Genomic DNA, 71,773 nt, shown 5'->3' with positions numbered 1-71,773 from the left:
GAAATTCACCATAAATTGTAAAGATATAATTAGGTAGTGTATTTTATATTCTCAGAATCCTTATTGAGTCTAGTTTCATTAGAAACAAACCTCATAGTCATATGGATTTTGTACAGAGAGAAATGTGGTTCGTAGTAAACAGAGGTCAGACCAGTCAAGTCCTGAAACAGGGGTAACTTTAACTAATAAACTGTACTAATTGACCCAACCAAAAATTCTAGAAAAAAATTAGTAGATAGGTATATGAGTCTAGATTCAGGGAAAATTTACGGATCTTGATTTCGAGTTTCGTAACTCGAGATATGATTTTTCTTGTGACTGTGATGCAAGTAGCTTAAAAGCTGTGAATGTAGAAATAAATAATCCAAAGTTCTAAATATGTTAAATTAAGCTTAGTAACACCTCATACTCGACTCCGGCGACGGTCTCGGGCGTGGGGGCGTTACAGATTCCATAATGGTCCCCAATTTTTCCATGAAGCTCCTACAATGATTGCTAACTAGTTATGGATAAATGGCCAATTTTTGTTTTCTAATCCTATTGCTATTTTGTAATTGATACTCTTTTATCTCTTTCTACCAAAAAAAAGGCAATACAGTAATTACTTATTTTAATAAATATCACCTTAAAATAGAATTTCATATCTGAAACTGCAATTAGATCAATTCAATATATTTTTTATATACTCATACACACTATATTAGATTTGAATATATTTCGCATCAATTTATATTAATTGGCTGCCTCCATTATGTTGTCAGCAAATATTGTTATATTTTATCTTGCATCTTCCAAATCATTCTTACAGGAGATCCAAACTCATTTTTTCTATTTCTTTGATAAAAAAATTTATTTTTTTCATAAAAATTAAGAGATGAAGTTGATAAAAACTCACTTATCCCTAAAGCTGAATCCTTCATTCAAGAATTTTTTTTTTTAATCCAAACTGTAGGAATTAATAAAAAAGGTAAATCCCTTATAATACACAATATCCAGTATAACCGGGGTCAGGTTTTTTCTTGTAATCCCTCAGAGATGCAATGGCAATGGTAACATGGACCACTGTATTGATTAGTCAAATCTTCTCAGCAGTTGACGTTAGCTCCTTACTGCATAATTCACCTTGTTTCCAAACATTTAAAACCCACAAATTATTGTACAGTTTGGTCAAATTCTAAGATAATACATTCTTCAGTTTTTAACTCTTCTTTTTATGCATGTGTGTTGACTACTTCTCACCATTTAAGTGAGGTTTACAGGAGCTTATGCCCCCGCATATCCGCTTTTGCAGATGCTCCAAGCTAGCCACTCGCTGCATAGAAGGTGTCCGACCGATTTTGTTTCCTGATACTGATGATACTTCTGACTTCGGTTGTATGTTTTCGACTGAAGATATATCCGCAAGCGCGTTATTGGTTCTCAGGTCATGAGTAGATATAGGTTTGTTTGCAGCAGCCTGATATAAGGGATGCTTTGGGCCGTCTTGTACGGAAACAGCAGCTTCGGTAGATGTATCGGAGGGACTTCCATCGAATGATGACATCCCCGCTGTCGATATTTCGGGTGAGGCATGGAACACAGGGCTCAAACCGGTTATTCTTTTGACGGAATCTTCAGCCATTTTCACCTAGAGAATATAAGTAAACAGTTATACCAAGCAGATATCTAAAGTTCCAGTTTTATCATCATATTAAACACTGATAACCAGGATCAGCTTTTAAGCCAAAATTCCGACCAGTTTGAACGTTGCGAGATCAAAATAGGCTCCTTATGCAGCAAGAAACTCAACTTTAAGACCAATAAATCGAAAGACTCATTTACCTTTGCTCTCAATGTTTCAACATCAGCTTTCAGAACTCTATTGTCGACCGCTGATTCATTGTACTTTTGGCTAATGTCAGTAAGACGCTTCAATAAGGTTGCATTTTCGACTCTTAGTTGAGAAACCTACAAATTAAATAATGGATTAGGATTTCTATAGCTTGAAGGGGGTGCGGAAAGACGAAGACGAAAAGGAAACTGAAAAACAAAAGGCACCTGTGTCTCGAGTTCCGTCAAATGAGCCTGCTTTCTTCTTCTAGAGCGCCTAGCGGACTCTCTATTGGAAAGCATCCTAAATCACCCCACCATATGGATCAATCAGTGAAAATAGAAAACAAAAATTGTGTTTTGAATGTCAAATGCGAACAAGCATCATTCGATGTGAACCGATCAACAATCTACAAAAAGGGTACGCAACGGTTACCTCCTTACACGTTTTGCATCAGCTGGATCCATGTTCTCCATTGTTTCGTTCTCTCCTTCTACTTCATCATCTTCCGACATCTCTCTTGATGATCCACTTGTGCTTGGCCTCACCTGAGCTCCAATCTTCTTTTGTCCATTAACCACTGAAGGAAATCCCGACTGTGCATTACCGTCCTTATCACCAGCCCCTATATACACAATGAAACACGAATATAAAGCACATCGCCACAACAAAAAACAGTACGAAGAAGAGCTGTAAGTAAGAAATTTCAGTGATGAACCGATAATTTTAAACCTTTAGAAGTAGCTATGGATCCCGATTGGGGAGTATCGGATGCCTGTGATCCGCTGTCAGCTCTAACAGCCGAATCTTGCGGTTTTACAAAAGATGCCTGTTTGATATGCATATAAACATACTAAATCATAAGTTTCAAGAGAGAAAGGGATTTAGATATACTTTTAACTATAGATAAAGTAACAAATATCCGGACATGGCTACCAAGATACGATCTTAGAAATTAAACATACTCGTATTTAACACAAACTCGTGACCAACACTCACACCCAGATATGAATAATATAGCATAAGAATTTTTACTCCTTTAAAGGAAAAAAAAATTCATTAAAAAGCAACCAAACCAAGTTTATTCCAAAACCCAAATACAAGGGAGAAAGAACATGAGTATCCACTATCCAATAAAAAAATAAAACAAAAAAAAAATACTATTAATAGCATGAATAAGCTTTTCATGATTTATGTTAAGCTTATTCAAGGGAATATTGGTGTATGCCTAATAAAGATATTATTTTTTGTAATATTTTAATAGTTTTAGACAACCATATTCATATTCATAGATGTACACATGTAAGAGATATGGATATTATATATCTATAAGAGATATGGATATTATATATCTATATAATACGAAGATAATACAGATCTCCAGCTAACCAAAATATTTAGTAAATCATGTTAAACCTTTCCATTACCCAGAAAGTCTAACATTAATAATAACAATGATAATGATTTTCTCGGAAAATTAGACCAAAGCTAGACAACCCTAACACACCATAAAAATTCTCAAAGTTTCAGTTTTTAGAACCTATCCAGAATTTTCAATTTATTAAAAGAAAAAAGTCTACTTTTTCATTACCCAGAAGCAAAAAAAAAATGTAATAAAAAGTAAGTCAAAAATCAGATATCCTCAATGGCCTTTAACTTTTTCTCACCAACCAAACATAACCCAGAGAAGAAACAAAAATCCTATGTTTTTCAAAAACAAGAAAAACCATCAGAGATCCAAACTTTTCCTTCCTCACCGTTTATTCACCCCCTCCCAACTTTTCTAATCATCCAAACACACAAATGACAAAAAAATATATATATATATAAATGAAGAGAGAACAAGACTTACCCTTGACATGGCAACAGCAGCACAAGCCAAGTTAAGCTTGTTCTTAAGAAAAGCTTGGTATTCATCTGAATCTACCAGAACATTGTTATTACCATTACTCTCTAAACACCCATTGTTAAACGACGGCGTCCCATTCTTCTTCTTTAGATCCCCCTCAGTCACTCCTTCATCTTCACCTTCCTTATCAACTTCCTCTCTAATAAACTGCTGAAAAGCCCATTCGGAAGCACTACGGTTCATTTTAGAACCGGACTTGTTATCGTCATCAGCGGAAGCGGAGTTGGTGGTGGCGGAGGAGGAGGAGGACGGCCAGAAGTGGTCGGAGATTTCTTCGACGGAGAAAACTCTATCCATTATGTGTTTGTGTGTTTTGGCGTTGGGGATTTCGCTTTCGTCGTTTTTATATTTTGCTGATTCAGATTCGAGTCATAAAGATTGGGATTTAGAATTTTCTCTTTTTTTTATTAATTTAATTTTATTATTTTTGGTAACATTGAATGTGGGCCCATCGAAATTTACTATATGGATAAGGTGAGAATAAATTTAGGTCCTCCCGTTTGTAGAATTCTTTTGGTGCAACCATTTAATGCTCATTTATATCTATATTCCTAACTCAGTTATAAAAAGATGAAAACATTTTCCAAAGTAATTTGTATCATTTTAAAAATATTTTTATTTTTTATATAAAAATAAAATAACATAATTAAATTTAAACATGTCTCTTTAATTTTTTATATTCATATTTTATCATTCAACTAAAACTTCAATTATTATTTATTTAATTTTATAAATATATATGTTAAATAATAATATTGCTTTTCATCTACACTATAGATACATCATAATTTAGAGTATATAGAGACAGTAAAAGAGACAGTAAAAGAGAGATTATATGGAATTGATTGAGTTAGTGTCACTTATTAATCCGATCTTAATTCTATCGTAAAATTATTAAAAATTTATTTTTAAAATCATAAGATTTAAACTCAATATACCATGATTTTTACTATCTCAATTTTACTATTTTATCTAAAATCAATTCATACGGGCTCGCAAAAATCTCATCACCTAAAATAATGATATTACATTCTTACTATAATATAAATATACAATTTAATTTCAATCCAAAAAAATTTCCTAACTTCGAACATGTATATATTTATTTTGTTTCGTAGGCATTTAATTTTTTTTATATTATGCAAATTGCTTTAGTTTTTCAAAAATTAATATTATTCAATATGTCAAAAAATTGACAATTTAAATTACATGTTTTGAATAAATAAATAAATAAATAATTATTATTTTATATATATATATAAAGGTTGTTGGGCTCCACAATACAAGGAAAGTGAATAAAAAAAGAATGTTTGCAATGCAAGGCAAGAATAGGATTTGTAAAACACAACTATTGGATAGGAAGGAAGGAATAGACCTCCTTGAGATGCGGCGTTTATTATTTTCTTTTGTGTATAAATATTGTTTTGGGCCCACAATTTGGTGGGGCCCATTTATCCACCTAAAGCTCAAAAAACCCCTCTCTCAAAAAAAAAAGACATCTTTTCCTTTTTAATCCCATAATATTTAAATAAAATATTATTAAAAAATTGGAGGCAATAAATATTGTGTTTGTTTAAAGCTTTTTATCTAATTCTCTATAACTAAATTTGTTTAATCATTATCGATTAAGTTTTAGCTTAATTTGCATGCGTATTATTGTCAATGTAAGAGGATATATGTTTAATTGCGATGAAGCACATGATCTTCTTATTTATGTGTTGGAGAGAGAAACAAAAATTGAAACAATAAATTTAAAAGGATTAAATTTCATTTGGTTTATTGATTAGTGAAAATCTAAAATTCTTTTACAGAGATCAAATTTCAATTATAAATTTTTGAGATGTCAAATATAAATTTTATCGTGTATTATTTTATGATTTTTGTAATATTTTAAGGATTAAATAAAATATCTTTTTCATTTTTAAAGGGCCAAAGTGTAATTAATTTTCTCTATTAATTTATAATTTAATCATTTATAAAAAGTTATAATTACAATTTTTCAATTTTGAAATGTCAGAAATTACCTACCCTATTGTATCCACTCCTGAACTATAATCTATAAACTCATTAATATTAGAAAATTTAAATCTCTAAAATTAACTCGACTCATGAATAGAGGTGGATCTAAAAATTATTTTTTATGGTTAAAATTAAATTGTATATTTTTACGATAGTAAAAATTCAATTTCACCATTTTAATAGTTTATGTATCTTTATAATTTTTAAAGAATTAAATTATTTTATATTTTTAGGTAAGCTAAAATGCAATACTAATTTAAAATTAAATAAATTATAAAAAAAATTAAATGAAAAATTTTCTACCCATGGACATATTTATATTTTTAAAAAGATTTTAGTAAAAATATATTATTTGGAAAACAAAACAAACATGTTGGGCCTATAAAGGTATGTTAGTGGGTGTTGGTGTTTTCCATTAAAAAAAGATGGGAAATGTGGTGAGTAAAACTTTAATCGAAAGATTTCCCTTCGCAATTTTGAAGGGGCAACCAACCTTTTATCACTTTTTTTTTTTTGCAATGAATGGTTATATTGGTCCAAGTACTTTTTAGTCCTTATCAATCTTCAACTTTTAATTCCAATCAATATATATATGATTAAAGTTTTAATAATTATTTAATTTTTGAATATCTCAAATATATAAAAAAAGAAATCTAATAACTAATATTTATAATGATTTAAAAATAAAATCAATGGCATGTATCAATTAAACTGAAAATAGATAATTTATTCAATTCGATTAATCCATTTACAACAATTTAACCGTTAAAATATTAACTGGACCAAATTTAGTTTTTCCATTAAAACCCAGTTCATTAAATCAAGAGTAAGCTCTCAAAATAGTAATTTTTATTTCTCTCATGTTACATTTTAATTGACGTGACACGTTAAATATCATTTCAAATAAAACTTTTAAGTTAAGTTATACAATTAATCCCTATATATATATTTTTATTTCAAAAATTTAATTTTCTTTCTTTTACTAATATTACTCTTGTCACACGACCAAGAGTACTAATGTTTAATATTTGGATATAGTGTGATTGAACTCTTATTTTTTTTTTAAATAGAATAAAATATAATTCGGTCATAATAGTGCTACTTATGCCAGTTTATGCCCTTTTTTGTTAAGGGCTATTTTATAATTAAACAAACCATGATTACCCTTGAGCTTATCTGTTAAACAATAATTAATCATTTTAGTTATCAGAATTGACTTGTCTCCAACTCAATATAAGGTCATGTTTATCTCTTATGTTACTCCAACTCTTCCTATTTAGACATAAATATAAGTATATGATTTTTCAAAACATATACAGTAACGGTACTCATAACATTCCCTAAACTCTAAACCCTAAATCCTGATAACATACAATCCATTAATATAGTACTTTCCAAGCATAACTATAACCCTAAGGGCTAAGAGTACGATCGACACAGATATGTTATCTTTGGATATGTTATCTTTATACCGAGTAAGTGTCGAATACGAATGTCAAACATGGGTGCTTTAAGAAAAATAAAGCCTGCGGAATATTTAGCATGAGATTTGGGGCTTCAAGAAATCATAAAATTAACAACCAAGCACAATATGAGCTACAACTAGAACAAAGAATGGGCTTCAATAGGAATATGAAAGAACAATCAGCTTCTTCTGGGATTTTGGCACTCAATAAGTACAAGAAACACAAGAGGTAAATAAACACTTAAACAACAAGATAACTCGAGCGGCACGAGTGGAAAAGATCAATCACAGCGAAAGTACAGTCATGATGGTGTATGATGATATGCCGGAGCATTTGGAGATTCATTGATTGTGCTATTACTATAATGGGGATTTGATTAAGCATACCGGTGGGACATCATCATTAACGCCTTCCAGACGCAACTGATTCAGCAGAAAAGAGATACTTCACACGGGAGAGAACAGAATCATGAGCAGGATCATAAGGATGATCTTTGGAAGGGATTTCCAGAATTGCAGGAACCGGCTTATTGTAGCTATCAACTAGAAACCTTATCATGTTTGCAACCTAATAAAGTGGAACAAGTGTTAACTCGCTGAAATGATGACAGCTTTGGAGTAAACCTGAAAATAGCAATGCATGCCGGAATGAAAAAATACTAGCACATAAGACAGCTTATAGTTTAACAAGCCACTATCAAACTTCTTCTCGATTACCATTTCACTACAGCTAAGCAGGTGACTTTCCATGATTCAAAGAAGCATGGCATTGAGATTTGAGACTACAATAATGAGATCATGCAAGACGAGTTTTCAACCAAAATATGTGGCAATAACTTACATATTGACTGATCAAAATAATTGCAATATCCTCCCTTGTGGTGTAGTCTTTGAATGTATCTTCAATTGCTTTCACTGTTGTTTCTGAGTCGAAATATCAAATTATTAGCTTTAAGAATCAAGGCAGATAGAAGTCATATATTAAAAGCTTTGAACATAAATACGACAATAGGATGAGCATTCGCAGCATTGTGAAATATAAATGGTAGGTCCACCATCTAACATTCTTCATTACGAAACCATACTTTTCTGGAACACTTCAAAGTAAGCATCCTCTGTTTGAAAATTGCAATTACTGTGAAAAGGATTCACTAATCTGAAAAACTAATAAGCCATAAAGGTAACAACTCGAAGCCAAACGCAATATCCGGCACTCATCCTGGGCATTCCGTTATACTCAAGAATGCATATCAAGATAAAAAACACCCCTTTGTGAGTTATGAAAAGGGTAAGACAACACCTGACAACGTAAACTTCATGGAAGCTTTGTGATCAATTCGATTCCACAGAAAACAATTTAACTAGTAGGAGTTTTCTTGGCTTATGATGATTAATGATCGAAATGTGAATGCTCAACCTATGTTATTATGACTATTCATTTTCCCTTAAGTGCTCGGGTCAAAATACTCAGTCCAACACATTCAAATATCGACATAGGATAAGATACTCCAAATATATATATATAAAAAAAACCCTTATCTAGCATTCAGCATAGATCCCTTCATCATTCAACTTCGACCGTGAAGTACCAAAATCTAACTCCTACTTAACTCTAGTCAGCTAATAGAGTAATTATAAACATTGCAAGGGATCATAAAAAAAAACAATTGAGAAAATTCAATAAAATTGTAAGAAAAAAAAAACTTTAAACCAAAATTCATACTTGAATCAACGATTAGATAGTTTGTTTTTCTCCTTAAATCCACATTTCCAACTCCAGCCATCAAAAATCCAGTTACTGTATCCTACACCATATATTAAAAAATAAAAAATAAAAAATAAAATAAATAACAAAATTATGCTAAAATAATACAAAATTTTGAATTAATTTCCGTTTATGATTTACCTCATCAGCAATCATGGCAATTAGTGCTGAATTACTTGTCGGAATTTGAGCTCTTCCCGCCATTTCTTGAGTAAAAAAAATCTATTAATCACCGAACGTATTTTTTTAGTGGCTGCCGTTCAATTCTACGAGCTAGATTTGTTAAACAAAGGCCAAAGATTTTTTTTTTCCTCAATTTCCTACTGCTCGATCTTTCTGAGAATCCAATATTTCCTAAATAAATCTGGTAATATAAACGATTCATAATAAAGAAAACTTTAAAAAACAAACAAAAGTTTAAAGATCAGACCTTTTTCCAGAGCTTCGTCGGATCCACGAGGAAGACAGAGAAAACTTAATTTCTTTTATTTGATCGAAACTCTGACACCACTTTTTCTTGGAATTAATTTGGGCTTAAAACTAAGCCCTAAAATGAACTTTCTTGGGCTTTTTGGTGACAGTCTAATGCTGAAATGACTGTTAAATTTAGATAAATTATTAGGATTAATTGCATTAACGTCCTTATATGATATTAATTAGTTCTGAAATTTCAAAATATTCTAATTGAGATATTAAAGTGTCAATATCATATAACTCAAGTTATTCTGTTAGCATAGTCTCTGACTTAGACATTTAATTCTAGCTCGGATTTGATGTGGGGCTTATGTAAAATATGTAGATTAAATTTTGAACACATTTGTATATATTGTACATAGATAATTTGTATCTATCATGTTAAAAACCAAAAAATCAAGTTAAATTTTAAAGTAAACTACACCTAAGGTTATTAAACTGTTAGTAATTACTCAACTTCAAAAAGTTACAAAATGTCACTGAACTGTTTGAACATTTCGTTTAAAGTTATTGAATTGTTCAAAAGTTTTTATTTAAGACATTGGACTATTATTTTTTTTAAGTCCGACTAGCAAGCTCTATGTGACGATTCAAGGATCGTATAGTGGATCAATACCCATTGACAAGTAGGACCTACCTTAGATTCAAATCGATCTAATAGTTAGTTTCAAAGATTGGAGAAGAAAGCTGTTTGGATTTTATTTCATAGATTCGTGATGTTGAAAGTCGTTTAATGAAAAAAATGAACTGTAGAAGAGAAGGGGAATGAGTGATTCCAATTGGTGCAAACCATGCAAATAGAGAAGGTTATACAATAACGATTTTAACAATTTAGTGGCTTAAATGAAAACTTTTGAATAGTTTAGTGACCATATTGTAACTTTTTGAAGTTGAGTGACCAAAACTTAAATTTACTAATAGTTTGATGACATTAGGTGTAGTTTACCTAAAATTTAAAAGGATTATTTTCCTTTTCTTAACATGGCTAGTGTTTAAATTTTGATCTACATGTTTTAAGTATGTTTAATGTGATATTAGAATGAGCATTTAAGTTTTGTTTGGGAACAAATCAATTATGAAAATGAAGTGTTTGCTACATTAACTTTTAGTGATGCTTGACATATTAGTGACACTGGTGAATTTTTTTAAAAAAATTGTGATTTTAAGGATTAAATGTAGGAAAAATGCATTAAGGCATTAAATGCAGAGAAAAAGCTATTGTTTGGTGTGGGAACCACAAATCAATTTATTATTTTATTATTATCACATTTTCAATATTTTCTTTTTTTATCAAAATTTTTTTAAAAATTTACTGGTGCAGTTAATGTGTCAAGCGGCACCACAATTTTTCTTTTGTCATTTTTTTAAAGTTCATCAGTACCACCAATGTGTCAGTGACACTCAAAATTACTGTATCAAATATCTCATTTTCGTAATTAATTTATTCACCATCCGATTTTTATAATTAATTAAAATTTTAATATTATTTTTATAAAAAAGGCATTTTATTGTATATGTCCAAAAACAATTACCTTATTACCGTACAAATATGTACTCTTTCTCTGTATCACACTCTCCCTCACACACAAACATATTAACACATAAAAACATGTAAAAATAAGTATTTTATTATTATTATTATTTAATATTTCTGTTTTTTCTTTGGAAAAATAAGTATTCCCTTTTTTTTAAATATTTGTGCCTTAAAATTTCAATATTATTATTCTTGTCTTTGGGTAAAAAACAAAAAAACAAAAAAGTCATAATTTCCTAGTAATTTCCTTGGGTCTGAAAACCGAACAAAGGTTCCACCTTCTGGGAATTTTCCTCCCATCCAACCCTTTGCCAACAATTTCTCATAACTTTATATGTCATGTGCTGATATCATGTACGTGCTGCAATTATGCTTTTACTATTAGTTTGATAGCTTATATTATAATACAAATTATTGATATAAAAGAAGTCTTGTCATTTAATATTTTTTATTATATCTTTTACCAACATTATTAAAATTGCTAATAAAATATTTAAACTTGAAAAAGAAAGAACCCCCATTAAAAAAAAAAGTGGTAAAAATATCATAAAAAAATAATTGAAAAAGGACTACACAACAAAGAGAGATATCCTTGAAAATGAAGTGGGACTAATTCAAGTAATTCAACTCAATCATTGTACGTTCCTTTGAAATTTTTATTTCATTTCATTCGTCATTTTATTACCAAACAATCAGATAACCTAATTTGTGACATCATATTCTTGTATGTCTCACTCTTCCTAAGAAATTTCCTAACTTTATATAATATTAGACATCATAATTCACATGTTTTTATTAGGTTGAGGTAATAAGTAGGTATGAGTAATTTAATTTTTGTCTGTTTCTAAAGTAATTAAAGATAATTAATTATAGTGTTAATGTCTTTCATTAATTGTATATATTTTTATGTTTTATCCTTAATTCAAAAAATTCAACCTCAATATTTTGTACAAATATTGTAGGATAAATTTGTTAAATTAGAACCAAATTGACAGAATATGTAAACTTTAAGAGCTAAATTTATTATTATACCAATAAAAAATATATAATTAATGGAGAATGTTGTTCATTTTTTAAATTGATATGGGATTAAATTGTTTTGATTTTTCTATAAGGGACTAGTTTGCTAAATTTCAAACTTGTGAGGGATTGGAGAGGTTTTCTATTGATAAAATTATAACATTTTGAAAAGTTTCAAAGTGAGAATTCTTAATTAAAAAATTATTATATTTTCAAATACTAGTTTATTTATAAATACTAATTTCTTACATGCACAAATTAATTATATGTATTAATTAAAATATAGTTTATTTTTAATTTAATACTAGAAAATTAAAAGAATTGATGCCAAATAAAAAAGATTGAAAGTAAGAACATAGAATAAGATATACTAAAAACAAAAAAATAAAAAATAATTTTATCCAATAGACATTTATAAATATTTTTAGAATTTTTCAAAATTAAAAATTAAAATATCTAATTATCTTAAATTTAAATTGAATTATAACGATAATTTTTAAAAATCTAAAGATAACAAATTTAAATATTAAGATAAATAATATTTATATTTATGATAATATTATTTCCTTTTATGGTAAATTTTTATATTTTGTTTTCTTACATAAAATTTACTTAAAATTTTAAATTTTATTTATTTAAAATTATTAAAAAAATAATTGTTCATATGTTATCCATATCAACTTTGATTCTTATAATATATATGATTATGTATTTCAAATTTCCCATTTTAATTAATTCTCAAAAAATTGTGTAAAAAATTTCAAAAGGCTTTTTTTGGATTAGCTCCAATAAGATTAAAAAAAATTGTATAATAATAAATTTAACTCTTAAATTTTACATATTATATCAATTTAGTTATAATTTTAAAAATATTAATTCTCAGATTTTACAAATATTCTCAAATTGATCCTAATTCTAAAAATTCAAAAAAATATAAAAATACATAAATATTTTAATTATATATATAAATTAAAAAATATATTTTCAAGAAAATATAATAATAAATATAAGATTTTATCAACGATTGGTGATTGATTACCGAGGAGGACTAAGAATGAGATCAGGAGTGAGATGGATCCTGTAACATATGCACAACGTCTTGATTTGATTGACCTGTCTTCTTCCATTATTAGCTCTTCTAAATCCTCAATCGTTAAAACAATCTCCAATAAAACCAGCTTCTTCAAGCTCCCATGTCAGACTACAACTATCAAAATTCCCAGCAAAATTATGCATTAGTTTCGTAACCAAATAATGAACATTGTAACCCAGATCTAATGGTTCCACCACTTGTATCTCACAATTCAAATTTCCAATCAATCGATAGTAGCCTAGATTCAGTGATGTAGACGGTTGCATAAAACTTGATTCAATTCGAAAAAGTCGAAAAACATTTTAAATTTTAAGTTAATTTAATTGAATTGTTCGAGTCAACTCGAATAAATAATATGAGTTTTAAGTTTGAATCGAATTGAATTTTACAATTCGAATAATTCAAAAAATTTAAATAACATATTGATATAAATATCCTTTTGTTCTCAGACAAATTTAAAAATGAGTAAATTGGTATCTTTTTTAATAAAAATTACAAAAAGAGTTTTCAAAATAATTTTCAAAAATTTATTTATTTTTTAAAAAGTACAATAATTTTTTTTTAAAAAAATTCTAAATAATATATAAAGAAAGTTAAAATTTTTAAAATGTTATAAAATTATAATTTGGAGGACCTAAATGTTGAGAATAATTCAAAATAATATTGGTGGGATGTTTAGAAAATCTTGGTAGTATCTTGGTAGTTTCAGATTTTCTAGTTTGACTAAATAATTTGTTAGCTATTTTTATCTTAAGTTAGTTTTCATGTAAGCCTATAAATATAGGCATTTATTCTTTGTTTTTTACTCATTCAGAATTCATTAATAAGAGAGCAACTTTCCTACATATTATTCTATCTTTCTCACGTTTTATTCTCCAACAACTTTGGCATCGGAGCCAGGTTGGATCCTTTAGGCAATTGAGTGAAAGTGAGGTTTGGGTCCATTAGGGTCTTTGGGAAACACGAGAGAAAAGAGTGAGTGTTTTTGGAATGGCATTAGCTGGTTTTTCTTCCTCTCAACCACTCATACCCATTTTCAATGGTGAGAAATATGAGTGGTGGAGCATCAAGGTGAGGACATTGCTCAAATCGCAAGAGCTATGGGACTTGGTGGAGTACGGGTTCGTTGACATACTTGAACCTGATGAAGAAGAAGATAGGAGGTTGAAAGAAGTCAGGAAAAATGATGCTAAGGCATTGTTCATTATCCAGCAAGCAGTTCATGACTCTATTTTCTCTCGAATTGCAGCAGCAACCACATCGAATGAAGCATGGTCAATCTTGCAGAAAGAATATCAAGGTGATTCAAGAGTCATAGTAGTGAAATTACAATCACTACGACGTGATTTTGAGACCTTAATGATGAAGAATGGTGAATCAATTGCTGATTTTTTGTCACGAACAAGGACAATAGTCGGTCAATTGCGCTCCTATGGTGAGAAAATTTCAAACGAGACAATTGTAGCAAAAGTCTTGCGAAGCTTAACGACAAAATTTGATCATGTTGTGGCTGCTATAGAAGAGTCCAAAGATCTGTCAGTTCTTTCCGTTGATGAACTGATGGGATCTCTTCAATCTCATGAGGCGAGAATCAATAGATCAGCAGAAAGGAGTGAAGAGAATAGTGAAGAGAAGGCATTTCAAGTGAAAGGTGACAATAACCGTTCAACAAATAGAGGACGAGGAAGAGGAGGATTTCGTAGAGGTCGTAGCGGTGGCTATGGCAGAAGCAGAAGCAGAGGCAAAGGAAGGTATGATGGACAAAGGCAATCGAATGAGCAAGGTAACACAAAAAATGGCATTCAATGTTACCATTGCAATAGATATGGGCATGTAAAAGCTGATTGTTGGTATAAAGATCAAAAAATGAATTTTGCATCAGAAAGTGAGGAAGAAAACAAGCTTTTTATGGCTTGTATTGATACTAACCATAAGTCAAGTGATTGGTGGTTTGTGGACAGCGGTTGTTCGAATCACATGACGGGTACCAAATCCTTATTCAAGGAGCTCGACGAGTCACAAAAGCTAAAGGTGCAACTTGGAAACAAAAGGGAGATGCAAGTTGAAGGAAAAGGCACTGTGGAAATCGTTAATAGCCATGGAGAAGGAAAAATGTTGGACAGTGTTCAGTTTGTTCCTGATTTAGGATACAATTTATTGAGTGTTGGACAACTAATGGCTGGTGGATATGTTGTCGTATTTGATGATGGTGTATGTATCATCAAAAACAAAAAATCAGGCAAACGAGTCCATGTCAACATGACACCAAACAAGATGTTTCCGTTGGATGTTTCAAACATGGAGAACTTTTTTCTTGCTGCAAGTACAAAGGATGACTCGAAGCTATGGCATTTGAGGTATGGTCATCTCAATATTAAAGGCCTGAAATTACTGAGTGATAAAGATATGGTTCTTGGACTACCGAAAATTGTCTCTCTTGATTTATGTGAGGGGTGCATTTATGGAAAGCAAACTAGGAAGCCATTTCCTGTTGGAAAAGCATGGAGAGCTACTGAATGTTTAGAATTAATTTATGCTGATCTATGTGGTCCTATGCAAACCGAGTCCTTGGGTGGGAGCCGTTACTTCTTGCTGTTTACTGATGATTATAGTCGCATGAGCTGGGTGTATTTTTTGGAAAACAAGTCAGAAACTTTTGAAAAGTTCCAGAAATTCAAGGTTATGGTGGAGAATCAAAGTGGCTGCCATATCAAAGTTCTTCGCACAGATCGAGGTGGAGAGTTCATGTCCAAAGAGTTTAATATGTTTTGTGAGGACAGTGGCATCCATAGGGAGTTAACAATTCCTTACACTCCTGAGCAGAACGGTGTCGCTGAGCGGAAGAACCGAACTGTTGTGGAGATGGCAAGAAGCATGTTACAAGCGAAGGGACTCTCAAATCAGTTTTGGGCGGAAGCTGTGGCAACATCTGTCTATCTACTGAATCTCTCACCAACAAGGGCTGTCATGAATAAAACTCCATATGAAGCTTGGTGTGGTAGGAAACCTAATGTAAGTCATTTAAGAATTTTTGGGTGTGTTGCATACGCTTTATTAAATTCTCATGCTCGTAAAAAGCTTGATGAAAAGTCTGAAAAATGCATTTTCATTGGTTATTGTACTCAATCCAAAGCATATAGATTGTATAACCCTCATAGTGGAAAATTTACAAGTAGAAGAGATGTAGTGTTTGATGAAAATGCAAGCTGGGATATGAGTGTAGAACAGGTACAACAGGAGATTTCTTTTCCCATCAAAGATTCTATAGATAAAAAGGAGGAGCCTGCACCAGCAATATCTACAACACTTGAAGAATCTTCTGACGAGCCAATTCCACTAAGGAGATCAACAAGGGTCAAAAAGCCAAATCCGAAATATGCTGATGACACTTATGCATCCTGCCAATTTGCCCTAGCCGTTTCAGATCCTCAGTATTATGAAGAAGCTGCTGATAAGGAAGAATGGAAAAAGGCAATGATGGAGGAGATACAATCCATCGAAAAGAATAGAACTTGGGAGATGGTCGACTTGCCGGAAGATAAAAATGCAATTGGTTTGAAGTGGGTGTTCAAGACAAAATTCGGTGCAGATGGAAGCATTCAAAAGCACAAAGCTCGTCTTGTAGCGAAAGGTTGTGCACAGCAATATGGTATTGATTTCGAAGAAACTTTCTCTCCAGTAGCTCGGTTCGAAACGGTGAGGCTTGTTCTAGCAATAGCTGCACAATTGCAATGGCCTGTTTACCAGTTTGATGTCAAATCAGCGTTCCTCAATGGAGATCTACAAGAGGAAGTTTACGTAACACAACCAGAAGGTTCATAGAGAAGGGAAATGAAACAAAAGTTTACAAGCTGAAAAAGGCGTTGTACGGATTGAAGCAGGCCCCTCGAGCATGGTACAACAAGATCGATGGGTATTTTCAGAAGAAAGGGTACATGAGAAGTGAGAACGAGCCCACCTTGTACGTGAAAAAGGAAGGTAAAAATGATTTCATCATTGTTTGTCTTTACATTGATGATATCATTTATACTAGTTCCTCTAACTTACTTGTTGATGAATTTAAGTCTCAAATGATGAATGAATTTGAGATGTCCGATATGGGTTTATTGCATTATTTCCTCGGTCTTGAAATTCATCAAGCTGATGATGGAATTTTTATCTCACAAAGGAAATATGCCAAGGATCTTCTCAGTAAATTTAGTATGCTTAATTGCAAGCCTGCAGCTACACCCATGAATATCAATGAAAAATTGCAGCAAGAGGATGGAGAAGAAATGGTAGATGCAAGGAGGTTTAGAAGCTTGGTTGGAGGTTTAATCTATTTGACTCACACTAGACCCGATATTGCATTTCCTGTTGGTGTTATTTCCAGGTTTATGCAGCAACCTTCAAAGGTTCATTATGGAGCAGCAAAACGAGTCTTGCGATACATTGCTGGAACTTCGGAGTATGGAATATGGTACTCAAAAACTTTAGATTTCAGATTGTGTGGGTTCACAGACAGTGATTGGGCAAGTTCTCTAGATGATAGAAGAAGTGTATCAGCATTTGTTTTTACTCTAGGTTCTGGGGTGATCACATGGAGTTCTAAGAAGCAAGCTACAACAGCATTGTCAACCTCAGAGGCTGAATATGTAGCAGCAACTGCAACAGCTTGCCAAGCCATTTGGCTAAGGAGAATGTTAACCGATCTCCAACAAGAACAGAAATGTGCAACTACCATATTTTGTGACAACAAATCCACTATCTCTATGACAAAGAATCCAACATTTCATAGTAGAACAAAGCACATAGATATTCGTTATCATTTCATTCGAGATTTGGTAGCAAAAGAGGAGATATCTTTGGAATATTGCAACACTGAAGAGCAGCTGGCAGATATGTTAACAAAAGCATTATCAAAAGAGAAGTTTTGCTATTTTAGAAGTTTACTTGGTGTCTGCAACTTTGAATTAAGGGGGAGTGTTGAGAATAATTCAAAATAATATTGGTGGGATGTTTAGAAAATCTTGGTAGTATCTTGGTAGTTTCAGATTTTCTAGTTTGACTAAATAATTTGTTAGCTATTTTTATCTTAAGTTAGTTTTCATGTAAGCCTATAAATATAGGCATTTATTCTTTGTTTTTTACTCATTCAGAATTCATTAATAAGAGAGCAACTTTCCTACATATTATTCTATCTTTCTCACGTTTTATTCTCCAACACTGAATAACATAATTGATTATTCAAGTTTATCATACTAAAGTATTTTAGTTTTTTTATTATTTTGCTTTGAAAAAGTTATAAAATATATATGGTTACGCTAACATAGAATTAGTTATACTGTAATAATATTTTAATTTGATATGTTTAATTTATTAATTTAACTCGATTCAGTTCGACTTGAATTTCATTTCATTTGATTTGATTTAAAAAATTTCAAATTGAATTAAAATATAATTAAATAAGACTTATTTACTCAATTAACTTAAAAAAAATTTACTTAATTCGATCGACCGTTCAACCCTACATTCTATCATCTACATTCATCAATGTCAACAATACTACCAATTACAATATTCAATAGGCTGCTAAAGTATAAAATTCCAAAGGAATCAACTCGTAAATTTAAAATTATTATTTTTAAAATAATTTTAAATTTATTATTATAATTTTTACAAATAAATTTGTTTTGATATTATGGTTGAAATAAAAAACTTTCAAACTTTGTTTTTCAATTCTTATCTTAAATTTCCTAAATGTTATCTCTTACATCAATTTCTCTCTCCAAATCTTTTCATTTGAATTGGAGATAAAATAGTAAAAAAAGAAAAACTAGAGACTAAAAATAAGCAGTAAAAAAACATTAATGGCCTTTGTCTCTATATATATAGGAGACCGTCACAGGCTTCACAATCCATTCCCCTCCCATCTCCTGTCTCTGTTTTGCTTCCATTTCTTTCTTCAATTATCTTTTCTCTTCAAAGATTTCAACTCTTTTCTCAGGTAAATATCTCTGCTGGTATTTCCTTGCTTTCTCCCCTCTAAAATACTCTGTTTTTGCTTTGTTTATGAGTTTAATATTATTTGGTTTCTCAATGCTTCTTTTCATTATTTATGGGTGAACTTTTTCTGGGTTTGTTTTAAATTTCGTGTTTGTTTACCCTTTACTTCTCATTTTGGATTCTCTACCCCTATGCTTAGAGGTTCAGGATTTTGTTTTTATGGTGCTTTAGTTACTGCTATTAGTGAACAAAATTTTGGGTTCATAAAGATTTGCTTTGCAAGATTTTCTTTTTTAAAATTTGGGGGATTTAAGTTATCTGTTTCTTTGATTTTTGTTCTGAATTAGGATATTTTTTGGTGAATTATATGGATGATAATGTAAATTTTTTCAGCTAATTTGGATTTACTAGATAAAGTAGTATATATATATAGATAGATAGATAGATACATGAAAGCTTGAATTTTTATATTTATTTTGTACTATATAAGTTGCGTAAATTTTCAATTGAGCATATGCAGAATGGGAAGTACTGATGGGACCAGCTATGGTGCTTACACCTATGATGCCCTGGAGAGGGAGCCTTACTGGCCATCCGAGAAACTCCGAATTTCCATCACCGGTGCTGGTGGCTTCATCGCTTCGCACATCGCTCGACGTCTGAAGAGTGAAGGACATTACATCATTGCTTCTGATTGGAAGAAGAATGAGCACATGACAGAAGATATGTTCTGTCACGAATTCCATCTTGTTGATCTTCGAGTGATGGAAAATTGCTTGAAGGTTACCAATGGAGTGGATCATGTTTTCAACCTTGCCGCTGATATGGGTGGCATGGGCTTCATCCAGTCCAACCACTCTGTCATTATGTACAACAACACAATGATCAGTTTCAACATGCTCGAGGCTGCTCGAATCAGTGGAGTTAAGAGGTTTGTTTGGATTGGTACATCGTATCATATGATTGCCTTACATTCATTGCAATTCCACTAAGTTTACAGTTTGTTTAAACTCAATATCTTGGTATGTTTAGGTTTTTTTACGCCTCCAGTGCTTGTATCTATCCTGAATTTAAGCAATTGGAAACTAATGTGAGCTTGAAAGAATCCGATGCCTGGCCTGCTGAGGTTTGTGACTCAAATTCATTAAATACTATCCGGTAATCTTATGTTCTATTAGTTAATCCAATATAACTACTGATTGTCGTGTTTTAAACCTTGGTTTTAGCCACAAGATGCTTACGGCTTGGAGAAGCTTGCAACAGAGGAGTTGTGCAAGCATTACACCAAAGACTTTGGAATTGAATGTCGCATTGGAAGGTTCCACAACATTTACGGCCCTTTTGGAACTTGGAAAGGTAAACCCTTAGTTTTGATGAGTGCTTATGTATTTTTTTCGATTTTGGAACTTACTAATTTTTTTTCTTTTCTTGTATCAACCTTAATAGGTGGAAGGGAGAAGGCTCCAGCTGCCTTTTGCAGAAAGGCTATTACTTCCATTGACAAGTTTGAGATGTGGGGAGATGGTCTTCAGACTCGATCTTTCACTTTCATTGATGAATGTGTTGAAGGTGTACTTAGGTAAGTTTTTGGGCAATTTTCAAAGCTCCTCCTGCTGAAACTCATTTTACACAACAAATTTGAAGAGAAAAACTAAAGGGCTTGCTTTTAGTAAATGTTAAATCTGCATGGATTTGGCTTATAATATAAACATTGAGGAATCAAATAGGGCATATTTCCTGGTTTCATAGTTTGCTATGCTAGTTGAGTATGCAATTTGGGAAATTATGATTTTGGTGATTAGAATTTAAATTGTATACTGTATTTTTATGCTTTAGAAGAAAAACTTTTAGATACTTGTTTTGGCATTTACTAGCCGCTTGATTTCAGTTTGAGATTTGCTAATATTAATCAATCTTTCTCTATATTATGCATTCAGATTGACAAAGTCCGATTTCCGTGAGCCTGTGAACATCGGAAGTGATGAGATGGTTAGCATGAACGAGATGGCGGAGATTGTGCTTAGCTTTGAAGATAAAAAGCTTCCGATCCACCATATCCCTGGTCCAGAGGGTGTCCGTGGTCGTAATTCAGACAATACATTGATCAAAGAAAAACTTGGTTGGGCCCCTACAATGAGGTTGAAGGTAACTGAATTATATTATCCCCACACGATTTTCCCAGTTTAAAAAGATTTGTATGACCTCTGGTTTTGGAAAATGGTTTTCCTCCATTGCCTGTAGAGTAAAAAAGTCTGAAGTCATTGCTTTTGGCCGGTTATTACCTAGTTTCATTCAGTTCCTGATTCACTTGTGACGCATCTGGTTTTACTGTTTTTATAGGATGGGCTGAGAATTACATATTTCTGGATCAAGGAACAGATTGAGAAAGAGAAGGCTCAAGGCATTGATCTATCTGTTTATGGATCATCTAAGGTGGTAGGAACCCAAGCACCGGTCCAGCTCGGGTCACTTCGTGCTGCTGACGGTAAAGAATGAAGTAAACTTGCTTTGGAACCAAGTTTTATTATGATATAGCTATGCTAATGGCATTGAATCCAAAAAGTATCAACCAATATCAGTTTAAGATTATTTATTTTGTCGTATTTAGTTTGTGCACTATGATCTTTGTCCAAGGGGAAGCTTTTATGTTTCCACTCTATCCAAAATAGCTTGCTGTTGTAAGTTGATATGCTTAGGCTTTCATAGCCTTTATATAATAAAATTTCTTTCTGCATTTGAGTATTGGATTCATAATGACTTTGTTTCTCAGTCCTTTATGTGCTTCATTGGGTTATATGATTGTTTGTTCGAACTCTTCGATTTTCTAATGCACCCATGTTCAACATCCGTGTCGCGGACTTTTGCCCTTTTGGGTCCCTATCTGGGGCTGAAATTTAATGATATGATTTGATGGGTCTTAATTCTTAGATGGGGAGAGCTGATATAGCTCTTATTTGCATCATCTATCTGAATCCGTGGTTCAGAAATGGCAGAGGATAATAGCTGAGGTGGCAAAATTGAAAGGGCTAAAAGTTCACGGGGTTTATCTGGTTTACGTGGTAGCATAGCAGCTCCAATGTAAATCTAAAACCTTCTTTGTTCCAACGTGGTTTTTCATTAAAAAGGCAGAAAATGACAGAATATTCAGCAATTGGCAATAGGTTTCAGCCCCAAAATTTGTGCGGGCAAAACATCAAACGGGCATCAAGCTCAACCTTTGCTGTCATAGGAAAAAAGATGCTAGCTTGCCAGTGAATTTACAAATCAATATGCAATCATTCATCATTCATTCCGATTAGGATGATGGATCTTTTTATAGAATTTCGATGAGACGAATCACTCCGAAAAAGGGTAACATAATGCATCCATGCAAATGAACCATTACGAGAGTTTCTTTAGATACTTGGTTATGGTGAAAAATCTTAATTGACTATAAGCACTTCTGATGTGCTGCGGGGTGGTATCACTGATTCGTTGGGCAACCCCCGCATGGATGCATGCTTGCTACTGATTTGTATAACAACATACAATCATCCACCATTCATTACGGTTAGAATATTGGTTTTTGCAGTGTTTCGCTGTGACTAATCAATGCTAGGAAACTGAAGGGAAGTATCAAAATGCAATAGATATGACCAATTGACACCACTAGTGAATCATCTAAAATCAAATCAATCCAAGGCAAAAGATTCCAACATCAGAAGATCTTGATGATAATCTTAAAACCGGATCATAAAAACACCCAGAAAGTACAAAACTTGTTTACAATAATCTTAATGATAAAGTAATTGTTTACCTTAACTAATTAGTAATAGCGTGAGAAAGAGGGTCATATTTTTTTTTCGGTGTATTGGAGTATACCTGAAGACCAGATGTTAAATAAATTAATAAATAATAAAGCTATTGTGGTAAGTTTTGGAAGTGGTTGGCCAGCAGGTTAATATTGCGTCATTTACATAATTTATCTTATTTGTTGTTATGCTTAACCAATATATTTCGATGATTTACTTATTTTTTTTTAAGATTTTGTGAAGCTAATTTCGTGTTTATTATTAGAGAATAGATTGAATCAAACAAGATTATTTTTAAGGATTTTTATGTAATTTACTTACCTTGTATATTGAGATATGTAACCCAAGAAGATATGGACATATGCTAACTCATATTTGAAGATCTATCTTATGGAGTAACAAATCTTTGAAGATTAGTTCGGACTAGATCAAACAATCAAATCTCTTGAAATATGAAGGTTTGATTGGGACCGCATTGAAGACATATCTTTAAGGATTCTACTTTATATTGGACTTTATTGATATATTATATCTTGGTTTATGTATGAAATATGGTGAGCATCTATCTGTTCATTGAAAAACATATTTGTGAATGTAATTGAGAGTAAACAAGTTGTGTTTATAGTCTAAATTCTTAGGGGAGGATTTAGAGGTGAGTGTTTTAGTCTTTAGGTACAAAGGTGAGAACTCTATGTTGGGGAGTGATAGAGTGTGATTCACTTGTTGTATTGTGAATTAAAAATAATGGAGTTATTCACAGTGTTCTAGTCTTCAGGTTCCTCCTTAATGATAATTTCCTTTTGACTTATTCTTGGAAATATTGATTATTATTGAGAATATTGATACTAGTTTCAAATATCTTGAATTTTCTTACCTACTTCTTAAAAAGTCTTACTAATACTAAAGTTCTGAGTAAGCAAGGCAACTTACTTCTGAAGATCTTCAATGGTAACATTCTGAAGTCTTACCTATTTCTCATTACTTGAAAAACAATGTTTCTATCTCCCTTTGCTCTACCACATTTGGTGTAATGACCTAATTTTCGTTTGTGTCAAAAAATTAGTTCGAAGTTGATTTAAATTAAGTTGAAGTACCTGAAAATTAGAATCGAATGCTTATGTGTTGAATATGGAATTTTATGCTCAGATTGTTAAGTGGGATTAGATTAGATAAATTGTTAATTATCGTATAGAGACTATATCGTCGAATGAATAAAATAGAAGAAATTGATTAAAAGAAATTAAAATGGGCTCAATATGTAATTTTATTAAGGAATTTAGAGTAATTAAATCATTTATAATTCATGTTGATGTTAAGTGCAAATTATATCATCATTTTCTACCATCGTTTAATTAATCATTAAATTAGTGAGTTAACTAAGTTAAAAAAAATTATGTTAATTATACATGTAAATATGAAGGAAAGTGGGATGAAAGAGAAAGCTTATTTGTCTTCCTCATCAAATCGGTTAAGATAACAAAAGAAAAGTAAAAGAAAAACTTTCTCTAAGCTTTCATCATTGCCGTAAGCTTCGAAGGCCAGACGACATAGGACCTTCACGCGACAAAAGAAAAGTGAAATATCTAGACAAATGACCTATTTTTCCCGTGTGCTTTCATAATTCGATTTCAATATATATATATTTACATAATTCAATAACCGGATAGAAATTCAAAGGAATGTTAATATCAGACGTGACCAAGAGATACATATATTCTTTACTGTTTGATATGATTGAGGTAAGATAAGTAAATATATGTATATGTGACTACTTGATATGTTAATTAGATATGTATTTGTTTGTTATGTGTTACTATTGGAAATAAGTCTGTAATAATTTATAATGGAAAAATGTCCTATTAACATTGTTAGATAGAGTTATGAGTATAGTTAACATGCCATAGGATCCAATTTTGATAGGTGGGAGATTCAGCGGTATGCGCGTACTATATTGTGATAGTTCTCCAATACCTTAGGGGTCAAGAATGTGTCACCATCTTAAATACCTTAAGGGTACAAACGTATTCTGGTGTGGTTGGTGGGATTGTTGGATTTGTGTCTGATTAGCACTTCTATACATATACTGTTGTGTTGGTGGATCGATTCAAGCATACGTCTTTGAATCTGATTTTGTTAATAGAGATTAAAATGTAAAAATTGTATGCTAAGTATAAGTATTATTTAAATGTGACTATAGGATATAATTTTGGTGTGAGTAAATAGATACAAACACCCTGAGGGTGCATCAAAACTTCGATATGTAAATGCAAGCATTACATTGATATGGATATGATTATATGATATGTAACTATGAAATACTTTGGGAGGTGTAATGGTTTAGTTGAATATATGTTTATATGAATTATAGATCATGAAATAAAACTTGATTATATATAAATTCACGTACTTAGCATGTTATTCGATTATTACTACATTTGTTTACTAATTTCAAATTATGTTAGTACCATTGTGTATATATTACTTAGCGTACGGTTTTGTTTGTTTTCATATGCAGGTCTTAAATGAATACTAAAGTAGATCATAAGTCAGTAAGCATCCAACTTAGAAGCTCAACTCGGAAGTCAAGTTGTGCCTATTTTGTATGTATATACGTGCGAGTACCTAGGTTGGCCTTGTGACTTCACGTTTATTTTAATGTTTTTAGCATATTTTGGTAGCTTGATTTATAATATTTTGGGAGATGAATTTCAATTCTTGATTAGTAGATAATTATGTATGATTATATGTGTTTGATTATGTTATTTACCTTGTTGGATAGTGATGCATTGAATGCAATGACTAGATGATGTTTGAATATGTTTCATATGTTAAGTGCATGTGTTTGAGTTGAGGCAGAGTTTAAGCATATTTTGGTTGAGGTTTGAATGCATTTGAAATGTACATTTTAAGTTAATTTAACTTAGAGTTTCAGAACTCCAAGAACAAATTCTACTACATGGTGTATTGCTTTAGCTTAGGTTTCTAGATAAAGTGACCTTTGTATTTGTCTCGAGACAATGACACATCGAATTTAAAAGATTTTTTTTATTCCAAGTTTCGAGACATGAATCTCTTGTCTCGAGATAGCCAAACATCAAAGGTAAATTAAGAAAACAATGGAGGTTAGTCTCGAGAACTGAAGGCCTTTGTCTTGATACATAGACCCTTATGTCTTGAAACATTGCAACATCAGAGTAAAATTATCTAAAATAATAGTAAACTTATTTCGAGACATGGAGTTACTTGTGTCGGAGCAAAATTATCTGGAATAATTCACCATCTCAAATGTGATATAGGCTCGAGCTGTGCTAGTCGTGTTGTTGTTAGGGTTTTACCCTCCTCTTATAATTCATCAAATTTTTTTTTAAAAAAAAATTAACTTAATTATAAAATTAAACCCAAAATATATTGCTTTCCTAGTTAAATACTTATTTTTGGGGTAAAGTACAAAAATGCCACTTTTGTTTACCTCAAATTACATTTTAGTCACTTATGTTTGAAATGATATGTTATACTTATGTTATTGTTTTATTACGAAGTGGTCACTCTACTGTTAAACTCCGTTGGCTCCCTAATGACTGTCTTACGTGGCAGTCCAAATTGATTTTAAATATAGACTTGGATGTCCTACATGGAAATCCAAATTAAGTTTATTTAATTAAAAACATATTTTCATTCCAACAACTGGACATCTAAGTTGGCATTTAAAACCCATTTGGACTGCCATATAAAACTGCTATTAGGGAGATAATAGAGTTTAATGGTAGAGTTACCACTTTGTAATAAAACGATAACGTGAGTGATTAAAACATAACATTTCAAACATAAGTGACTAAAATGTAACCTGAAACAAATAAAACTAATTATTTTTAATGTTTACTCTTTTTTTATTATTTTTATCAAAAGTGCTATACAACTCATGTCTCATTCTTATTAACTGGTAATATATTTTGAGGCAAATAAGATAAAATTGACCGTTTATATATCATTTTTAACCAAAAAAAAACTTTAAATATTTAAATGGAAAAATAGTTATAATTTTAGCCAAAAAACGTGCTTCAACCAATCAAAAATATATAAGGATAGGATCTGATGGAAGAAAAATTACATAAACATGCAGCGATTATTGTAAATCATTACTATTTCAGAATGTAAAACCATGAGCACCAAATAATTCACTACTTTTTCTCATATCATATTTTTTAATATTCAAACATAATTATGAAAACTTATGAAAATGCTTTAAGCAATGTATCAACATCAAGATAAACCTATAAAAACTGTAATTTTTAATACAATCTCCTTTCTAATTCAATTTTAAAAATGTTGGGATTGGTAATTTTGTTCATAATTGATTGAGAATGAGATATCTCACCCTGTTTGCTAAAAAACTATTCCCTTTGCTACATGCTTGTTAAAAAATTACTCCCTTTGCCACATATATCTATTCCTTAAATATTTATATACTCTTAACTTATTTTCAATTTAGTTATGTAAAATGATTTCTTATGCAACTTTATATTAACTGAAATATGCGACTTGACAAATTTATTCAGAGTGTAATATAATTATCACTAATTTATATACTAAGAACATGGTATAATTATCACTAAGAATATAGTTTATAATTATATTGATACACTATTAATATTTATCAATTTCCACAAGGTTAATATTTGCAAATAAGAAATTTAAGAAATTTGTTTATTTAAAATTTCAAAAATATTCACTAATTAATTTCCATAATCGATGTTTTAATTCATGGGTAATAGTGTTTTATTTCAATAATTTCACCCAATAAAGACTAAAGTATTATAAATAAATAAATAATAAAATGAGTCACGCCCTTATTTGTCATTTTACACATATCAACTTTCAACTATCAACTAAGTTTTACCGAACAATTTTAAATAAACAATTAATAGAATCAGTTAATCAAACCAGCCACTACAATCAACAATCAGTTATCCGTCAATTACAACCAGGGCAACATTTGACAATCAATATCAAAATCCTTGACTTTCTAGAAAAAAATTATTTAGAGAGTTAAAATGTGCTTATAGTTTCTGTACTTTTCAAAAATTAAAAATTTAGTCCCCGTACTTGTATTTTTACGAATTTAGTCATTCTACAAATTATATTTTAAAATTCAAATCTAATTGTTATTTTTTTTGTTAAATTTGTTGTTATGACATTTTGAAATAATAATAATAAAAGGTCTTACTAGCCATGTAATTAAAAAAAATGTTATAACTAATCTGAATTTAACAAAAAAAAAAGTAATATTAACAGTTGAACTTGAATTTTAAAATCTGAAAAGTAGAGGGACTAAATTCTTAAAAATACAAGTAGAGAGACTAAATTCCTAATTTTTAAAAAATACATAATTTTAACCCTCTAAATAATTTTTTTTTAGAAAGTCGGGATTTTGGTATTGGTTGAAGGAGATCTTTTCTTTCTTTCTTTCTAAATGATGACTTCGAAAAAAAAGCAATATGGAAACGAAACAGCCGTTTTATTGGGACGTTGGTTGATGAATAGCACACGCCATGATCTATAGCTCTTTTGACAAAAACTTCGCCCAGTTTTTTTCAAATACTTAAATGGTTCTTCAATTCTAGAAGTCAAAAACAAATAATTAAATATGAGATGACATAGTTAATGACGTAAGCAGGATCGGGATGAAGGCCTCAAATTTTTCTATATATTTAACGGTATGTTTGGAGTTGTTCAATAATCACAGAAGCCTTTGTTTGTAGAACAGAAAGAACAAGCAAGAAAAAAAGATGGCAATTCAGATTCCTAGAGTGAAACTGGGATCTCAAGGATTTGAGGTTTCAGATTTTGTTTCTTCCTAGTTATATTAGTTAAGAAAATGCTTTTTCATTGAAGGTAAATCCATTGTTTTTGGTTGCAGGTTTCAAAGCTGGGATTTGGGTGTATGGGTCTTTCAGATCACTACGGGTCAGTGTCAGATGAAGTTGGCATAGCTATCATTAAGCATGCATTCGAAAGAGGGATCACTCACTTTGATACAGCTGAGTTGTATGGACCCAAAACTAACGAAATTCTGGTTGGAAAGGTAACGTCCTTTGTTTGATCAACACTTCAAGTTGAATTACATTGAGCTGTGAGGGATTCTTTCATTTTCACAATGTCCCATACATTTGTGTCAATTACATGCTCGAAGATATTCGTGAGAGATGGCGTTTTTTAGTTTCTGAAATAGAAATGATTTGAAGGAATTTGGGGAACATTTTTTGCAGGCATTGAAGCATCTGCCACGAGAGAAGGTACAATTGGCTACAAAATTCGGCGTTGAGAGCATGGGTGCAGGTGGTCCGGTTATCAATGGCACTCCTGAATTTGTTCGTTCTTCTCTTGAGGCTAGCCTTCAACGCCTTGACGTGGATTACATTGATCTTTACTATATTATCAGAGTTGACACCAATACTCCTATAGAGGATACCGTAAGCATTGCTGCATTAAAACCCCTACTTTATCTTTCTTTAACACAAATACGATTTTATTTTGTTTATGGGAAAATTAAGCATAATTTATATTTATTTCGTGTACGATAGATGGAAGAACTGAAGAAGTTGGTGGAAGAGGGAAAAATAAAGTACATTGGTATATCTGAAGCTAGCCCCGAAACTATAAGGAGGGCACACGCTGTTCATCCCCTTACTGCCGTACAAATCGAGTGGTCGCTCTGGACTCGTGATGTTGAGGAAGAAATAATTCCCCTTTGCAGGTTTATTCTTCTATCTTTAATAATCGTTAGAATATAGGTATCTTCAATCAAAGTTTTATATGTTTGGAGGGTTATAGTAATACCCTTTGGTTGATATATGTCAAAATTAAAATGTTGATCGAGTACTGTTAAGACTCAAAAAACTCAAGCTATCAACAGTTTTAACTCCAGCTGCTATGAGATTATGCATGCTTAGATGTGTTCATAAATGCAGGGAACTTGGGATTGGGATTGTTCCATATAGTCCCCTTGGTCGTGGTTTCTTTGCCGGTAAAGCAAAGGGAGATATTAGTAGTTTTCTGGTATGGCAACTTACTTTATATGGCTTTAGTTTATACATAACCTATGTTATATGGACTCGGAAATAAGTGTTGGATACCGATATGTGTGTCCAACATGAGTATATTCATTTTTTTCTAGGTTCCATTTTCATTTATTTGAAAGATGTTATCTTTGTCTTTATATCCGAATATGCGTCAAAGACATGTTGGATATGAATATTTAAAGAGTTTGGATAACATAGGACCTTAATATTTTATAGTAACATGCTTCTAAGTTGTAAAAAAGAAAAAACAGATTGATTGACTAATTACAAACATTTACTTTTTTTAAGGGACTGTTTCCTAGGTTTCAAGGAGAAAACTTGGAGAAAAATAGGATCCTGTATTCGAAAGTAGAGAAGTTGGCTGAAAAGTATGGATGTACACCGGCACAACTTGCACTTTCCTGGGTTCTTCATCAAGGAGATGATGTTGCCCCTATTCCTGGTAAGTCACATTCAATCACTTTCAACTTGGATTCCGAGGTGATCCAATTTATATATATATATTGTTTGCATTAAGATTTAAGACCAAAGCTTTTGACACTTGGTTTTCACTTCTTACAGGAACAACCAAGATAAAAAATCTAGATAGCAACATTGAATCAGTGAAAGTAAAGCTGACAAAAGAAGATTTGAAAGAAATTTCAGATGTGATCCCAATCCATGAGGTTGCAGGTGGTAGTTATCCTGATGCTTTAAAGAAATTCTCTTGGAAATATGGCAATACACCACCAAAGAAGAGCGCCTAGGTTTTAAAACAAAGTTTCATGAGTTACTAAAGCTTTGGAAATTGCTGTTGTAAGTTGATATGCTTAGGCTTTCATAGCCTTTATATAATAAAATTTCTTTCTGCATTTGAGTATTGGATTCATAATGACTTTGTTTCTCAGTCCTTTATGTGCTTCATTGGGTTATATGATTGTTTGTTCGAACTCTTCGATTTTCTAATGCACCCATGTTCAACATCCATGTCGCGGACCATATCTATACATGTGTATATTAGGTACTTTTTGCCCTTTTGGGTCCCTATCTGGGGCTGAAATTTAGTGGTATGATTTGATGGGTCTTAATTCTTAGATGGGGAGAGCTGATATAGCTCTTATTTGCATCAACTATCTGAATCCGTGGTTCAGAAATGGCAGAGGATAATAGCTGAGGTGGCAAAATTGAAAGGGCTAAAAGTTCACGGGGTTTATCTGGTTTACGTGGTAGCATAGCAGCTCCAACGTAAATCTAAAACCTTCTTTGTTCCAACTTGGTTTTTCATTAAAAAGGCAGAAAATGACAGAATATTCAGCAATTGGCAATAGGTTTCAGCCCCAAAATTTGTGCGGGTAAAACATCAAACTGCATCAACCTCAACCTTTGCTGTCATAGGAAAAAAGATGCTAGCTTGCCAGTGATTTACAAATCAATATGCAATCATTCATCATTCATTCCGATTAGGATGATGGATCTTTTTATAGAATTTCGATGAGACAAATCACTCCGAAAAAGGTTAACATAAAGCATCCATGCAAAGGAACCATTACGAGAGTTTCTTTAGATGCTTGGTTATTGTGAGAATAGTTAGTTACAAGTTGTTAGTCTGGTACGTCTAGTGGTTAAGCTGTTAAGGAAAAGATAGTCAGTTGTTGACCTCTATAAATATATCAATTGTATTGCTCAAGAGGATTTTAAGCAGAAATAATAATATTCATTTTCTCTTTACATAACTCTCTGAATCTGTTTGTGATTGTATTATACCTGAGATTTCTTCATGGTATCAGTCGCCTAGTTCCTGGTGGTTGTTCTTTGCTCCGTGCGCATGGATCCGTCCGTTGACTCTCCACCTGGTGGTGCTTCCTCTGCTTTCTTCTCCAATTCTCGACTGGTTCATAGTTTTTCTCGCCATGACACAGTGAAATTGGATGAAACAAACTTTGTTCAGTGGCAGTTTCAGGTTCGCCTCATCGTTGAGGGTTATGACCTCCAAGGTTTTTTGGATGGCTCTGTGACTGCTCCGCCGAAGGTGGTGACCTTTCCTGATGGCACCATTGCCCCGAATCCCGACGCGATTCTGTTTACACAGCAGGATAAATTGCTTGCATCGTGGCTCCTCTCCACGGTTAATTCCTCTCTCCTTTCCTATTTTATTTCAACTAAAACTGCCTGTGATATTTGGAGTGCTGCGAGTCACTTGTTTGCAGCGACTTCCATTGAGAAAGTGTCTCAGATCCGGCACGATCTTCATGCTGTTCGGAAAGGTGGATCCACGGTCAAAGAGTATGTTTCGAAGATCAGAACTCTTTGTGCACTCCTTGAGGCGTCGGGCTCGGCTGTGTCTGAGGCGGAGAAAGTAGAAGTCCTTCTTGGCGGACTTCCTCCTGAGTTTGACTCTGTTTTCATGTTCGTTTCGGTCTCGTCGGAGCCATTGACGTTCCAAAAATTGGTGGATGTCTTGATGGCTTTTGAAAGTCGGCAAACGAGGGCTGCGCGTGATCTTCCGATGGTGGCAAATGTTGTTGAAGCTCCTACGACTGTGGATTGTGACTCGCGAGTTGTGCGTGGGGGTCGCTCGTCGACTGGATCTCGCGGTGGTCGAGGCTTCCGATCGAGAGTCCAGTGTCAGATCTGTAATCGCCTGGGCCATGTTGCACAGAGGTGCTATTATCGGTTTGACAGAGATTACGGGGGTTTTGATGCCGGAGCTTTGGCCGGTGGTGGTCCCGCTCGTGCACGAGGATATTCTCTGATGCACAATGTTGCAGGAGGACAGTGGGTCTGGCAGCCTTCTACTGCTGGTTATTCCCAGCCCAATTGGGCCGATTTACAAATTGGTCTGCATGGGGGCTCTTATGTGCCCCGATTCCATGCGCCTGGGCCTTATACTCGCCCTAGCAGGCCTGTTGGGGGCTACGAGGCCCAATTTTGTGCTACTGCTCCTAGGCCAATTTTTGCAGGCCGTATGACTAGGCCACCCGATCAGCAGCCTGGTTTCATGCGTGGTTCTCAACCTGTGTCACAACAGTCTCCTGGATCTCCTGTTGCGAATTTTGTGCGTGGTCCGACTACTGCACCGGAGGTCCCGTGGCCTACGAAACCACGTGCTCGGGTCTTTGATGTTGATGATTCTCAGAACATAGGCTTGCCTCGTGTTCCTGATTTTCGTGCTTCAGATTTTTCTGACTCGTCTCAATACGACTCGAGTTTTGGGAGTGTTGCCCCGTATGTGCCTACTCAAGTTGGGTCTTCATCCTGGTACCCTGACTCCGGTGCGTCTCATCATGTTTGCCAAGATGCTACTGATTTGAATGCCTCTACTCCCTATTCAGTTCGTGATGGGCTCTATCATTTTTCAGTCGCATCACCTATCTCGTCTTCCACGGTAGCAGCGGTTCATAATGTTGATGGTCCAGCCTCTCTGATGATTTCTGACAACTTTACTCTCTGGCATAATCGACTTGGTCATCCGTCTGCCCGGGTTGTTAATGATGTTTTAAATAAATGTGGAATTGTTTCTAATACAAAGACTCTTTCTAATGTTTGTGTTGCATGTCAGAAGGGTAAGTCTCATAAACTGCCATTTTATAATTCTAATACTGAGTATATGGAATTGTTTGAATTAGTAGCTTCTGACTTGTGGGGTCCAGCATCTGTTGCCTGTGAAGGGAATCTGTATTACATTTCTTTTGTGGACATGTGTAGTCGTTTTACTTGGGTGTACTTACTCAAACGTAAGTCTCAAGCACTAGACTGTTTTCTTCAGTTTCAACAAATGATAGCAACTCAGTTTGGGAAACGTATTAAGAAGTTTCAAAGTGATTGGGGCGGCGAATTTCGTGCATTTGCTTCTGTTCTTGCTGATCAAGGGATTTTACATCGCCTTTCGTGCCCTCACACTTCTGAGCAGAATGGGGTTGCTGAACGTAAACATCGTCATATTGTGGAAACTGGCTTAACGTTACTTGCTCAAGCTAATCTTCCTCTGAAATACTGGGGTTATGCCTTTAGCAGTGCCGTTCATCTTATTAATAGACTGCCTACTCCTGTTCTTCAAGGTCAGTCCCCGTTTTAAAAGCTGTATGGGTGTGCTCCTCAATACAATCACCTCCGGGTTTTTGGTTGCTGTTGCTTTCCATATCTACGTCCGTTCTTACCGCATAAACTGGATTTTCGTTCTCAACCTTGTACGTTTTTGGGTTACAGCTCTCAACATAAGGGTTATTTTTGTCCCACTCCTGATGGAAAGGTTGTTGTTTCACGTCATGTTGTTTTTTATGAGCATCGGTTTTTGTCTTTGCCTTCGTCACTGACCACTGAGGATCAATCCGGGCAGACTGCTACGTATGTTCCAATTGTTCGACTATTCCCGTCCAACCCTCCGACTTCACATGGCTATTCATCTCTTACTCTTGCTGCTTCCTTGTCAAATCCTGTGTCTGACTCTGTGTCTGCTTCTGTGGGTGCTCATCCTGTGGGTGCGCAGTCTGGTTCTGATTCTTCCTCAATATCTGGTCCGTCTGGCGCTGCTAATTTGGGCGACTCACGGGATAGTCCTTCTGCGAGTCTATTGTCTTTCTTTCCTTTAATGACGCCCCAGGTACGGTGTGATCCGTCCGGTAATACACATGCTATGGTTACCCGATCGAAGGCAGGAATTTTCAAACCCAAGGTTTTGACAGCTGAAGCTGCTGATTTTGAGCCTTGTTCTATTGGTGAGGCTCTAGCTCATTCCGATTGGAAGGTTGCTGTTCAAGATGAATTTGATGCTCTTTTGGCTAATTCGACCTGGGATCTCGTGTCTTCTCCTCCTGACCGGAAGGTGATCGGGTGTAAATGGTTATTCAAGATTAACCGGAATCCTAATGGGTCTGTTAGTCGTCGAAAAGCTCGTTTGGTTGCCAAAGGATGTTCACAGGCACCAGGTTGTGATTTTATAGAAACATTTAGCCCTGTTGTTAAACCGACTACTATTCGTGTCATTTTGTCTATTGCAGTTTCGAGACGATGGTCTCTTCGTCAAGTCGATGTGAATCATGCCTTCTTAAACGGGGATCTGGATACTGAGGTGTTCATGCAATAGCCTCCCGGGTTTGTTCAGTATGATTCTACTGGGCAACCGTTTGTCTGTCGATTGAAGAAGGCTTTGTACGGGCTTCGTCAGGCTCCTCGCGCCTGGTTTGATAAACTCAAGCGGTTCTTGGTGTCAATTGGGTTTGTTGTTTCTAAGTCTAATGCCTCTCTTTTCATTCGGATTACGTCTGAGTTTGTGCTTTATGTCCTGGTGTATGTTGATGATATAATTATCACTGGAAGTGACTCGTCTATTATCGTAAATTTTGTTGACCAGTTAAATGCTGAGTTTGCTCTTAAAGATATGGGTGATTTGAATTATTTCCTTGGGGTTGAGGTTACTCGCTCCTCTTCTGGGAGTCTGCACTTATGTCAAACAAAATATATTCGTGACCTTCTTGCTCGTAGTTCACTTTCCAATGCGAAACCGATTACTACTCCCATGGTCAGTTCTTCACGGTTATCAAAGAGTGATGGCGATCCGTTGAGTGATCCTACTGAGTATCGGAGTCATGCGGGCGCCTTGCAGTACGTAGTTCTTACTCGTCCTGATATTGCTTATGCTGTTAATCGTATTTGTCAATTCATGCACAGCCCTACTACGGTTCATCTGATAGCTTTGAAACGGATATTGAGATATTTATGTGGTACTCTTGGTTATGGTATTGTGTTTCGTCCTTCTACCCGGTTGTCTCTTGTGGGGTATGCTGATGCTAACTGGGGTTGGATTTTGATGATCGTCGATCCACCTCTGGCTACTGTGTGTATTTTGGTCATTCGTCTGTCTTTTGGTGTTCCAAGAAGCAGCAAGTCATCTCTCGTTCTACGGCTGAAGCGGAATACAGGAGTCTTACCGTCGCTACTAGTGATGTCACTTGGTTGCTCTCCTTGCTCCAAGAGTTACAGGTCTCTTCTGTTGATACTCCTACCATCTGGTATGATAGTTCTAATGCAGTTGCAGTTGCTGCCAATCCTGTTCTTCACTCCAAGTTCAAGCATGTGGAGCTTGACTTGTTCTTTGTTCGTGAAAAGATTGCTGCAGGGACTCTTGTTGTTGGCGAAGTACCTGCTTGTAATGAGGTTGCTGACATTCTTACTAAGCCGCTTTCTTTGACTCTTTTTACTCGGTTTCGACAGTTTCTTCGAGTTTTCCCAATTGAGAAGATGGATGCATGTGAGAATAGTTAGTTACAAGTTGTTAGTCTGGTACGTCTAGTGGTTAAGCTGTTAAGGAAAAGATAGTCAGTTGTTGACCTCTATAAATATATCAATTGTATTACTCAAGAGGATTTTAAGCAGAAATAATAATATTCATTTTCTCTTTACATAACTCTCTGAATCTGTTTGTGATTGTATTATACCTGAGATTTCTTCAGTTATGGTGAAAAATTTTAATTGACTATAAGCACTTCTGATGTGCTGCCGGTTGGTATCACTGATTCGTTGGGCAACCCCCGCATGGATGCATGCTTGCCACTGATTTGTATAACAACATACAATCATCCACTATTCATTACGGTTAGAATATTGGTTTTTGCAGTGTTTCGCTGTGACCAATCAATGCTAGGAAACTGAAGGGAAGTATCGAAATGCAATAGATATGACCAATTGACACCACTAGTGAATCATCTAAAATCAAATCAATCCAAGGCAAAAGATTCCAACATTAGAACATCTTGACGATAATCTTAAAACCGGATCATAAAAACACCCAGAAAGTACAAAACTTGTTTACAATAATCTTAATGATAAAGTAATTGTTTACCTTAACTAATTAGTAATAGCGTGAGAAAGAGGGTCATATTTTTTTTTTCGGTGTATTGGAGTATACCTGAAGACCAGATGTTAAATAAATTAATAAATAATAAAGCTATTGTGGTAAGTTTTGGAAGTGGTTGGCCAGCAGGTTAATATTGCGTCATTTACATAATTTATCTTATTTGTTGTTATGCTTAACCAATATATTTCGATGATTTACTTATTTTTTTTAAGATTTTGTGAAGCTAATTTCGTGTTTATTATTAGAGAATAGATTGAATCAAACAAGATTATTTTTTAAGGATTTTTATGTAATTTACTTACCTTGTATATTGAGATATGTAACCCAAGAAGATATGGACATATGCTAACTCATATTTGAAGATCTATCTTATGGAGTAACAAATCTTTGAAGATTAGTTCGGACTAGATCAAACAATCAAATCTCTTGAAATATGAAGGTTTGATTGGGACCGCATTGAAGACATATCTTTAAGGATTCTACTTTATATTGAACTTTATTGATATATTATATCTTGGTTTATGTAAGAAATATGGTGAGCATCTATCTGTTCATTGAAAAACATATTTGTGAATGTAATTGAGAGTAAACAAGTTGTGTTTATAGTCTAAATTCTTAGGGGAGGATTTAGAGGTGAGTGTTTTAGTCTTTAGGTACAAAGGTGAGAACTCTATGCTTGGGGAGTGATAGAGTGTGATTCACTTGTTGTATTGTGAATTAAAAATAATGGAGTTATTCACAGTGTTCTAGTCTTCAGGTTCCTCCTTAATGATAATTTCCTTTTGACTTATTCTTGGAAATATTGATTATTATTGAGAATATTGATACTAGTTTCAAATATCTTGAATTTTCTTACCTACTTCTTAAAAGTCTTACTAATACTAAAGTTCTGAGTAAGCAAGGCAACTTACTTCTGAAGATCTTCAATGGTAACATTCTGAAGTCTTACCTATTTCTCATTTACTTGAAAAACAATGTTTCTATCTCCCTTTGCTCTACCACATTTGGTGTAATGACCTAATTTTCGTTTGTGTCAAAAAATTAGTTCGAAGTTGATTTAAATTAAGTTGAAGTACCTGAAAATTAGAATCGAATGCTTATGTGTTGAATATGGAATTTTATGCTCAGATTGTTAAGTGGGATTAGATTAGATAAATTGTTAATTATCGTATAGAGACTATATCGTGGAATGAATAAAATAGAAGAAATTGATTAAAAGAAATTAAAAGGGGCTCAATATGTAATTTTATTAAGGAATTTAGAGTAATTAAATCATTTATAATTCATGTTGATGTTAAGTGCAAATTATATCATCATTTTCTACCATCGTTTAATTAATCATTAAATTATTATGTTAATTATACATGTAAATATGAAGGAAAGTGGGATGAAAGAGAAAGCTTATTTGTCTTCCTCATCAAATCGGTTAAGATAACAAAAGAAAAGTAAAAGAAAAACTTTCTCTAAGCTTTCATCATTGCCGTAAGCTTCGAAGGCCAGACGACATAGGACCTTCACGCGACAAAAGAAAAGTGAAATATCTAGACAAATGACCTATTTTTCCCGTGTGCTTTCATAATTCGATTTCAATATATATATATTTACATAATTCAATAACCGGATAGAAATTCAAAGGAATGTTAATATCAGACGTGACCAAGAGATACATATATTCTTTACTGTTTGATATGATTGAGGTAAGATAAGTAAATATATGTATATGTGACTACTTGATATGTTAATTAGATATGTATTTGTTTGTTATGTGTTACTATTGGAAATAAGTCTGTAATAATTTATAATGGAAAAATGTCCTATTAACATTGTTAGATAGAGTTATGAGTATAGTTAACATGCCATAGGATCCAATTTTGATAGGTGGGAGATTCAGCGGTATGCGCGTACTATATTGTGATAGTTCTCAAATACCTTAGGGGTCAAGAATGTGTCACCATCTTAAATACCTTAAGGGTACAAACGTATTCTGGTGTGGTTCGTGGGATTGTTGGATTTGTGTCTGATTAGCACTTCTATACATATACTGTTGTGTTGGTGGATCGATTCAAGCATACGTCTTTGAATCTGATTTTGTTAATAGAGATTAAAATGTAAAAATTGTATGCTAAGTATAAGTATTATTTAAATGTGACTATAGGATATAATTTTGGTGTGAGTAAATAGATACAAACACCCTGAGGGTGCATCAAAACTTCGATATGTAAATGCAAGCATTACATTGATATGGATATGATTATATGATATGTAACTATGAAATACTTTGGGAGGTGTAATGGTTTAGTTGAATATATGTTTATATGAATTATAGATCATGAAATAAAACTTGATTATATATAAATTCACGTACTTAGCATGTTATTCGATTATTACTACATTTGTTTACTAATTTCAAATTATGTTAGTACCATTGTGTATATATTACTTAGCGTACGGTTTTGTTTGTTTTCATATGCAGGTCTTAAATGAATACTAAAGTAGATCATAAGTCAGTAAGCATCCAACTTAGAAGCTCAACTCGGAAGTCAAGTTGTGCCTATTTTGTATGTATATACGTGCGAGTACCTAGGTTGGCCTTGTGACTTCACGTTTATTTTAATGTTTTTAGCATATTTTGGTAGCTTGATTTATAATATTTTGGGAGATGAATTTCAATTCTTGATTAGTAGATAATTATGTATGATTATATGTGTTTGATTATGTTATTTACCTTGTTGGATAGTGATGCATTGAATGCAATGACTAGATGATGTTTGAATATGTTTCATATGTTAAGTGCATGTGTTTGAGTTGAGGCAGAGTTTAGGCATATTTTGGTTGAGGTTTGAATGCATTTGAAATGTACATTTTAAGTTAATTTAACTTAGAGTTTCAGAACTCCAAGAACAAATTCTACTACATGGTGTATTGCTTTAGCTTAGGTTTCTAGATAAAGTGACATTTGTATTTGTCTCGAGACAATGACACATCGAATTTAAAAGATTTTTTTTATTCCAAGTTTCGAGACATGAATCTCTTGTCTCGAGATAGCCAAACATCAAAGGTAAATTAAGAAAACAATGGAGGTTAGTCTCGAGAACTGAAGGCCTTTGTCTTGATACATAGACCCTTATGTCTTGAAACATTGCAACATCAGAGCAAAATTATCTAAAATAATAGTAAACTTATTTCGAGACATGGAGTTACTTGTGTCGGAGCAAAATTATCTGGAATAATTCACCATCTCAAATGTGATCTAGACTCGAGCTGTGCTAGTCGTGTTGTTGTTAGGGTTTTACCCTCCTCTTATAATTCATCAAATTTTTTTTTAAAAAAAATTAACTTAATTATAAAATTAAACCCAAATTAACTTAATGATAATACAAAGGACGAATAAACAATATGCAACAATAATATATGAAGTAACATGAAAACTTAAACAATACATAATATACAAAACAATATGTAGGAGCCAATATGATACAAATCAATTTGAAAACCATATGAAAAAAATTGCAAATGAATAATACATGCTAAAATTCGAAACAATATACATATGTAAAATAAAAATTAAGAATGCGTGAATGATTATTAAAATAGATGTTATGAAAGAGGGAATTTGGATCAAATAATATACAAAATATTTTCAAAACAAAATATGTCTACTTAAAGTTGAAAATATATGTACAATAGAATTTAATATAAATAATATATAAAAGGGATAATAATATATGAAAGAGTTTTAAATAATAATTTTTTTTAAGAAATAAACTATATTCATAATAGATTTGAAAATATATATATATAAATTGATTTAAAAGAAAATATATATAAGGCAACATGAAATCGATGATATATATACAATAAAAACAATTTTAACATAAACTATGTATATAATAATATATAAAATAATGATATAGAAATACAATACATAGAAATACAATAATGATAGAGATAAAAATAGATAAATAATAGCATTTGAGTAAAAAAATATCTGGAAATATAATAATTATAGTAATAATATATTCAATTAATGATATAATGATATGATAATATAATAATAGGCGTGAAAAGAAAATATAATTAGAACAATAATGACATTAAAATAATTAATAAAATAGCAGAAATAATAAAGTGGGACAAATTTGAATTTTAAAACAGGAATTCAGAGGTAAATCAGAAATAAAATAAAAGGGAAGGGTCAAAAAGTAATGCACGCTGACAAAGAGGGACCAAATGGACAATATTCCCCATCCCCAAAGTGCATCGTTTTGATATGGGCCAAAATGAAATAGGCACGAAAGTTATGGGGCGATATTAAAAAAATAAAAGAAATGAACGGGATTGAATTAAATGAAGGTGAAAAGTCGGAGGGACTTGGGGTGCAAATATCCCGAAAACAATGAAAACACGCGGATCCCCACCCTCTGGAGTCGGTCGAAATCGGGTTGCCTTATACGGTGTCGTTTTGGGGCATTTTAATCCATCCCAAAATGGCGCCGTTTTGGTGCCTTATATAAACCCCCATTTTTTTTTAAAAAAAACTTCATTTCAGCCCATTTCTTTTTAAGAAAACTGCAAAAAACCTCTCAACTCTCTCCCCCTTTTCCTATTCCGGCCGAACCTCGATCATTGGTCGCCGTGGGCTCCGCCGTCGCCGGCCAGAGCCCAAAAAATCCCTCTTTTCAAGCGACTCGAGAAAGATATCTCTCTCCTCCTTTTTCTTTTCTATATTTCGATAGATATCTATATATATATATAAGACGAAATCAATGAAATAAACCCTAGAAAAATCAAAGAGAAAAAAACGATGAAAATCACCTTTTGCAAAATTGCTTCTTTTTTTCTTTTTATTTCTTTTTTTTATTGTATTTAATACAATCATTTTTTTTATTTTCAAAATCCCCCTTTTTACAATCTGTTTTTGTATGGCTTTATAGCCAAATACATGTTATTGTTCTATCACTATTCGGCCTTGCTTTTGCTGCTGCGTTTTCCTATTGTTGCTTGCTGCCATTTCTCTGCTCTATTTTTGCTTTTGTGTTCTTTGCAGGTTGTGCTTGGTCAATGGAGAAGAGGCCTTGCCATTTCGGTGCAAGGCTGAGCAAAGGGGTCAGGCCTCGGGACAAGGCCCGGGCGGTGCGCCCGAGGAGGAGCGGCGCACATGGGAGCTAAGGTTTCTGTCCTCTCTTTTTTTTATTGAAAATTCTTAAGTTTTTGGGCTATGGGCTGTTGTAATTTTGGGCTTAGTTTTTTTTTTGTTTGGGTTTGTAATTTAATTATTTTTGGGCTTTTATTTGTGGGCCCGGGTAAATTTGGACGTTTACAACTTTTTTTGTTATTTTACACATATCAGCTTTCAACTATCAACTAAGTTTTACCGAACAATTATATATAAACAGTTAATAGAATCAGTTGATTAAACCAGCCACTACAATCAACAATCAGTTATTCGTCAATTATCAATCAGGGCAACATTTGACAATCAATATCAAAATCCTTGACTTTCTAGAAAAAAAATTATTTAGAGGGTTAAAACGTGCTTATAGTTTCTGTACTTTTCAAAAATTAAAAATTTAGTCCCCATACTTGTATTTTTATGAATTTAGTCGTTCTACAAATTATATTTCAAAATTCAAATCTAATTATTAATGTTGTTATTATTATTATTTTGTTAAATTTGTTGTTGTGATATTTTGAAATAATAATAATAATAATAATAAAAGTCCTTAGTAACCATGTAATTAAAAAAAAGATGTTGTAATTAATCAGAATTTAACAAAGAATAATAATATTAACAGTTGGACCTGAATTTTAAAATCTAAAATGTAGAAAGACTAAATTCTTGGAAATACAAGTAGAGAGACTAAATTCCTAATTTTTGAAAAATACAGGGACTATATGCATATTTTAACCCTCTAATAATAAATTTTTTTTTCTAGAAAGTCAGGATTTTGGTATTGGTTGAAGGCAGATTTTTTTTTTCTTTCTAAATGATGACTTTGAAAAAAAAAGCAATATGGAAACGAAACATCCCTTTTATTGGGACGTTGGTTGATGAATAGCACACGCCATGATCTATAGCTCTTTTGACAAAAACTTCGCCCAGTTTTTTCAAATACTTAATGGTTCTTCAATTCTAGAAGTCAAAAACAAATAATTAAATATGGGATGACATAGTTAATGACGTAAGAACAGGATTCGGAATGAAGGCCTCAAATTTTTCTATATATTTAACGGTATGTTTGGAGTTGTTCAATAATCACAGAAGCCTTTGTTTGTAGAACAGAAAGAACAAGCAAGAAAAAAAGATGGCAATTCAGATTCCTAGAGTGAAACTGGGATCTCAAGGATTTGAGGTTTCAGATTTTGTTTCTTCCTAGTTATATTAGTTAAGAAAATGCTTTTTCATTGAAGGTAAAATCCATTGTTTTTGGTTGCAGGTTTCAAAGCTGGGATTTGGGTGTATGGGTCTTTCAGCTTACAATGTGTCAGTGTCAGATGAAGTTGGCATAGCTATCATTAAGCATGCATTCGAAAGAGGGATCACTCACTTCGATACAGCTGACTATTATGGACCCAAAACTAACGAAATTCTGGTTGGAAAGGTAACGTCCTTTGTTTGATCAGCTCTTCAAGTTGAATTACATTGAGCTGTGAGGGATTCTTTCATTTTCACAATGTCCCATACATTTGTGTCAATTACATGCTCGAAGATATTCGTGAGAGATGCGTTTTTTAGTTTATGAAATAGATATGATTTGAAGGAATCTGGGGAACTTTTTTTGCAGGCATTGAAGCATCTGCCACGAGAGAAGGTACAATTGGCTACAAAATTCGGCATTGAGAGCATGGGTCCAGGTGGTCTGGTTATCAATGGCACTCCTGAATTTGTTCGTTCTTCTCTTGAGGCTAGCCTTCAACGCCTTGACGTGGATTACATTGATCTTTACTATATTATCAGAGTTGACACCAACAGGGATTTAAATAACAGTCCGTTACCGAAATAGCGGCCGTTATATAGCGATAGCGGCGTCGTCCGAAACTGCAATTGCTGAAAATAGCGGTGAGAAGCGGAGTCACACCGATAGCGGTGGATCACGGCCGCAATTTAACGGGTAACGGCCAATTGCGGCAATAACGGGCCGCTATTCCCGTTATTTCCCGTTAACAGCAAATTAAAAAAAAATCATCTCCTCTAAACAAAAATCAACAGAAACACTGAAACACAGTTCAATCAAAAAAATGAAAAAGAACAAAGAACAAAGAAGATAACGGGAAAAAGAACAAAAAATAAAAAAGAGGAGGTATGCCTGGAAATGGAGCTCCCTGAGGGCCTGAGTACGCTGAAGAACAAAGAAGATACAATTAGCTATGTGAACCAAACTAGAAAGAACCAGGAGAGGAAGAACGGAAGGAAGAAAGCTTCAAAACAATAAGAAAATGGAACGGTTCGGAAGGAAAAGTTTTGAAAAAGGAAATGGTCAAATTGAAAATGAAATGACGGGATTATGGGAAGAAGAGAGGGCAGATTTCAGCTGATTGGGCAAGGAATCGGTGCCTTTTTTTAGGATTATATCTAGATTTTTTTACTTTAAAAATATTTAGATTTTTTTACTTTGGGCCATCTGCTTTGGCCCTTTTTTTAGAATTTTTGTAATTTTATTCTATTAATAAAAGCCCAATATAATGTTATTAAAAAAAAATAATAAAGTCCAAATAAACAGCAAAAAGTAATCAAAGTCCAAATATTTAAAACTCTAAAAATCATAAAAAATGATTTTTTATAATTATAATTATAATTCTTATGTTTTATAATAAGTTGTGCAAATTTTAAAAAAATTCACGACCGCGATATCCGCAGTAACCGCAATAACGTCCGTTATGTCCGCGACCGCGACAAACGCGACCGCGACCGTAATTTAAATCCCTGGACACCAATACTCCTATAGAGGATACCGTGAGCATTGCTGCATTAAAACCCCTATTTTATCTTTCTTTAACACAAATACGATTTTATTTGGTTTATGGGAAAATTAAGCATAATTTATATTTATTTCATGTACGATAGATGGAAGAACTGAAGAAGTTGGTGGAAGAGGGAAAAATAAAGTACATTGGTATATCTGAAGCTAGCCCCGAAACTATAAGGAGGGCACACGCTGTTCATCCCCTTACTGCTATACAAATAGAGTGGTCGCTCTGGACTCGTGATGTTGAGGAAGAAATAATTCCCCTTTGCAGGTTTATTCTTCTATCTTTAATAATCGTTAGAATATAGGTATCTTCAATCAAAGTTTTATATGTTTGGAGGGTTATAGTAATACCCTTTGGTTGATATATGTCAAAATTAAAATGTTGATCGAGTACTGTTAAGACTCAAAAAACTCAAGCTATCAACAGTTTTAACTCCAGCTGCTATGAGATTATGCATGCTTAGATGTGTTCATAAATGCAGGGAACTTGGGATTGGGATTGTTCCATATAGTCCCCTTGGTCGTGGTTTCTTTGCCGGTAAAGCAAAGGGAGATATTAGTAGTTTTCTGGTATGGCAACTTACTTTATATGGCTTTAGTTTATACATAACCTATGTTATATGGATTCGGAAGTAAGTGTTGCATATCGATATGTGTCCAACATGAGTATATTCAATTTTTTCTAGGTTCCATTTTCATTTATTTGAAAGATGTTACCTTTGTATTTATATCCGAATATGCGTCAAAGACATGTTGGATATGAATATTTAAAGAGTTCGGATAACATAGGACCTTAATGTTTTATAATAACATGCTTCTAAGTTGTAAAAAAGAAAAAACAGATTGATTGACTAATTACAAACATCTACTTTTTTAAGGGAATGTTTCCTAGGTTTCAAGGAGAAAACTTGGAGAAAAATAGGATCCTATATTCGAAAGTAGAGAAGTTGGCTGAAAAGTATGGATGTACACCGGCACAACTTGCACTTTCCTGGGTTCTTCACCAAGGGGATGATGTTGCCCCTATTCCTGGTAAGTCACATTCAATCAATTTCAACTTGGATTCCGAGGTGATCCAATTTATATATATATTGTTTGCATTAAGATTTAAGACCAAAGCTTTTGACACTTGGTTTTCACTTCTTACAGGAACCACCAAGATAAAAAATCTAGATAGCAACATTGACTCAGTGAAAGTAAAGCTGACAAAAGAAGATTTGAAAGAAATTTCAGATGTGATCCCAATCCATGAGGTTTCAGGTGGTAGTTATCCTGATGCTTTAAAGAAATACTCTTGGCAATATGGCAACACACCACCAAAGAAGAGCACCTAGGTTTTAAAACAAAGTTTCATGAGTTACTAAAGCTTTGGATTGCCATTAAGGAGGGGTTGTTGGAACAATGGCAGCAGCAAATCAAACAAATGAAAACACCAAGAGCATAAGCTCTCGAACAGCAAGCAGAAACAGAACAGAAAACTCAAAAGCAAAAATGTAACTGAATGGAATGCTATTACTTTTCATTTCATTTGAAAATATAAGAGTTACAAAATTAGAATGTCAGTTACCTAAACTTGTAACTGCTCCCACCTATTTTGGCAAGTTGCCAACTAAAGTAATACAAAAGAAAGCTGAACAATTTTAGCCATTACATCCATCAATTCAAATCTTAACAACTCTAAAGTCTAGTTTTATTTAGCTTGGATGGCCTTACAAAATGAACAAAAAGTAAACAAAATAATTAAGCTACTTCTGGTCCTGCTTGAATGCTGGTCTGCTGCAGCTGCTGGTCTGCATCATGGCCTTCTGTTGCATTGCAGTCCATGCTCAACAGGGGTTCATTGAAAGTTGAAGCCTCCATTACCCAAAAGAGAATTTGTGATGTTGTTGTGTCATACTTTGTATCGTGTTTTAATCTCTTTTACGGTGTTCAAAATAATCAAGTCCAAGTTTCTATTTTCTTTACTTGGATGAATAAAGTTTTACATGTTGTTTAGTAAGTGTATGTTGTTATTGTTCTAATACAATTCTTAATCTCTTCTTTTTCTCTCATTTTAATTGACCAATATAATAACACATTTACACTACAACCAACCATTCACTACATAGTTGGTTGCTGCATGTCTAGCCAACTTTATGATCGAAGGGCCAAGAGAATGGGGACACTGACCTAGAGTGACTTCTCCTGTTAGAAACCTCTGCCACTAAGATGTCTTCGCTAGACAGACTACGTGAACAAGAAAGTACATGAAAGGATATGCGGTCTCCACCCAAGTGCAAGGGCCCTTGTCTAGAAAGTCCTTCGCTTAGGCTATTAATGGCCCAAATTGAAAAAAGATGCATTGGGACTAGTCATGAGATGCAAGCTATGCCAAAAGTTTGCACCCACATTTCCAACTCATTTCCAGCATTTGACCCTTCGCAACTTAAGGTTAAAAACATCCTTAGTCCTTTCCAGCTAGCTATAACACAGAAGAAGTTCATAGTGGTTTCTATAAGATACTCCTTGGAATGGGTGGAGGTAGAAGCCTTTGCCACTATCGCAGAGAAATAAATAGAGAACCTCATCTGAAAAACTATTATTTACAGCTACAGATTACCTCATTTTCTAATAATTGAGTATGGCACTCATTCTAGAAAAAATCTGACAACTTCTGCAAGAATCTCCATATCTCTCATGCCCGCAGCTCAATGAAAACATTGCAAACCTATGGCCATGCAAAGGAAACCAACAAGAAAATATAGCAAGCCTTGAAGAAAATCAACATACAAAACAACATAGATTCTATCAAATTAAATAGAAATAACATGTAAATTTGAGAACCAATTCAAATTGAAAATCCAATCAAATTTAGAGAATCACTGCATTGACGGTTTCTCATTGCTTCCCTGCCAAGCCCCCTCTTTTCTCCATTTGAAGGGTTACATTTGCCTTCCCTCTTTTTTAGTCATTAAAAAAAATCATACAATCCAAAGGGTTGGCTTTGGGCATCGCAAAACTTCATTTTGCTTGTTTTTAATTACTCAATTTTGATGGGACAGCGTGTGTTTTCGAATAAATTACGGAGCTTCCTCTTTCTCCGTGGGTTTAAAATGCTGTAAATTACATTATTAGTCACTAAATTATGGGTAACTTTTCGTTTTGACCACTTAAGGATTTGGAAGTTTTTGTTTAAGTAATTGGGTTGTTAAGTTTTTTTTTCTTAAATTCTACCGACATGCTCAGTAATGAGTTAATGATTGGTACAATGGATCAATACCTATCGACTAATAGAAAAACTTATCTTAGATCCAAGTCAATCTGACAATCAGTGTCAGAAATCAGAGAAAAAATTGTTTGATTTTTAGTTCGTATATTCATGACATCCAAATTTATTCCATTAAAAAATTGAATTATAGAAGAGAAGGGGGGAAAGAGTTTTTAATTGGTTAAAACAGTGCGAACATAGAAAACCATATAGAATTAATTTTAATTAACTTAAACGAAAACTTGCAAAGAGTTTAGTGACCAATTGTAGCTTTTTTCAGTTAGATAATCAAAACAAAAATTTACACATAATTTAGTGAGTAATAGAACAATTTATCTTAAAATTTTAGTTTTAATCACAAGTGGTAAACATCCAATTCACCACGTAACTAAACTTTTTCTTCAATTTTTTTTTTGAACAATCTCATTATAAGTTCTAGTTTTATCTGCTCTTTTTTAGACAAAATGTCTAGAACTATCTATAGTCCCTTCTCAACTTATAAATAAGAGGATAATGTATTTCAGCACAGCCAAAGCCATGCTCTTCTATATTAACAATAATGCTCATATCAATCAAACTTAGCAGTGCTTAAAAAAAGCATTCTTGGCTCCAAAAGTATTTTTGAAAGAAAAGTTGTATTAAACAAGTTGTTTTTAGCTAAAATTTTTGTCTTTTCAAAAATATTTTTGAAAATCACTTTTGAAAAGAAGAAGCTAATATTTTTAGCTTTTCCTCTCCCAAAAGCTCTTTTGGTACTTAATTACTTTTTCACCTTTCCAATAACATAGTATTTTCACTTCTTATTTTTTCTTAATACTTAATTACAAATGTATTAAGATCAGTAATTAAAAATAAAAAATATTTTCTAAAATAATACAAACGTGTTAATATCTAATTACAAATATTAAATAGTTATATTTAAATATTTAAAATATAATTTATATATTTTAATTAAATTTTATAAATAATTAATATTTATTGCTTAAAAAAATTCAAAATTTATATTTTATATATTAAAATATTAACAGGTTATAATAATTTTTTTATATTCTTATATTTTAACTAATTTAAACATTATTTAAATGTAAATTTGTTATTTGATAATATGTATAAAATAAATATTTTATTCCTCAAAAACACTTTTTAATAGTAATACTAAATACACAAATCTTAAATCAAAATTTTTAAAAACACTTTTTTTATAACACTTAATAAAATCACATTTTAAAAACATGACTAAACTCACCTAAACTCAAACCACTTTTAAAAAAGTCGACACTTTTGAACATTGTGATCTTTATAAACTCGTGCCTTTTCATGAAAAAACTAAACCCACCTTAAAAACACCTTTACTTACTTGGCTTAAAATTAGATATTCAATTTTCAAATTAAAGCTGCTATTGCATTAGGGACAACTTTTAGACTTTGGCTGCGTTGGGAAACCAATTTTTCTCTTGTATTTTGCAATCATGTTCTTCACCTTTTGATTTTTATTTTTAATTAGTTGAATTCATATAGATACGATGGAAAAAGTTTTTTTTTATTCCTTCAGATGTTGTACTTATAAGACGGTGATATAAAGATTTCATATGGTACTTTTGATCTAAAATTTAATCTGATTTATTAACGAAAAAATAGTCAAATTTTATAAGATGAAATTTATGAGATTAGGAAATGATGGAAGGGAATAAAAAAAAAAAAAAGGGAGAAACAACAAATTGATTTGTGGTTCACTCTAGAAAAGAAGCAACAACCGACATTAGTGAAAAGTCAGCAACCTTGTTCCTATCTGAGATTGATTGGCACATTTTTGTCGTTAATTCTAATGAATTTTAAATATAAATGTTACTAAATTTGGTGTTTAGTGGTCTATTTTATATGTCGGTGTAGCACATATCTAGAATATTAGAATATAGTCTGAAACTTAATATCATTGCCAAGATTTGGCTTGTGAGCAAAAATTTTTGTATAAGATTTTTTTGATTTTTTTGTTTTGTTTTTTATTTGTAATTTATAAAAATATTTTGTTAAGAATTTAATTAAGATTAGATTTATTTTTATTTAAATAGATTTTATCCTTGGGAATTTGAATAAAATTACAAAATTTTTGGCTTTGTTTGGATTTTTCACTTAATTGTTTCTGTTTGTTATCGGGTTTAACTATTAAAATTAATTGATTGACCAATTAGATGGTGATATAGGGTATTGTTGGTTTGATCTTATAATTTTTTCCATAAAAAATCATTAAAATAATAAAAATTAAAAATTTATATAAACTTGTAAATATATAAAAAAATCATAAAAAATTATTAAATTATAATAAATTATAAGTATAAATATAAAAATGAAAATAAAACATATTTATTATTTTTAAAACTTTCTATAAATTTTTTTTACTTATGTTCAAAGTATTATAATGTTACTTAAGTATTTATATGCTTATATTTGCGTTTCCATTATTTTCTATTATTTCTCTCAATTCTTCTCCTATTTTACATAATTTATGATGGATAAATTCATATATCTAAAATTTATATAAGGGTAAATATTAAAATTACATATGAATTTGATTTAATATGAAATACGATAAATAAATTTTGATTATGTGTAATTTTATACATAAAATTTTAATTTGATGTAATTTTCATTAATCACTAGCACCATTGTCTAAACAAACGCCATTTAATATTCACATATTACATATAGGGGAGAAGCTAGAAATTTTTTTAGGGGGCTGAAATAAAATTTTAATTTTTAATAGTCTATATCTTATAATTTTTAACGGATTAAATTAAATTTTCATAATTTTAGGGGGCCAAAGTAAAATTTTACCTTTATTAATTTAAAATTTTAAAAATTTTTAAAGGGCCAAAACAACAAATTTCCATTTTAAGAGCCCCCTAGATTCGCCTCTGATTACATATACAAATAATTATATTTATCCAATATCAATATATATTTATTTAGATGTGTAAAATTAAATCAAAATTAAAGTTTTATATATATAATTGTGTCAATTCAAAATTTATATATTTAATTACATATTAAATTAAAATTCATATGTAACTCTTAAATATATTTTTAATATAAATATTAATTTTAAAAATTTAAATTTCTCAATACGCGGTTGAAGTATTTTCTAATAAATACATATCTATAGAACTATCCAGGATTATGGGATTCCTTAAATTTTTTTTGTATTTTTCATGTTCGTTTTACAGTTCATGTGCGTGACTATTCATCTCAACAATGTTATCTTCAAGATTTGAAACTATATATCTCTTTGAAAGTACAACATACCTTACTATTGCACCCACACTTATTGGTGAAATTCCTTAATTTGAATTAAAGAGAGCAATTCCTTTTATGAAAGAGACAACAACAAATATTTGAAGAATAATTATGAATTACGATAATAGTTGGTCCGATCATATTAGTATTACTTTTTGCGCGATAACATATATTTGTTGAGTTTATATGAATGTCAATCATGCATTAATTTAATTATAAAATTATTAAAATATTATTTTATATATAAATTAAGTTATATTTTAGTAAATATATTTGTTACATGATTTTTTTCACCCACGAGTATGTCATAAATCTAGCAATATTTAATAATATAACTAATTGAATATTAACTCAGTTGACATCATTACTGATGTAACAATTGAGAAGTCGTGAATTTAAAGTATCTAATTGTGTAATATCCTTCAATGTAAAGGTTAGAGGTTATGAGTAATTTAAAAATTATATAAAAATAATATTAATTTTTGATAAATTTATAATTTATTTTATGCAAATTTTAACACGTCCATGTATTTATATTATGATGATATATCCAGAATTTTCAAAATGATTCTAATTTTATTTCACATATTATTATTATTAAATATAATTTCAAATACAATCGCATGTGAAGTATGGGTGTCAATTTAGGAGGTGGTTAAAACTCGACAGCTCAAGCTTAAGATTCTAGAAGTTACGCCAATGTTGATTTTCTACCAAAGGACAATTGTATTTAGAATCTTCCATTGTCTGCCAACTCTTTGGACCATCTATAGTCCATTCTTTTTCGAAATATTTTTACTTCTAGAAGTCAAAAACAAGTAATTAAATATGAAAAATATATTTTAAATATGGGATGATAAAGCACGATTAATTGTTTATTTTCGTGAAAAATATTAAAAAAAGATTAAATATATATATTTGGTATTTGATACTGATTTTTCTAAAATGGTCGGTGGTGGGGTTAGAAAATCTTTTTAGGGGGTCAAAATTAAATTTATATTTTTATGATAGTAAAAATATAATTTTATCATTTTATTAGTCAATATCTTTATAATTTTTAAAGAATTGAATTGAATTTTTATTTTTTGGTAGGCAAAGTGCTAATTTTACTATTATTAATTTAAAATTTTATAAATTATAAAGGGCCGAGATAGGAAATTTCTATTTTAAGAAGTGATACTTATTTTTTTTATTTTTAACATGATACTTATATTTGACAAAAGTTATATATTATTTTGATATCAAAAGCTAATAATGTTAACTTTTTAATGTTTAATCCAGATTTTAGAATTGGATGAAAATTTGTACTAATATCTAAGGTTAAAGATGTCAACTTTTTAATGTTTAATCTGAATTTTAGAGTTGGATGAAAATTCGTAATTGGCTAATAATATTAGTAATTAAATTTCATCACATAGATCTTAAAACTTGAATTAAATCATATCCATTAGGTTGTATTTGAATAATTTAATGCAAAACTAAACAAATTTACAGATAACACTAAATTTATTCTATTAAGAAAATCATGAAAAATTCAAACATAAAATATTAGAAGTTATTTTTCACTAAATTAATCTTAAAACAGGAATTTAAAAAATTAATATTTTTATTTTTAAATACGAAAATATATAATTTTTTTCAGATGCAAGTATTATATTGGATAAAAATAAAATAGGTACCGTGTTAAAAAAAATGTTAAACTTTGAGTAACTAATGTTATATCAAACAAAAAAAATATGAGATGACATTTTCTTTTTTCTTTTTTTTTTGTCAAGTAACATATTGAATAAAATTAAGGGTAAACTATAAAAATGGTCACTAAACTTTGGTGATTTTTTTTTATTAAACTATGAAAAGTTATATTTTGATCACTAAAGTTATCAACTTATAACGCTTTGGCCGCTAATTCAAGGATTAATATCCAATTTAATCCCTAAATTATAGCTTAAACATTCAATTTAGTACTTTTATAACATTTTTAACAATAATTTCGAAAAAAAATTAAAAATTCTAAAAATATAAAAAATCTTAAATTATTTTGAAAATTCATCATTTATTTGAAATTATATTTTTTTAAAATTATAATCATGTAAAAAATAAAACAAAAAATTATAAAAATTATATAATAAACAAAATACGTATTTACACTATGTGACCATGACTTTACGTAGAGCTGCGCGGCTGTAACGCAGCTTGGGTCTAAATAGTTCAATTATTGTCGATTTCCCAGTAGCTGCTCAAAGGAAAAGGCTTGGCTTGCTTTTCAGCACTGAAAGCTACAGTAGCAGACAAGTTGATCAGATTTAACAAAATGGTTCTACGCTATACCAATAAAAACGTATTTTTCTTTTAATTTGTAAAATACGTGTTTTGCTTGTTATAAAAATTTTATAATTTTTTTTACATAATTACAATTTTTAAAAATATTTTTATAATTTAAAAAAAATAATGAATTTTTAGGATTTTTTTATATTTTAAATTTTTTATTTTTTTCTTATTAAAAACGTTGTAAAAGTATCAAATTAAATATCTTAGCTATAGTTTAATGATCAAATTAGATATTCACCTTTAAATTAATGTACCCCACCTCACTTTTCTTATTAATAGATGAGTGATCGAAATGTTATAAGTAGATAACTTTAGGGATAAAAATGTAACTTTTCATAGTTCAGAGGCAAAAAAAATTTCACCCTAGTTTAGTGACTATTTTTATAATTTACCTTAAAATAACACAAATATCAAATTAGAAAAAAAAATCAAACTTAGGTACCAAATGATATATTTAACCAATTTAAACAGTGTCAAACGTGTCTGAAAAAGAGCTGTATCCACTCATTCAATTGAGGCATATGGGATGACATACTTAATGACGTAAGAATGTTGACAAAGCTGAGAACAAGATAAGATACTGGATAAAGACCTCAAAATTTTCTATTTAATGTAAGTTTTGAGAGGTTCAGTAATCAGAGAAGCCTTTGTTTATAGCACACAAAGAAGAAGAAGAAAAAGGAAACAAAAGATGGCAATTGAGATTCCTAGAGTGAAACTTGGAACTCAAGGATTTGAGGTTTGAGATTTTGTTTCCTACTAGTTTATATTAGTTAAGAAAATGGCGTTTTCTTTTGGGGGTAAAATCTATTATTTTTTGGTTGCTGCAGGTTTCAAAGCTGGGATTTGGGTGCATGAGTCTTACAGGTCACGATCATTCAGTGTCAGATGAAGATGGCATAGCCATCATTAAGCATGCAGTCGAAAGAGGAGTCACTCACATCGATACAGCCGACCTCTATGGACCCAAAACTAACGAAATTCTGGTCGGAAAGGTATCCTTTCGTCATCTCTTCAAGTTGAATCACATTGAAACTGAGAGCGATTCTTTCATGTTCTCAATTTCCAACACTCTTGTTTCTATTACATGTTCGAAGATATGCGTGAGAGATGGATTTTTTTAGTTTATCAAATCGATGTGATTTAATGTTTTCGTTCTTATTCTTGGCTCGTTAAAGGAATATGGGAAACCAACATCATTTCTTTTTTTGCAGGCATTGAAGCATCTGCCACGAGAGAAGGTACAGTTGGCTACAAAATTCGGTGTTGAAAGCATGGGTCCAGATGGTCCGGTTATCAATGGCACTCCTGAATTTGTTCGTTCTTCACTTGAGGCTAGCCTTCAACGCCTCGATGTGGATTATATTGATCTTTACTATATAATCAGAGTTGACCGCAAGACTCCTATAGAAGATACTGTAAGCATTGCTGCATTAAAGACCCTATTTTGTCTTTCTTTATCACAAATACGATTTTATTTTGTTTATGGGAAAATTAAGCATAATTTATATTTATTTCATGTATGATAGATGGAAGAACTGAAGAAGTTGGTGGAAGAGGGAAAAATAAAGTACATTGGTATATCTGAAGCTAGCCCCGAAACTATAAGGAGGGCACACGCTGTTCATCCTCTTACTGCCGTACAACTTGAGTGGTCGCTTTGGACTCGTGATGTTGAGGAAGAACTAATTCCCCTTTGCAGGTTTGTTCTTCTATCTTCAATCATCGTTAACTTTTTTTTTATTCGAATATAGATATATTCAAATTTTTATATATTTGGAGGGATATAAATATACCCTTTTGCTCAAATATATTGAAATTCACTTATTGATTGTCTTTTCTCAAGTTATCAACTGTTTTAACTCCTTCAACTGCTGTGAGGTTATGCCTGCCTAAATGTGTTCAACAATACAGGGAACTCGGAATTGGGATTGTTGCATATAGTCCCCTTGGTCATGGTTTCTTTGCCGGTAAAGCAAAGGAGGATACCTCTAATAGTTCTCTGGTATGGAAACTCACTTTATATGGCTTTAACCTATACTTAATCTATGTTATATGGGTTCAGGAGTAAGTGTTGGATACAGATATGTGTCCGGCATGAATATATTCAGTTTTTTTTTAAGTTTCATTTTCATTTATTTGAAGGATGTTACTCTCATACTTATATCCAATTATGTGTCAGAGACATGTTGGATATGAGTAATTAAAGAAAATGAAGAGTTCGGATAACATAGTAACATGCTTCTAAGTTGTAAAAAACAGATCGGTTGACTCATTACAAACATTTATTTTTTAAGGAAGTGTACCCAAGGTTTCAAGGAGAAAACTTGGAGCAAAATAGGATCCTATATTCGAAAGTAGAGAAGTTGGCTGAAAAGCATGGATGTACACCGGCACAACTTGCACTTGCCTGGGTTCTTCACCAAGGGGATGATGTTTCTCCTATTCCCGGTAAGTCCCATTCAACCACTTTCAACTCGGAATCCGAGGTGATACAATATAAGTGAACTCTTATATTTTTTGAAGTTTTTCATATATTTGGAGGATTGTTTCAATACTCATGTCAAAATATGTTGGGTATTAGACACGGATACTCGAAGAAAAAACAGTCAGAGTAAGTTAGTAACCTGCAGAAATAGCATAGACTTTTCTAGCATATTCCTCCAGATATATGTAAAACCTTAGGAAAATGAACATATCCGTGTTGGACACTCAGATACAAGTTCCTGTACCAACGGCCAGTTTGCATTGAGATTTAAAACCAAAGCTTTTGACACATTGTTTTCACTTCTTACAGGAACAACCAAGATTAAAAATCTAGACAGCAACATTGAATCAGTGAAAGTAAAGCTGACAAAAGAAGATTTGAAAGAAATTTCAGATGCGATCCCAATCCAAGAGGTTGCAGGGGGTACTTATCCTGATGATTTAAAGCAATTCACTTGGAAATATGGCAATACACCACCAAAGAAGAGCGCCTAGGTTTAGAAGCAAAGTTTCATGGGTGTTGGGATGAATGGATTTCCCAAGAAACATACTAAAGCTTTGGATTGTCATTAATGGAGGGTTCAGTGTTGATGATGGTGTTGCGTCATATTTTGTATCGTGTTTACTTGGACGAATAGAGTTGTAGCTATTGTTTAATCAATGTATGTTTTTATTGTTCTAATATAGTTCTTGATCTCTTCTTTTCTCTCATTTGAATTGACTAACATAGTACTTAAACAAGTTACTTATAGCCCAATATAGTCATTGTCATGCATTAATTAAAATAATTACTTAATTTTTAATGAAAATATCATTTAACTTTTCTCAAGAACTTCAAAAAAATACTTTTATAAATTCTATTCAATCATTTACTTCAATTTTAACTTCGAAAAGATTCCACTGAGTTACATCACTCTATCCTCAATCAATTAAAAACTATTTTATTAAGAGATTATTTCTTTCAAAGCTCAATTATTAATATTTAATTTGGTTTTTTAACCTTTTCTTATCCCTGAATTTAAAAATTGTTTTCACAGCTTAAAATTTTTCTATCAAAATTAGTCCTTTATATTTGTTTTAAAAAAAAAGTTAAATAAAGAAAATTCAAACCTCAATTTAAAAACAATTAATTTCAAATATTAACTTAAAGAAAAAAATTAAGACTTAAATATAGGAGCAATTATTAGTTTAAAGATTAATTTAATAAAAAATTAGTTTAAATCACAATGTAATAACAATTAGAAAGTTTAAACTCTAAATTTCGAAAAGAGAACAATGACGAATTCATGGAAAGTTGTCCAAATAATGCAAATATATAACCTATAGTTGAGCACCTCTTGGGTAGTTTGAGGACTCGCATGTGGTATACTCTCACTAACCTTATATTGAATTAAGTATTATTATTCGTCGAATATGTAAATCCATTAAAATTTGAATACACAACATAATATAAAATCAAATAAAAAATTAGTTTAAATAAAATTTAAAAATAAATATCAGATTTATAAATTATACATTAATTTTAGTTTAATGTACAATTTGAAACTCATCACTAACCAACTTAAACTAAGTCAGGTAGTTGCCTATTGCCTACAATTTTAGAACTATTCTTAAGGAAAAATCTTAAAAAACTAGATTCGGGCTCGTATCAAAATTGAAGTTCGGGAGTACAATTAAATGTAAAAAAGATTATAGCATTCCTACAACGCCTGTCTAAAGATAATCTTACAAAATTCGGTGTTTAATATTTCTAATTCAAAAATCTCAAAATTGACTCCAATAATCCTAAATCGAAATTTAACCTTTTAAAAGCTCTGTTAGAATTGAGTGACTCGAATTTTTATTTAAATAAAATATAGTGGTAAAATAAAATAAAAGTAAAATCCATATAAACAGGGCCGAAGCCAGAAAATTTTTTTAGGGGGGCCGGATGAAATTTTAATTTTTTATAGTTTATATTTTTATAATTTGTAAAGGATTAAATTGAATTTTTATAATTTTAGAGGGGAGGCCAAAGTGCAATTTTACCTTTACTAATTTAAAATTTTTAAAAATTTTAAGGGCCTAAAATGTAATTTTCTATTTTAGGGGGGCCGGGGCCCATGCCAGCCCCCTGGCTACGCCCCTACATATAAAACTACACTTCTTTTATTTTATTTTAGAATAAGGTTTTTTAAATCTTATTAAACTCCATCTATTTGATATTGATTACTTATTACACTCCTTTTAGAATATGATTTTACAAGCCTATAAATAGACATAGTCTACTCCTCTTGTAATTATTTAAATTCGACATAGTGGATTTTCATTTTATCTGCCCGTAATTTTTTCCCGGAAAAGTTTCCACGTAAAAATCTATTTTCTTTATTTTTCTTTCACTTTTCTTTGCGATATATTGTCATTACAGGCTCAAAATTCAATACTATTAAAAAAATCAAAATACCCATTGAATCCTAAGAGCTAATCAATTTTAATTCTAACCTAATAATGGAAGTTTAAATTCTAACCTATAAGAACCTATGATTTAATTGATAGAAAATTAAAATTCTAACCTCTATAGCCTAAGATCTAAGTAGGGAAAGAGAAAGTTAACCTATATCAACCTAGCATCTAAATTAAAAAAAAAAAGAAAAGAAATTCTAACCTATTTAAATCCTGAGATTTAAATTAGAAAGGGTAAACCATAAAAATAGTTACTTTTGTTTGCTTCACATTACATTTTAGTCACTTAGGTTTGAAATGTTACGTTTTAGTCACAGTCTAAATTAAATTTATTTAATTAAAAACCTATTTTTATCCCAACAACTAAACATCCAAGTTGACATTTAAAACCCATTTGGATTGCCATGTAGGATTGTCGTTAGTGAGGTAACAGAATTTAACGGTAGAGTGATCACTTCGTAACAAAACGATAATGTAAGTAACTAAAATGTATATTTCAAACATAAGTGACTAAAATGTAATCTGAGACAAACAAAAGTGACTATTTTTTAGTTTACCGAATTAGAAAAAATAAAATTTAATCCTAAGATTTAAATTAGAAAAAACAAATTTCTACCCTATTTGAACCTTAAGATCTAAATTAGAAAAGTAAAATTTAACCTATTTGAATCCTAAAATATAAATGAGAAAAATAAAACTTTAACCTATTTAAGTCCTAAGATCTAATTTTTTTTTAAAAAAATTATGTTATTTGATTCTTAAGATCTAGGTCAAAGAATTCTAAAATATAATCTAACATAACCTAAAAGAAATCTCAAAATTCAAGTAAAAAGAAGAAACATGAAATATACCAAAAATAACAAAGAAAAACAAAAATAATCATAATATTTTATTGTAAAAAGTAAATTTAGCATTTAGATTACTTTTTATTATATCTTATAGTTTTTCGAATTAATTATATTTTATTTGAATTTTGCTTGTTTTTATCATTTTTAGAGTTAACTTAGATTCACTTGTAATTTTTCTTTTTTCTATTGTAGGCCTCGGATGAAGTATGGAAAACTTAGAGTTTAGAGTAAGAAGTCGTGAAGAGAAGCCTTCCGCTCCACCGGATTTAATTCAATGCAGTGGACCATGCATACTCTTCAATTTAGAAATTTGATAGCAAGCAATCCATTGTGATGAGATTTAAGGAAAAAAAGAAGGAAAAGAAAAAGAAATCGCTTGGAGGCTAAGAAACAACTCTCTCACACCAAAAAAAAACTTCAAGATTGCAAAGATAGAAGAAAAAGAGGTTTGGAGTAATCGGCATAAATTCTATAACTATTTTTCTCTCTATATTATTTCTTATTACTTTGTATTTATGCAAGTTTGTTTTAAATTTCTTTTTGTGTGATTTTCTCAATTCAACACGAACTAGATTTTATTGTCTTAAAACAATAATGGATTATATTTCCTAGTTAATTAATCAATTTTCTCGTCGATTGTTTCGATATTTTCTAATTATTTATTCAGTTTAGGAGTAAAGCTAGAACAAATTTTTAGGGGGCCGAATAAAATTTTAATTTTTTATAGTCTATATCTTTATAATTTTTAAAGGATTAAGTTAAATTTTTATAATTTTAGGGGGGCAAAGTACAAATTTACATTTATTAATTTAAAATTTTAAAAAAATTTCAATAGCCTAAATAGAAATTTTCCATTTTAGGGGGGACAAGGACCTGCCAGCCCCCACTTATTCGCCTCTGATTTAGTTATGTGCTTATTTAACTTACTTGTCTGTCAACAAGTTGTATTAACTTGATGATGTTAATTATTTTGAAAATGAAAATGATGGACGTCAAATCCACCAAATATAATTCCTACTAAATACTCTGGATAGTAGTAAGAGTGGTAGTAGTAGGGTCGAGTCCACAGGGATTGGTACTCTAATCAACTTTCAAGTTTGGCTTATAAACAGAATGTCGTGTCAAGGGTCGTGGCTAGAGTCGTGCCCACGACTCAAAACGTACCAGCTGAAAAATAAGCAAATAAATAAGTAAAGCGGACGATTTTGAAATTGATTAGAAATTAAATAATCAAAACTGCTAAGATAAATAATTAAATAAATCAGAAATTAAATTGGGATTTGCAATCAAATGTAATGAGCCTTAGCCTTAGACTCGGTAAATTCCGTGTTGAGAATCGATCCTCGAAAATTGATATTCTCCTTCAAACGATAAGCTGGTTATATTGGTTAAGAACGTCCTAACCACCAATTCTTCCTCTCGTAGTTGGTCCCGGTACGACCTGCAAACCAACCCTTACCGATTATCTAACAGAGATACACGTGTCCCTGATTCAAGATTCTGGTAGCCTTGCGTTCTGAAGAACCCAACTCAAATTAACGGCCTCAACTGTGTGGGTCGTTTAAACCCTATCACCTCTTCCTCTATTTGTTTTCGGAGATCTAAATACAGCACGGTCGATTCATTTCTCCAACTGTCAAAAACACAACTCCAACCCAACGAGCTCTTTTTGACTTGAAATCGAATTATCCTTAAGGGATGAGTTGTCAATCCCGATACTTAGGAAAAAGGTGAATACCGATTGGAAAGATTTTAGGTGCGAGTATGAATTTCATGATTCTTGACCGGAAAAGAACATTGGCATAAAGCTAAGATGGAATTTAGTTAAGCATGAAACTGTTCATGCTTTGTGAGTTTGGAAAAAAAGATTGATGATTATGGTGATGGAAATTGGAAAGGAAAAACAATTGAAAGGCAATTAGCCCAATTTTAGAAAAGAAACAAAACCAAGTGAAAAAGTGGCAGAATGCTAAACTCCAATTTGAAAAGGGAAAAAAGAGAGTATTTCTATTCCAAATAGAAGTAGGAATACAAAAATAAGAGATGATTTTCTAAGAACTAAAAGCCCATATTTATATACATAGGGTTTACTAAAAATATGCTAAAGATAAATTAATAAAATAAAAATAAAAATAAATAATAAAATAAAATAAAATCTCCTATTTTTAGCTTTTTAAAAAGTCAAAATTGATGTTAAATCCTTGGCTTTCTCATCTTTATGATTTGGCCCCAACTCAACATTTGTCTTTCAATTTGACCACTTTTTGGTCGTTTTTGACCAATTGCATCCCTGACAAGATTAATCCATAAAAACACCAATTAAGCAGGGTTAATTCAGAAATAAGCCAAATTAAACACAAGAATCATGTAAATTAACATGTTTATCAACTCCCCCCTACTTAGCTCATGCTTGCCCTCAAGCATGTTTGTTCTTTTAAACATTAAATTTGTTCTACAATTTATGAAAAATCGAGCCTCTTTTCGCATACATAATCAATGTAAACAACGACGGGCAAAAATAAATAAATGCTCAAGATATAAAATTTGATCAACAAATGTCATAAAATTGAAACATGTGGACTAAATAATTTCACTAAATTGAGTTTGAATCCGATAAAATGTAAGGCATTATTTAATTAACTATGCATTAGAAAAAATTATTCACGTGGTCAAACCTTTTAAGGTGAACTAGGATGACAACCCAAGCACCCTATCCCGGTTACTCAGTTTAAACCGTCTTAAATTTTATTTATTTATTATATATATTTTATAAAATAAAGCTCAGTTAGCGGAATGTTTATAAGTTATCGACTTGTCACTCGAACCTTTTTACACGAGATATGATGACAACACAAGAACCTTACCCCGGTTACTCAATCCGGTCACATTTTCGAAAATTCACTCATAACTTGAACCTTTATTTATTCACTTATTTATTAATGCACAAGCAAATATAATTTTCCAAACAATCAATTTATATGGAAAAAATCAAGCTACATATATCAATTTTAAGACACAAATGTTGACTGACCTATATACTTGAACATTTTAATTCAAATTTTGCCCAATTGTCCAAATTAACTAAGTATGGGATTAAAGGCTCAATGTTAAATAAACTGTCGAATGAACTTAATGTAAGATTGAACACATGCAAAAGAGAGATATGCAGCAAAAAGCATGAATATTTACCATCCATTACCATCCATCCATCCCCCCTACTTAAACTATGCTTGTCCTCAAGCATATATTATATGAAATAAAAGTTAGCAGCCTAAAATAAAAAGAAAAAGTGAAGAATACTCCCCATATATGTTAATGACGTAGTTGGTGTTGGGAGTAACGATTCTGTAAGATGTCGAGGATTGTGGAGACTTGGGTTTCCATTGTTCCAAGTCGAGCCTCAATTCGGCTTAAACGGGCCTTTACAGTCGGAGGTTGTTTCTCTTGTTCTCGAGTAGCAAAATGTGGGCGTTGGCGAAAAACCATATTCTCACAAGCAGTTCGTGTACATGTCAAAGACGAGAAATCGATTTCAGAGATGGTGTTTTTTTTTTCAATTAGCAAGTCATGCCCACACCACCATCATGCTCGTCTTCTTGAGAATTCACGGCCTCCATAATGTTCTTGAAAACATCAATTTGACTGAGTAAAATAGGAGTTTATTTATTTACACCCTAAATTTTTCTTAAACTAAAAATTAAATAAATAAAAATAAATTTGGGTTGCCTCCCAAAGAGTGCTTTTTTTTAACGTCGTTAGCTTGATGACCTGTAAATTTATTCAACCAGCTCCTCGAGAACCAATTCTTCAACCAAGTGGACTTAGAAGTTTTCGTAAAAAGGTTTTAATCGCTGCCCGTTGGCTTTGAAATTTTTTTTAGATTCTTCGCTTTTGACCTCGACTGCACCATGTAGAAATACGTGAGTAACAATAAAAGGCCCCAACCACTTAGTTCGAAGCTTACCTGCGAAAATTCTTAATGTAGGGTCATAAAGTAATACTTTCTGGCCTACCATAAATTGTTTACGATTTATCTTTTGGTCATGGTACGCTTTGACCTTATCCTTGTAAATTTGGGCACTCTCATACGCTTCTCGTCGAATTTCCTCAAGTTCCTGGATATTTAATTTACGATACTTACCTGCAGCTTCCAATTCCATGTTGCATAGTTTGACCGCCCAAAACGCCTTATGTTCCAACTCAACGGGAAGATGACACGGTTTACCAATAATTAGTCGATAAGGAGACATACCTATAGGTCCTTTATAAGCTATTCGGTAAGCTCACAATGTATCATTAAGTCACAAACTCCAGTATTTCCTATTTGGCTTAACGGTCTTCTCCAAAATCAACTTGATTTCTCGATTCGACACTTCCGTCTGACCGTTCGATTGTGGGTGATAAGCTGTAGCGACTCGTTGCACCACTCCATGTTTTTTCAAGAGCGTATCAATTACTTTGTTGCAAAAATGCGTCCCTCGATCGCTAATCAAAGCTCGCAGTGTGCCAAACCTGGAAAAAATACAACTTTTCAGAAAATCGACTACTATTTTGGCATCAACACGACGAGTGGCTTTTGCTTCTACCCATTTTGACACATAGTCAATAGCAAGTAAAATATAAACATTACCGAACGATGAGAAAAAAGGGCCCATAAAATCAATGCCCCATATATCGAAAATTTCACAGACATGTATAGAGTTTAGAGGCGTTTCATTTTTTCGTCTCAAGTTTCCTACATTTTGACACTTTTCGCAAGTTTTAGAAAACAGATATGTGTCACAAAAATATTTGGCCAATATAGTCCTCATTCAAGTATTTTATGCACAGTTTGTTTAGGGCCAAAATGCCCACTACATGCATAAGAATGACAAAAGGATAGAATGGATTTTACCTCAGTTTCAGGAATGCATCGGCGAATTACCTGGTCAGAACAGTACTTCCAAAAATAGGGGTCATCCCAAATATAGTATCAAGACTCACGTTTGATCTTGTCTTTTTCAGATCGCGAAAGGTTAGTAGAAACCATACCTGTAGCAAGATAATTTACCATGTCTGCATACCAAAGAAAAATCGTCTGGGCAGTAAGTAAGTTTTCATCCGGAAAATCATCTTTAAGTGGTGTTACGTCCGTTGATAGAGGGATTCGGCTCAGATGGTCAGCCACCAAATTTTCACATCCTTTTTTATCTTTTATTTTGAGATTGAATTTTTGCAGAAGTAGTATCCACCTTATAAATCTAGGTATTGCTTTCTTTTTCCCGATCAGATATTTGAGGGCTGCATGATAAAAAAAAAACTACAATATTAGTTTCTAATAAATATGAACGAAATTTTTCTAAGGCAAAAACTATAGCTAGAAACTCCTTTCCAGTGGTTGAATAATTGATTTGCGCGGCGTTTAAAGTTTTAGAGGCATAGGAGATAACGTGTGGTTCCTTCTCGATCCTTTATCCAAAGACTGCTCCCACGCAATGGTCACTAGCATCGTATATTATCTCGAAAGGATAACTCTAATTCGGTGGTTGAACAATAGGTACCGAAACGAGCTTATGTTTGAGAGTGTCAAACGCTTCTTTGCATGACTGGTCAAACTCAAATTCATTGTTCTTCTGTAATAGGTTGCAAAGGGGTTGCGCAATTTTCGAAAAGTCTTTAATAAACCGCCTGTAGAAACCTGCATGACCAAGGAAAGATCGAATCTCCCTCACAGTAGTGGGGTATGGTAGTGAGTTAATGATGTCGATTTTTGCTTTATCGACAGAAATTCTCTCTGCAGAAGTAATATAACCTAGAACTAATCCATTGTCTACCATAAAATGGCATTTCTCATAATTTAGAACAAGATTAAATTCTAAGCATCTTTCCAAAATTTTTGCAAGGTTAGTCAGACATACCTCGAAGGACTCACCATATACAGTAAAGTCATCCATGAACACTTCGATAATTTTCTCAACGTAGTCTGAAAATATACTTACCATGCACCTCTGAAAAGTGGCTGGTGCATTACAGAGTCCGAATGGCATCCGTCTGTAAGCGAATATGCCAAATGGGCTTGTAAATATCGTCTTCTCCTGATCCTCTGGTGCCACTGGAATCTGGAAAAACCCTGAGTAACCATCAAGACAACAATAGTGAGACTTTCCAGCTAAATGTTCTAACATCTGGTAAATAAAAGAAAGTGGAAAGTGATCTTTTCGAGTTAAGGAATTCAACATCCTGTAATCGATGCAGACTCTCCACCCGTTTTGGACCCGAGTGGGAACCATCTCACCTGCCAAATTCTCAATTACAGTCACACCCGTCTTTTTTGGTACTACGTAGACTGGGCTAACCCAACTACTGCCGGAAATGCGATAGATCATTCCGGCGTCAAGTAGCTTTTGGACTTATTTTCTTACCACTTCCATTATGGGCGGATTGAGATGCCTTTGAGCCTCTCTTTTAGGTACAGCATTATCCACCACTTGAATTTTGTGCAAGCGAGTCGAGGGACTCAACCCCTTAATGTCGTCTATTGTCCATCCAATTACCTCTTTATAGTCACTAAGGACTTGTACCAAGTTTTCTTCTTCTACCCTCTTGAGTTTACTCGATATTATCACTGGTAGTGTATTTTTTTCACCGAGAAAAGCTTACTTCAAGTGGCTTGGGAGTGGCTTGAGTTCCAACTTCGAAGCCTGCAAAACAGATGGTACGAGCTTAGTCTGTGAGGGAGATAATTCAAAGGTTTTACCTGAAGCTTTCCATAGTTGCAATGCCTCCATATGAGCTACTATTTCGTGAGCAGAATCTTCAATGGTTATCCTCTCCTCAAGTTTCTTAATGGCATCAAAGTCCAAACTTGTAATGACCCGAATTTTTACAGTTATCGAAAAAGTGCATTTCCGGGTCTCCGTTTCTGAAAAATAGATTTGTAAATATTTATTAAAAATATTTACGAAGTTAAGAGAGTGATTAATTAAAGTTTAATGAAGCAAATTAGCTTAAATAAAGGATAATTAGATAAAAGGATTAAATTGAATGAAGTGTGAAAGTTTAATTATAGGATAAAAAAATTGAAAGGACTAAATAAGTAAATAAGCCAAAGGAGTGCCAAGTGTATGGCAAAAATAAAATACATGTGTAATAAGTATTATACATACATTTGTAATACACGTATGTATTTACTTATTATTTAAGTAAATAACTAATGTATTGATTATTATTAAATTGATATTATATGATGAATAGATTAAATAAAGAAAAGTGTATGGTAATATATTAATATATGTATTAATAAAAAAATACATAAATTTTTAATATATGTATTTGATATTAAATGGATATTTATTATTTAGTGAGAGATATTTATTAAATAAATAATTATATTATAATATATTTATATAATAAATAAATGTAAAATGACAAGTGTATGGTGAGGATGAAATACGAATGTAATAATATATGTGTACCCAAGTGTAAAATAAATATTTGATATTAAGTAGATATTTAATAAAGTCATTATTATTATTGTTATTATATTTTATATATATATAAAGTAAAACAAAAGAAAAAAAAAAAGAAACAGAGAAGCAGACGAAACAGGGGAAAGAAAGGAAGGAAAGAAAAATAAAAGGAAAATTTGGGTTTTTGAAGCCTTAAGCTTTACTAGGTAAGTCAATTTGATCACTTTTCTTGTAATTTTGATGTTTATGGAATTCTAGAGAAGAGTACTACATGAATTATATCAAAAGTTAGGAAGTTAATGAATTTTTATGTGTTGATTAAGTTGAACAAAAAGATGAATTAAGGGCTAAATTGATAGAAATTCAAGTTAGAAATGAAATAAGGATTGAATTGTAAAGTGATTCATAAGTTTTATGCTTTAAGGACTAAATTGAAAGAATTTTGAAATTATGGTTTTATGATGAAAAATAGATAATTCTGTCTAAGTTTGGTTAAAAATTGAGTAGAAATAAAGTATGAATTAAGATAGAAAAGTAAGTGAATTTAGTTAGGATTAAATTGAAATTAAAGAAAATCAACATTTTGCATTATGACTGTTTGGGACAGCAGCAGTAGTTTAAGTTTGAAAAATAAAAAAAATTGTATAAATTGAATTAGAGGATGAATAAAATATGGAATTAAAGCTTATTGAGTCTAATTTCTTATAGAAGAAACGGTGTAACCTATTGAATTGTAAATTATGAGATATAATGAGTTTTGTTAGACAAGGTCAGAATGAATTCGAGTTCCCCTGTTCATACTTTGGAAAATCACCAAAAATTGAATAAAAATAATTAGAGGCTAAATTTATATGTTTAGAATCCCCAATGAGTCTATTTTCAGGAAAAATTAACGGGAATATTATCCGAGTTCTGTACTATGAGATAATTAATTTTTAGTGAAGAAGGATCGAAACTGTCAGACAGCAGAATAGGGGTGAATTTAAAGAATAAACTGTATTTAATGGCTAAACAAAAAATTCTGAAAATTTTATGGTAAGAAGATTTGTGAGTCTAGTTTCAGGAGAAATTAGCGGATCTTAATTTAGAATTCTGTAACTCAAGATATAAATTAGTAATGTATTAATGATTATGAATTGTATTAATTTCGTAGTCAATGTGGTACCGAAAATCTCAACTAAGAAAGGACAAGACAAAGTCAACGGGAGTTAGCTCGGAAATTATGGTTTGTATTTTTATAATCCGAACTTAATACTTAAATTATTGGATTTATTATTTAATATATATATGTAGTAGGTGTTTTGAGATGATTATATGAATTGGATTGAATATTGATTATATTGAATTGATTTATGGATATATGTGAATTGTTATTGAATTGAAATTGAAATTAAAATGTAAATTGATTGGAAAAGTGAAACAAATAAAATACATGAGAAGTTAATATTGGAATGGCTTTGATTGGATGATATGGAATTGAACCAAATTGAATTGAATGTGATTATTTGAAATGTATATTGATTGAAAAGAAATTAGTGATTTTAAATTTGATTGGACAATAAATAAATAAAAAATATGAATTGAATAAAAATAAAATAAATTATGAATATGTGTAAATATGTGAATTGTGTATTGATTGAAAAGTGGTTGGAATTAAATCGAAGTATGATTATATGTGAATATCTGAAATATGTATTGATTTTTAATTGTTTATTGATTAGAAAGTGGATAAGTGAATTTGAATTGAATTGAATTGAATTGAATTGAATGGAATGGAATTATGATTAATTGAAATGTGTATTGGTTGGATATTGAAATATGAGAATTTGTGATTAAATTGAAAGCGAATTTGAAATAGAAAAATGATTTGAATATCCTATTAACTAGTCGGACTGAGTCGGATATAGTTGGCATGCCATAGGATTTAGAAGTGTTCAGGCACTGAGTGCCATACTGGTGTGTTTGGTTGGAATCGGTATATCCGCCAAAGTCCGAGTCTTGTTAATAGGGGTAAACATGAATATTAAGTAAATTTGGAATAAGAATTAAATTTCCTATTAACTTGTCGGGCTAGTCAGATATAATTGGCATGCCATAGGATTGGAAGAGTACGGGATTTATCGACTTTACCGATCGGGCACTTTATGTGCCGTATTTTAGGCACTTATGTGTTCGTTACTGTTACCGCTACTGCTACTGTTACCAATTCGGCACTTTGTGTGTCGAATATTGTTACTGCTACTGTTATCGATTCGGCACTTTGTGTGTCGAATATTGTTACTGTTACCGTTACCGATTCGACACTTTGTGTGTTGAATATTGTTACTGTTACCGTTACCGATTCAGCACTTTGTGTGATGAATACTGTTACTGTTACTGTTCCGGATTTGTTCCGATGAGGTACTCTATGTACCGTACTGCTACTGTTACTATTACTGTTCCGGCTTCGGCCGATGAGGCACTATGTGCCGTACTGGTGTGTTGGTTGGATCCGTGTATCCGTCTGAGTCCGAGTCATGTTAATAGGGGTAAATAAAGGTATAAAATAACTGATTATTACTGAATAATTGACTGTTACCGGATAATTGACTGTTACTGGATATTAGACTATTACTGAATAACTGAATATTACTGAATAATTGATCATTACTGAATAACTGATTGTCACTAAATGAATGACTGCTACTAAATACCTTAATAGTTACTGAATATCTGATTTTACTGAATAATTGACTGTTACTGGATAACCGATCAATTGATCGATATTGAATAACTGGTTATTATTGAATAATTGATTGTTACCGAATAACTGACTATTACTGAATAAATAATTGTTCTGACTGTTAATGAACATTACTGATTGATTAATTGCTATTGAAAAATAATAAATGATTTGAAATTTAAAGTAGACCAAAACATTGGTTGGAAAATGAATGTTTGAATTCTCATTGAGTTTGAATAGTTCAATATATATAAATTAATATGTTTTATAATTGTTTATGTAACGCCCCCACGCCCGAAACCGTCGCCGGAGTCGAGCTTGAGGAGTTACCGAACATAATTTATCAAATTAAAAACTTCAAATCATTTGTTTCTACATTCACAGCTTTTTAGCTACCTGCGTCACAGTTACAAGAAAAATCATATCTCGAGTTACGAAACTTGAAATCAAAATCCGTAAATTTTCCCTAAATCTAGACTCATATATCTATTTACTAATTTTTTTCTAGAATTTTTGGTTGGGCCAATTAGTACAATTTATTAGTTAAAGTCTCCCCTGTTTCAGAGTTCGACTGTTCTGACCTCTGTGTATTACGAATCAGATATCTCTCTATACAGAATTTCAATGACTATTACGTTTGTTTCTCTTAAAACTAGACTCAATAAGGAATCTGTACATATAAATAAAAACTTCTAATTATTTTTGTAAAAGTTATTATGAATTTTTAAAGTCAGAACAGGGGATCCAAAAATCACTCTGGCCCTGTTTCACAAAAGTTTAAATATCTCATAAAATATAATTTATATGCTTGTTTTGTTCAATCCACATGAAAATAGAGTCATTAATCTTCAATTTCATAACTTACTCATCATTTATTTCTATTTATACTATTTTTAGTGATTTTTCAAATTCATGTCATTGCTGCAGTAATATTCTGTTTTAAGGCAAATTTCATCTTTTCATGAGTTGTTATGAACTAGATAACCTATTAAACTTCCATGATATCAAACATGATCTAAATTTAACCATCACCATGACTTATCAATATCAAACATTTTCTCAACCAATCATGGCCATATCATAAAATTATTTACACAAAATAAGTATATTGCTATACATGCCATACTTAAGTTTTACAAGCCATTTACCCAGATGAAAGTCCTTTAGATAGTGTGATCGAACCTTCAACCCGTCCCGATTCCCGAGCTGGCTTGTTCAAAACTACAGTAAATAAAGAGGAGGGAGTAAGGATAAATGCTTAGTAAGTTCATATGTAAATAACAAGTAACATAACAATACAAATATACCAAACAACTTTAGCATGGTATCACCAAAACATATGTCATATGTCTAAACATCATTCATCATCTTACCACCTTATCGTTGTTGTATCTATTATCAACCCGAGGGTTAAGAACATACCTGTCCAAAGTGTCCATTTCACAACACTTACCAATACGTCGCTTGCATCTTAAGTGTTCTTTCATTTCACTAGAAATTTCACCCGTTGAACACATCGGAATACAACTCGGATACACGGATAATTTGCACATAAGTGCCTCATGTGTAATCAAGAAATCACGTAAACCGCCCCTAAGTGAACTCGGACTCAACTCAACGAGCTCGGGCGTTCGCATCCATAAGTGAACTCGGACTCAACTCAACGAGTTCGGATGCCTAGTTACATTTCACGAACTCGGACTCAACTCAACGAGTTCGGACATTCGCATCCATAAGTGAACTCGGACTCAACTCAACGAGTTTGGATGCTCAACCATCCTAGTGACATGTCATTTGTATCCTAATCTATTCCTAAGGTTCAAACGAGATTTTCCTCGAACACATATCCTTGCCATCTTCCGTAAAATACCAAAACCAATACTCGGTAGGACTTTATATTTAACAATTAATACACATAATTTGCATTTTATTCGAAAATAACCACAAAGCATATATTTCATAATAAAAATCAGCATATCATATAATTAACATCAATAACTTAAAAATAACAATTATGCTACATTATTTACACATGAACTTACCTTGGTACCAAAATATAAAGATTTTGCAATTTAGTCCACAATATTTTCTTTTCCTCGATCGCGACTTGAATCTCGTTTCTCTTGATTATGGAGTTTGGAAGCTTGAAACAAACCCTAACTATGGTGAACCCTTGAAATTTCGGCCTAATGAAGAAGATGGACAAAAATTGGC

The 71,773-nt window shown here is 32.0% G+C and overlaps 6 protein-coding genes across 10 annotated transcripts; 4 read left to right on the top strand and 2 right to left on the bottom strand.

The window, feature by feature from the left end:
* Window positions 1–1,036: 1,036 nt before the first annotated feature.
* LOC107894937 (light-inducible protein CPRF2) lies at window positions 1,037–4,093 on the bottom strand. Its single transcript, XM_016820104.2, has 6 exons — window positions 3,663–4,093; window positions 2,543–2,639; window positions 2,246–2,435; window positions 2,038–2,113; window positions 1,822–1,947; window positions 1,037–1,627 (listed from the first exon to the last, which is right to left on the bottom strand). Exons 1-6 carry the CDS (start codon window positions 4,014–4,016, stop codon window positions 1,229–1,231), a joined length of 1,242 nt encoding a protein of 413 aa, XP_016675593.2. The 5' UTR covers window positions 4,017–4,093; the 3' UTR covers window positions 1,037–1,228.
* Window positions 4,094–7,371: 3,278 nt separating this feature from the next.
* LOC107894898 (V-type proton ATPase subunit F) lies at window positions 7,372–9,539 on the bottom strand. Of its 5 annotated transcripts, none has more exons than XM_016820092.2 (5): window positions 9,399–9,539; window positions 9,110–9,190; window positions 8,927–9,008; window positions 8,045–8,127; window positions 7,372–7,771 (listed from the first exon to the last, which is right to left on the bottom strand). In XM_016820092.2, the coding sequence occupies exons 2-5, from the start codon at window positions 9,170–9,172 to the stop codon at window positions 7,607–7,609; spliced, it is 393 nt and encodes a 130-aa protein (XP_016675581.1). In that variant the 5' UTR covers window positions 9,173–9,190; window positions 9,399–9,539; the 3' UTR covers window positions 7,372–7,606. The 5 variants fall into 5 exon arrangements, with proteins under 5 accessions (XP_016675581.1, XP_016675564.1, XP_016675585.1 ...); XM_016820075.2 differs by having other exon boundaries at window positions 9,110–9,304; window positions 9,399–9,526; XM_016820096.2 differs by having other exon boundaries at window positions 9,110–9,174; window positions 9,399–9,484.
* Window positions 9,540–18,833: 9,294 nt separating this feature from the next.
* On the top strand, window positions 18,834–21,808 carry LOC107894853 (GDP-mannose 3,5-epimerase 2). Its single transcript, XM_016820049.2, has 7 exons — window positions 18,834–19,075; window positions 19,595–20,005; window positions 20,107–20,200; window positions 20,301–20,430; window positions 20,521–20,653; window positions 21,012–21,219; window positions 21,415–21,808. The coding sequence occupies exons 1-7, from the start codon at window positions 18,939–18,941 to the stop codon at window positions 21,568–21,570; spliced, it is 1,269 nt and encodes a 422-aa protein (XP_016675538.1). The 5' UTR covers window positions 18,834–18,938; the 3' UTR covers window positions 21,571–21,808.
* Window positions 21,809–28,280: 6,472 nt separating this feature from the next.
* On the top strand, window positions 28,281–30,795 carry LOC107894865 (probable aldo-keto reductase 1). Its single transcript, XM_016820056.2, has 7 exons — window positions 28,281–28,699; window positions 28,783–28,947; window positions 29,132–29,335; window positions 29,447–29,619; window positions 29,834–29,921; window positions 30,233–30,386; window positions 30,506–30,795. Exons 1-7 carry the CDS (start codon window positions 28,652–28,654, stop codon window positions 30,688–30,690), a joined length of 1,017 nt encoding a protein of 338 aa, XP_016675545.2. The 5' UTR covers window positions 28,281–28,651; the 3' UTR covers window positions 30,691–30,795.
* A 12,178-nt stretch (window positions 30,796–42,973) lies between these two features.
* LOC107894876 (probable aldo-keto reductase 1) lies at window positions 42,974–47,726 on the top strand. Its single transcript, XM_016820064.2, has 8 exons — window positions 42,974–43,129; window positions 43,214–43,378; window positions 43,562–43,743; window positions 44,709–44,730; window positions 44,842–45,014; window positions 45,229–45,316; window positions 45,625–45,778; window positions 45,896–47,726. Exons 1-8 carry the CDS (start codon window positions 43,082–43,084, stop codon window positions 46,078–46,080), a joined length of 1,017 nt encoding a protein of 338 aa, XP_016675553.2. The 5' UTR covers window positions 42,974–43,081; the 3' UTR covers window positions 46,081–47,726.
* A 6,401-nt stretch (window positions 47,727–54,127) lies between these two features.
* On the top strand, window positions 54,128–56,810 carry LOC107894834 (probable aldo-keto reductase 1). Its single transcript, XM_016820033.2, has 7 exons — window positions 54,128–54,351; window positions 54,443–54,607; window positions 54,827–55,030; window positions 55,142–55,314; window positions 55,527–55,617; window positions 55,910–56,063; window positions 56,410–56,810. Exons 1-7 carry the CDS (start codon window positions 54,304–54,306, stop codon window positions 56,592–56,594), a joined length of 1,020 nt encoding a protein of 339 aa, XP_016675522.1. The 5' UTR covers window positions 54,128–54,303; the 3' UTR covers window positions 56,595–56,810.
* The last annotated feature ends 14,963 nt before the right edge of the window (window positions 56,811–71,773 follow it).

Source organism: Gossypium hirsutum, chromosome A08 (genome assembly GCF_007990345.1).
Source record: "Gossypium hirsutum isolate 1008001.06 chromosome A08, Gossypium_hirsutum_v2.1, whole genome shotgun sequence".
NCBI lineage: Eukaryota > Viridiplantae > Streptophyta > Magnoliopsida > Malvales > Malvaceae > Gossypium > Gossypium hirsutum.
This window is presented reverse-complemented; position numbering and strand designations above follow the sequence as displayed.

Coding starts and splice junctions, on each gene's coding strand:
- LOC107894937 (XM_016820104.2), bottom strand. CDS start 4,016: ATGGATAGAGTTTTCTCCGTCGAAGAAATCTCCGACCACTTCTGGCCG. Junction 2,114..2,245: donor GATGCAAAACGTGTAAGGAG/GTAACCGTTGCG, acceptor GGGGTGATTTAG/GATGCTTTCCAATAGAGAGT. Junction 1,948..2,037: donor TGACGGAACTCGAGACACAG/GTGCCTTTTGTT, acceptor TTTAATTTGTAG/GTTTCTCAACTAAGAGTCGA.
- LOC107894898 (XM_016820092.2), bottom strand. CDS start 9,172: ATGGCGGGAAGAGCTCAAATTCCGACAAGTAATTCAGCACTAATTGCC. Junction 9,009..9,109: donor TTGCCATGATTGCTGATGAG/GTAAATCATAAA, acceptor TATATGGTGTAG/GATACAGTAACTGGATTTTT. Junction 8,128..8,926: donor CTATCTAATCGTTGATTCAA/GTATGAATTTTG, acceptor ATTTCGACTCAG/AAACAACAGTGAAAGCAATT.
- LOC107894853 (XM_016820049.2), top strand. CDS start 18,939: ATGGCCTTTGTCTCTATATATATAGGAGACCGTCACAGGCTTCACAAT. Junction 20,431..20,520: donor CCCTTTTGGAACTTGGAAAG/GTAAACCCTTAG, acceptor CAACCTTAATAG/GTGGAAGGGAGAAGGCTCCA. Junction 21,220..21,414: donor CCCCTACAATGAGGTTGAAG/GTAACTGAATTA, acceptor CTGTTTTTATAG/GATGGGCTGAGAATTACATA.
- LOC107894865 (XM_016820056.2), top strand. CDS start 28,652: ATGGCAATTCAGATTCCTAGAGTGAAACTGGGATCTCAAGGATTTGAG. Junction 28,948..29,131: donor ACGAAATTCTGGTTGGAAAG/GTAACGTCCTTT, acceptor CATTTTTTGCAG/GCATTGAAGCATCTGCCACG. Junction 29,620..29,833: donor GAAATAATTCCCCTTTGCAG/GTTTATTCTTCT, acceptor TCATAAATGCAG/GGAACTTGGGATTGGGATTG.
- LOC107894876 (XM_016820064.2), top strand. CDS start 43,082: ATGGCAATTCAGATTCCTAGAGTGAAACTGGGATCTCAAGGATTTGAG. Junction 43,744..44,708: donor TATATTATCAGAGTTGACAC/CAACAGGGATTT, acceptor ATCCCTGGACAC/CAATACTCCTATAGAGGATA. Junction 44,731..44,841: donor ATACTCCTATAGAGGATACC/GTGAGCATTGCT, acceptor CATGTACGATAG/ATGGAAGAACTGAAGAAGTT.
- LOC107894834 (XM_016820033.2), top strand. CDS start 54,304: ATGGCAATTGAGATTCCTAGAGTGAAACTTGGAACTCAAGGATTTGAG. Junction 54,352..54,442: donor TTGGAACTCAAGGATTTGAG/GTTTGAGATTTT, acceptor TGGTTGCTGCAG/GTTTCAAAGCTGGGATTTGG. Junction 55,618..55,909: donor ATACCTCTAATAGTTCTCTG/GTATGGAAACTC, acceptor TTATTTTTTAAG/GAAGTGTACCCAAGGTTTCA.